Below are 72,089 nucleotides of genomic sequence, written 5' to 3'. Positions count from 1 at the left end.
GAACCTGAAGTCTTGTTTCAAGACCATACAACACCAGGAAAACAACGGTATAATCTGAGGCCAAGAAATACGAACTAATAAAAGTGAACTAATAAAAGTTTTTTTTCTCCCAAGTACTATTTTTGAAAGCGCAGCTCTCCCATCTGAAGAACTTGCTTATTTTTGTTTTTCGTACAGCCATCCGGGTTCCGCTGCTAGGGCCGCGATTGCCCAAAGTCTTTGGGGTGCAGCTGACGACGTTAGGTCGGTAGTTCTGGTTGGTCTAAGGGAGTTGCCCTGGATCAACAGAAGCATTCCTTAGCAGAATCAACCTCCCATCGCGGGCAGCATTGTAGAGAGGGTGGAGTTTTTCAAGATGGAGAGACCTGCCAAAACTGTGAACTTTAAGGCCAGAATATGTGGATTAATGACAAAGAAACGTTTTTTATTATTATGTATTTTTCTGTTATTCAGTGCAATAATGTTTTTAGTAGGATATGTATTATTTTCTTTACAAGTGACATTTGCACCCACTACATCGCCCGTACCTCCTCCTACTGTTTCTTCACATTCTTTTCAACCCCTTCCTGAACATGAGTCAGCTAGGAGATTAGAGTTCATTAATAACTCCTTCATTCAGCTCTTGCACCAACACCAACTAGTAATGAACACGACTAACTGTTGGGTGTGTGGTCTTATGCCCCACACAACGGATAAAGGTATCCCTTACTTGTTCCTGCTATTCAGCCACAATGGTTCTGTGTGGGCATACAGAACAATGTTCATTTATGCACATGAAGTCTACCCCCTACGTTCTGTAACAGACAATCCTAAGAATAGTGCTCTAGTTAAGGGTATAGTAGATATGATTAAGGAAGATATATTTTCTATGAGACTATTCCAAGAGATGAGACACTAGTATACATAGGATGGAACGTAACCGGATATGGAGCTACTCTGAGTGAGAAACAGCAAGCTCAGAGATCTTCCCCGATTTGGATTGTACCCCATCAGGGTCATCTGTGTCTGCAAGGTACTGGCAAGAATCCCAGAGCTCAGTTAGGGAAGAGTGTCTGTACTGAAACGTATGTTTTTGCATCTCAGACTTCCCCTTCGTTTTAGCAGCTAAGGGTACCTATTTCATCTGCCATGATAGAGCCTATACATGGTTGCCCCCTGACTTTTCGGGCACATGTTTTGTTTCTTTCCTGTTGCCTCCCACCTACACAGCAACAGCAGATTACCATAAGACAAGGATAGTTAGAGGTGTCTTGAGTAAAGAAGACACTGCAGGACAAGAATTTGGGGATTTCGTAAAGGGTTTTCTGCCGTTCTGGGGACCGATGGTTAATAGCAGAAACATAAGGCAATTAGCAAGGGTGGTTGAATCCACCGTAATTGAAACTGCTGGTGCCCTTAGTAACTTGACTGCTGAGCTCCAGTCGGACCGTCTTATGACCCTTCAGAACAGGGTCGCATTAGATGTCATGCTTGCAGACCGAGGTGGGGTATGTAAATTGATCCAATCGAGTTGCTGTGTTTTCATTCCAGATAACGCCCCAACAGTGTATCAGGCCATCTCCAAATTGCATAAGATTTCCGAATCTATTCATGTGGAAAAAGGAGACTGGTCTTTTATGTGATGGTTCTGGGAACTGGTATCCGGCTGGGGATGGAAAATTCTGATGGTCATTGGGATGGTCTTAGCCATTCTTTTCCTGTTCTGTCTGTGCGTGCAGTGTGCTCCTGCAATATGTAGCCTCTGTGCTACATCATGTGTAAGGAAGCCTGTGTCAAAAGACGAACTAAGTACCAGAATGATGTTTCAGCAACATCTCAATGACTTTAGGAATATAGACCTGGACTCAGATTAGCATGAGTTTAGGTTAAATTGCCTATGTAAGGGCAAAAGGAGGGTTTGTAGTTCTGAAAAATTCTGGACTCGTGCAACAAACTTTGTCGTAGCATGACGATTTTTATATCAAAAGACCGATAATGACTAGTACACTATGCACAAGCTTTTTCGTCATAATCGAGTAACGATTTCACCTCGAAATCGTCATTTTCGTTTTTGAACCCTTGGGTTTCATTTTACGCTTGACGGCCATTTTGTGAGTTGCCCTTCACATAGGCTTGTAGCTACAGTTGAATTCGATATCAAAGGACACATACACCTTAATTGACTTTTCTGTGACCTGGGCAAGCTGGAACCAAACCTGTTTGGTCAGTCCCTCTCCCAGTGGCCGAACAAGATAGCATCAAAGCACAACAGGCCATAAACTGTTCCCATCGCACACACACCCCGCCCAAATCTTACTCACAGCTGTCCCTGCTCTTTTCTCTCCCTTTCCTTTATGATGAGGAGGAGCCCGGTTTTATTGGGGGTACACCGATATCTGATGAAAATGTTGGGCCTTGCCGGGTAATTTGCTGTGGGTTGGACGAACTGGAATGTGGACTTGTCATCATGACTCTGCCTTTTCTTTGTAGTAAAAATATGTGAATAGCCCACTGTAAATCTAAGAATGTGTGCACTGTAAATCTAAGAATGCTTGCCTGAAGCTTAATATTTTGTATAAAAAGAGAAGCCTGGCTCTGTAATGTTGAGCAGTCTCCTGAGAATATACACACCGTGCTGTTGTACTTCTAGGACGCTTGTTACTTGGTTACAGCCAATAAATTCGATCTTGACTTCACCTAGAAGACTCGTGTTTCTGTGGTCTGAATCAGGAAAGTACTCGAGGTCTTTGGGTGTTGCCCCTGACACCGCTGGGTTACCGGATCAGTACCGGTTCTGAAAAACCCAGTACCTCAGTCGCTGCACTACGCATCCTGAAAACCGACACCTCCTCTCTGACAGTAGTTTGTGGAGTAGCCAAATATTTGGGGTGTGCTTTGTTAATATGAATTAAAGCCTTAGGAAAGAACGTAGCGGGCAGTTAAAACTGAAAGATATGGGGCGACTGACTTCACGTGACACTTTAATGCTTGGGAAACACTCGCTTTTATTCTCTTCCTTTTATGCATTTGTGATAATGGATTTATGAATTTAATCATCAATTTTAATTTGTATATAGTGTGGTTTTTAATGGTTTTAAACCATATGGTTATTATGACATTTCTGCTCTTTTCTAAATGTGGCAATCTAACCTTGTGATTTTATATATGTAATGCTTTTATGATAAATTTTTTATCGAATAAAGCTTATCCACTACTACTAAGAAATGTTTAATAAAGAAAATGTATTAAAAAAAAAGATATTACTCTTAGTCTAATAAATACACAGTTACAGACACCGTGATGCAGTAAGTGAGCCGTTCAGTGACACATGAAGTTTAGTTTGCCTCTTGCATTTGATATGAGTAAAATGGCATGGAACTGAACATGAATGAAAACCTCCAAATATTAGGATGGCAGTTAAAGTGAAAGAAATACTATCTCTGCAACCATGCTGAAATCCAGGTATAGCTATCCTGCTGCAATATTTTCTTCAGCTCCTCCTGATTCGCTACCCTGCAGAGGTGCTGTTATGGCTACGTACACCTTCCCGAATCCCCCATCACTGTTAGTGAGAGCCAATTGGTGGAACAAACCATCCTGGTGACATCCACTGTCATGTCATCCCACATGAATTATGGAGGGTTTCCGCTTACACAGTACAGCATTATTGATTTTCAGACAGCAGAGCTCCTTAGATGAGGGAAAACCCTTAAAATCAATAGTAATATTGCCTGGGGTAGAGTTTTTCCCTTACTCACCACCTCTTTACATTTAATATGGCATATAACCTCCATTTTAGTTAAAAGGAAAGCTTCCATGAGACAACAAAAGTGCAACAGGTATTCTTTTGACAGTAGTTTGCAGCTTCTGCCCAATCAAATGGTGTACTCGGGGTAATCAACGTGTGGATGGGGCAAAAGCCTCTCACAGTACTGCTTCTTAAAGCACATTTGCTGTTAATTTGTCTGTTTGATGTGCAGTCACAACAGAGCTAATAATAAATATTGGTTTCCCACCATGTCTTTTTTACTGTTACAGATACATTAAATTTACTTAGTATGCATGTTTCTATCATAAATGTTAGCAAACATCCCTGTGTATACAATATCAAACGAAAAATGTTTCACCTGCATAACAGTTATCACTGAATTACCCTAGGAGAAAAGTGCCTTTTTCAATTCTGAGGAGAACTTTTGTTAGAAAATTCCAAAATAAAGTTCTCTTTGTAAGAGAAGTGTGTTTACTTTGCAGAGAACCCTTATATAATGGCAGCCAGGCCCAGATAAATGACTACACTAATATGCATGACTACTTTAAGGGTAATTTGTAACATTTTCATTCAAGTAATTTATCAGGCGTTCCTTCAGAGAAGTGGGAGAAGGGAACATGGGGCATATTATCAAGCCAGGGCGATAAAATTATTGCCACTTTAACGGCAGGAAACTGCCGATAAAGTGGCGATAATGGACTTGATAATATGCTCTATGGAATTCCAATCGAAGCTCATGTTAAATGTAAAGGACATCTAACATGAGTTTCGATTGGGATTCCATAGAGCCCATTGTCGCCACTTTATCGGCAGTTTCCTGCCGATAAAGCGGCGATAATTTTATCGCCCAGGCTTGATAATATGCCCCCCTGTGTCTGTTGAGGTGGGCAGAAAGAGAATGATGGGGCAAAGAGGTTGTGGGATAGGCACTGTGAGAAGAAGGACTGAAGAATGATGGTCATGCCATTAATGGCTGTTAAGTGGTACAGTGAGCAATTGGTTTGCCGTCTGTAGCACAGTAAATGGCGTCAGCAATTCAATGGAAGAGTAAGAGGATGACGTGGTCATACTGTACCTTTAGAGCATATTTATGTGAAAATGAATGAGCTAAAGTAAATTGCTTCCAGTTTCTTTGGCCCTTTTCTTTCCACAACAAATCTTAGGATCCTATAACCACAACAGATTTTTTATATGCCCTTAGTACAAAGTTAATTCAGAAGAGTTCAATCACACTTTTAGTACGAATTCCACTGAGATTAGCTTAGACTTGGGTAAGCTGCTAACAATTTCAATTTTTGGTCAGTCTCACCTCAAAATTCCCTCTTCCTTATGCTATACGGTTGAGCTTGCTACAATGAAACATCACTGTAAGGCACTGAACATTGTTACAATAACATCAAACAGATAAATAGATATAGGTCTGACAGGAGTAATCTTTTTCCCCCCTGGCTCCTGGACCTAAAAAGTGTTTTTAGGGGTACCTTCTTTGAGGATAGTGGAACTATGTTATCCAGAGACTGACAAGTCACTTTACCACATGCATTGGCAACACGAATAAGTCTTGCCTGAACAAGAGCTATTGCCTGTGACAATATGTTTAAGTCATGTTGTACCCCCAGTGTGGATGCTGTTCAGCATGGCTTAAAGCTAGTATGGTAAAGTGGAGAGGCATGAAGTGGAGTATCATAAAGTGGAGCAGAGCGGAGGTTTGTGGAGTGGCTTAGAGTGGTGTGGAGTAGAGTGGAGTGTCATGGAGTGATGTGGAGTGGTGTAAAGTGTTGTTGAGTTTCATGGAGGGAGTAAGTAGAGTGTCAGAGTGGAAGGGCATGGAATAGAGTAGAGTGTTGTAGAGTGGAATGCTGTAGAGTGGAGTAGATTGTCCTAGAGTGGAGTGGACATCGTGGAGGCACATAGGAGGGGAATGCTATACAGTGGCATAGAGTGTCAAGGAGTCGTGTCTCAAGGAGTGAAGCGGAGTCGTGTAGAGTGGAACAGAGTGAAATCGAATGGAGCAGAGTAAAATGGAGTAGTTTGCTGTTAAACAGAGTGGAGTAAAGTAGCATGGAGTGGCAAAGAGGGAGTTGCATAGAGCATCGCAATGTTGTAGATTGGTGTGGAGTAGAGTGGAGTAGAACATCAGAGTGGAGTACCGTAAAGTGTAGTGTCATAGAGGTGTTCTGGGTGGCCTAGGGTGAAATGGCATAAAGTACAGTGGTGCAGAGTAGATTGGTATAGATTAGTACAGAGTAGAGTGCAGTAACATAGAGTGCAGTGGTGTAAAGTAGATTGATTCCGAGGTTAGTGAAGTGGCGTAGAGTGGAGTGGTGCAGGATAGAGTGTAGAGTTGTGTAGAGTGCAGATGCTTGAAGTTCAGTGGTGCAGAATAGATTATAGTAGAGTGATGCAAAGTGTGGTCGTGTAGAGGAAGTCACACAGTGAGCAGTGGCAGAGGTGCAGAGCTCAGTGGTGCATAGTGGCACAGCATAGAGTGAAGCAGAGTGTTGCAGAGTGCAATGGTTCAGAGTGGCATACCGTACAGTCAAGTAGAGTGGCATAGAGTGGCTCAGTGTACTGTGGCATGGATTGGAATGCAGTGGCATAGAGTGGCGCAGAGTACAGTGGCATAGAGTGGCACAGAGTGCAGTGGTGTGGCGTGCAGTGGCATAGATGGCTAAAGAGTGCAGTGGTGTGGAGTGTAGTGGCAAGGAGAACCACTTCTGGAAATCCTTGAAGACATGGATTTTCTCTCTCAGCGACACTGCATGCAGGGCGCTAGTGTAGTGTGTGTTACGTGCCTTATGTTGCCTACCGTCCACTAACCTATTTCGAGCTGGGTTGGCTTTGAGCGCCTAGATGCTCCTTGGAGTGGTAGCAGCGCTATATAAATGAGATCTTACATTACATTACATTACATAGAGTGGTGCACAGATCATTGATGTAGAGTGCAGTGCACTACAGTGGCGCAGAGAATAGTGGCATGGAGCGCAGTGGCATAGACTGGTGCAGAGAGCAGTGGAGTGGAGTGCAGTGGCTGAAAGTGTTGTGGAGTGGCACAGAGTAGATCAGCGCTGAGTGCAATGGCATAGAGTAGACTAGCACTGAGTGCAGTGGAGTAGAGTAGATTGGTGCAGAGTGCAGTGTTGTAGAGTAGATTAACGCTGAGTGTAATGATGTAGAGGGGTGTAGAGTGCAGAGTAGATCAGAGTGGTGTAGAGTGGATTGGCACAGAGTGCATTGGCATAGAGTGGAGTGGTATCGAGTAGAGTGCATTGGTGTGGTGTGCACTGGCATAGAGTGCAGTATTGCAGAGTGGAATAGCGTAGAGTGCATTGGTGAGTAGTAGAGCAGAGTGCATTGGCGTAGAGTGAAGTCGCTTAGAGTGGACTGGTGCAGAGTAGAGTCCAATGAAACAGAGTGGTGCAGAGTGGTAGCCCACTGCCATTGCAGACAATACATCTTCAATTGAAATGACAATGACATTTGCACAGACATAGAGTTTTACTGATAAAAGTTTACAGAGCGCAAACAATATTGTGTAGAGAAGATATCACCTGGTGTATTGATTTGTTTTTATTGTGTTAAAATATTTGTTTACACCGCCCTTCAGAATTACCATAAAAGTGCTTCATGTGTGCTTTTCTAATCTGATGTGTTCTAAAATATCTGAAAAATTAATTTATTGGCATTTAAATGTTATTGTGTGCTACAAAAAAACAAACAAACATGGTACAGCCTTGCACAAACAGCCCCCAGTAGGCAGCATGATTGTCACATTATTCCTCTCAATTTTAAATCAGTGAAAAAAAATAAACACCAAGCTCCCTGGAAGACAGAGCCTGGCAAATGTTATACGATAACAACAAGATTTAAAGGCCTGTTTAGAGAAATTGAGCACTGCTCGAAGAATACAGTTAGTAGGGTTTGGGAAACAGAAGGAACAATCTCAAACTGGGCTGTCTAAAACAAATAGAGCAAGCAAATAGAAAGGAAGCAGATGTGAGTTGCAAACCACAAAGCCAATGGTAAGAAATTGGTGAAATACTTTCCCAGGGTGGCTTTCGGAATGTACATCAAGATGTTGTTAGCAAACCCGGCACCTCAGCTGTCTGGTAGGCTTCAACCTAAAAAGGGCCTTAAATCTCAGTGGCATCTAATGACCTTTGAAAGTGGTGGGCATGTAAAATTGAAATATGTTTATAACGCTCCTAAATGCTTTACAAATAGAATATGCCCTGATCATCTCTGAAACACAGATTCCATTTTAAAGCATAGCACATACGCAGAATGGCATTCGGAATGCAGAGGTGATTGGGCACATTCTATTTACAAAGCATTTACTGTCCGTTAAACGTACAGAGTACTGTAAAAATTAACATTATCTCACCTTGACACTTTTATTCAGCACACGGTCAATGTGCAGTATACCGGAGGTTAAATTCTACCTGTGTCCCGATACCTGACTGTCATGGTGCATGCTGGTCCCAGAGAAAATAAGCCCAAAGCTTCCCAGCCTAACTACGCACTGCTCTCCTACTGCTTATAATACTAAACAGCATAAGAGCAGTGCCAGGATTAGCTGGGTAGGGCAAACATAACGCTTCATCGGAGACTGAAGGGGCTCTGTTTCTGCTATTCCAGCTCTCTCATAGCATTGGTTCTGGAAGCATGAACTGCACATATTGGGCTGGTCATAGTGAAAACTATGGCCAAACTGACATGCGCAGTTCAGTTAACATCACCCCAGCTGGTCCTAGTCTTTCCAATGAATCTAAGAGAGTGCTGTATCCCCACCCGTATGCTTTTAGGAGGGAAAATATGGTAATGAGTCTGTCTGTTTGAGGGGCTCCCAGTAGGTGGGCAACCCCCCACACCATTAGAGAGGAACCGCCGCTGGTAAATTTTATCAGCCCTCACTGGAAACAATACCTCGCTTACCCTACCTTGGACTAGTAGAAGGCAACATCGATTCTAAGAAAATCTTTTCTGTTGTGAAATGACGTCTACATCCTAAATCTGACAGTAACTCAGTGTGTTCTTCTCATGAACTATTTATAACACTTTGCAGTTATTAAAGAGTAAAATTGAAATCATCTCTTATAATTTCATGGAGTAGCCCTCCATGGACTCCTTCAATCTCTTTCACTATAATTCCTCTGCTTCTCTTTTTTTTCACCCATAAAGCCTAAGTCAGCCATCAAAATACTATTCAATGCACAAGTCCAGATACCTCTTAGATCCCTGCCTTCCGGCTATGTTTATATTAGGTATTGACCCCATTGGCCCAGTCCTTACATCTCTTTGTACTAAATATTTCTCTCCAGAATCTTTTACCTATTTGGCTACCAGTTTCCGCTGGTAAAATAACGATACATGGACCTAGCACCTCTCATTTAGATTGCCACAACTCTGGCTATTGCAATATCCCTGGACCTGCTAGTAAGTTACCATGTCTCTGATCTCCTTAGGGATCTGCACTGGCTCCCTGTAAAAAGTGTCATTTTCTTTGCCCATAAAGCCGTAGATGGTACAGGTCCTGCTTACCTAAACAGCAGGATTAGATTAGATTTTCTGAATTGATGCCTTCGCTCAGCCAATCACCCACTGACTGCCATTTTAGAGCTCATCATTTAGTAGCTCAGGGGCATATTACCAAGGGCATTATCGCCGCATTAGCGGGACTTTTTCCCGCTAATTTTATCGCCCTATTACCAAGCTGTCGCTAACACCAGTTAGCGACAGCTTGTAGGCGATAGCGGGCATTTAGGGGCCCACTTTGCATGTCAGCGATAATTATCGCTAATGGCATGCAAAGTGGGCGTGCCAAGATGTTAGCGACTGAAAACAGTCGCTAACATCTCTAACTCCTATTAACAACTTTTGGAAATATTCGCGCTAAGCGCAAATATCTCCAAAAGCTAACGCCTGCTAAAAGCAGTTCTTAGCCATGTTATCCAATGGAAGGTGGATAACATGGCTAAGAGCATTGTCACGATAATGCATGAATATCGCTGATTTTTCAGCAATATTCATGCATTTTGCAGGATTTTTACCACTTTTGAGGTAAACCTTGATAATATCAAGGTATCTCAGCGGTAAAAATCCTCGGCGATATTTTTTTCCCCCTAACCAAGCAATAGCGATAAAGCGATAATTATCGCTATTGCTTGGTAATATGCCCCTCAGTCTTTTCCTATATGGAAACAAAAAACTGTAACTCTCTCCCTATTTCTGTCTGCTCTATATCCAACTATGGTCAAATATAGAAAATATCTCAAAACATGGCTCTTTGAAAAATAGCTTTGTTCTCTTCAGTCTTTTGCCGGTTATCTTTACAGTGCCAGGACACCCTCTTCTTGCATGATAAGCAATTGCGCTTTATAAATCCTAAATAAATACATACATTTAATACAAATGCATGTGCTGAGATGCTGATGAGTACACACTGTAATTGAATAATAATGCTGTTGAATGCATGAAATGTTTAAGTGATCAATTGTTTCACTACCTCACCTTCAGAACTGTCTCCTAATCTATGTTATTTTATTCCAGATATTTGGACGTCTATCCTTTAAAAGGCAATCTGTCTCAGTCCTTTGAAAGCAGGCGTGATAGCTTGCTTGCCATGTTTGCTACCAAAGTAACTCTTTCCTTTAACGACTTGTTTATAGAACTAAAACAAATATGCACATAAATGTGCTACTGTTGAACACAAATTAGAGTAAATAAAGGGAATATTTATTGGAGAGCTCTATCCAAATCACTAATCTAAAATATACTTTAAATGTACAGTTTATTTTATATTTTGTCACTCGAATCATAGCTGTCAAGTAACCAAATGTTGTGCTTGAAACCTTCAGCAATTCCCATTTGTTTAGCCAACAATACTTTGCAATGTGGGTCTAGCAGTTTTGGTTTTACCTTTTTATCTATGAACTTCAAAATCCCAGCCTGCAAAGGGATGTTGGCCACAATGATGGTGAAATATTTCCGACATTGTTTTATCCTGTTTTGAACTAACCATAGGATTCTAAACCAGATACTGACCATCGAGAGCTACCTGAGAAAATTGATTTATATATATATTCACTGAAAAAACCATAGGTTTGACACATGTTATAGTTAGCTGGAAATTTTACTGACATAAAACCAATGAAATTCCACGTTATAGTTAGTTGGACTCACTTTAACTTGCGCGTGCAATGCACTGCTGATGACGTCACATATTACATCACTCATGACATGGTCAGTGACATCACTCATGACATCACTGATGACACCATCCAGTGAATATGTGTCTTTCTGAAAAATTAATATTAGTGAGTAATGTTTAAATATTTAAATATATATATTAGTGTTCCACTTTCCAGCTAACTATAACATGTGTCAAACCTATGGTTTTTTCAGTGAATTTCATAAGTTTTTTAAATGCTACTTCCTAACTATAACGTGTGTAAAACCTATGTTTTTTTCTGTGAATTTCATTGGTTTTTAAAATGCTAATTCAGAAAAATGTCGTGTATGCAACCTATACTTTTGGCAATAAAGTTCTGGCAATATTTTTTTCGAAAACAAGCCGTTTTCTTCACTGTTCAAGTTGCATAGAGACTCCTTGTAAAGCAATACAGAATTCGAAAGTCTGTTCCTTGCCTTTTTTTAAACACATCTGTCTGTAAATAAAAATAGCCTTACTAAACTTTCGTGCGCGACCCGGTGTGCCCACTCTCGGCAACAGTTGTCAATAAAATGGATATCGCATTTCCAGGCTTTCGTGCGCGACCGAGTGCGCGCACAGGCCTATATATTTCGTAAAAACCTTGCGATTTGAACTTATTGAATTTCTTCATACACCCCTCAAAGAACTTATAGTACGTCAAAGAGACTGTACCTAGACTTCTTTTTTATTATTATGAAACTTTTCAGTAAATGGAGCCGAATGTCTTTTTAAACTTTCGTGCGTTACCGGATGTACACACCTTGGTATTTTTTTTTAGAAATATAAAACGTTTCATACTTTAACAATTGTGCGCTTAAATCCAGCTCAGAAGATATACAAAATCATGATGGTAGTTGGTTCAACCCGGACCGTTTATTAGAGGTAGATCGTCCGACTCCACCGGAAGACACCCCTAATAAAAAGGACATATATATAAAATGCGGACTAGCCGCTGTATCGTGCTAGCAAACTATAACATATAAATTGTTAGAAAAAACAAAAGGAATCTAGCAAAATCAGTAGGCCACTGATGAGATCTTTTTTTGACCTCGCTAAAATAGAAAAATTAGGAACAACCCCTCATGAGAAATATGAAACTAGTGAGAGAAACCGAGCTCGACGCCATGATGGCTGCAAGACAGCTCGGCTCCGCCGCCCACCCCACCCAAAATAACGACAAATATTATAAAGATACACAACACACCAGCAAAGTAACAGGGTAAAACGTTTTATTAAATAACTATTTACATGGCAGCCTACTGCAACATGAAAACAACACTTTCAATTGGTTCTTAATAGTTTCAATTCTGGAATTTACACGCAGCACTCCACCCACTTCCCTCACTATCTTTTCTACTCTCAAGAGACAACAACGTCCTACATCTTTCGGAAGACTTTGGTGAAATGGCTACCGTATCTCATTCATCTTCCGAATCTGACCAAAATGATCGACTACCTTTAATAAGAAAAAATAAATCTTTCATCTGGCAATTTTTCACTTATCCTGAAGATCAAAAGAAAGTGAATGCACCAAAAGTAACCTGCACGATATGTGACTTGGTTCTCTCAAGAAGAAATCCAGCAAAAAAATATTTCTTTTCCATACATACCATGGTGCGGCATGTCAAACAAGTGCACCCTCTGCAATTTGCAGAGGCAACGACAAGAGCCCTGGCCACGCTATTACCATTAGAGGTGGCCAGCACATCTTCTGATCGACGACCTGTATCTCCATGCAGTGCAGAGATGGACTTCAGATATTTAACTATATATGGTCTATAACCTATGGTTTTTTCAGTGTTTTTCTTTGGTTTTTAATAGCAAATATCAAAAGCTTTTTTGTGGAAAATGACTACAATTAGGTATACATAAGCGGCGTTCATTTATGTTCACCACAGCCATTGTTAAAAGTAAAGTGAAAGTCGCGAAACAGTGGCCACGCCATCTAGTCCCTTTTAGGCCCCATCATGCACGTAAGTAACAGCCATTTTCTGTGTCATGGCCTCTCTGCCCACTGCCAATAGCCTATGATTGTTCAAAATTGGTTCTCTTTGGGTCATTCTCTGTTCACAAATAAGCATAAAGTCGCAATACTCTATTTAGTTTTTGCAGATAGTGAAGGATAGGTAGTGCACACTTTTGTCCTCTTTGTAACCCGTCATGCCTATCTCTGCCCCGTTTGTTGGTAGTTGGTTCAACCCGGACCGTTTATTAGAGGTAGATCGTCCGACTCCACCGGAGGACCCCCCTAATAAAAAGGACATATATATAAAATGCGGACTATCCGCTGTATCGTGCTAGCAAACTATAACATATAAATCGTTAGAAAAAACATGAAACTAGAGAGAGGAACCGAGCTCGACGCCATGATGGCTGCAAGACAGCTCGGCTCCGCCACCCACCCCGCCCAAAATATCGACAAACACTATGCAAATATTATAAATATATACAACACACCAGCAAAGTAACAGGATAAAACGTTTTATTAAATAACTATTTACATGGAACCTACTGCAACATGAAAACAACACTTCTAATTGCTTCTTAGTAGTTTCAATTCTGAAATTGAACACCCAGTACATCCAGAGGTCATGTCCGACAAGTTGTGTGGGGGGATGCCTTGCTAATGCCGCCACCCCCACCACCTTCTGTAGGAAGGACTCTGGATATCCTTGGTCCCTGAGAGGCTTCGATGTCCCTGCCTTGCACAAATGTCATAAGTTCTGGATGTTGAGAGCCCTACTTCAGGGTCCGACAAGTTGTGTGGGGGGATGCCTTGCTAATGCCGCCACCCCCACCACCTTCTGTAGGAAGGACTCTGGATATACTTGGTCCCTGAGAGGCTTCGATGTCCCTGCCTTGCACAAATGTCATAAGTTCTGAATGTTGAGTGCCATACTTCAGGGTCCAAGAAACGCAGACTCGGAGGGGGCGCTTGGCTCCTGCCCCCTCCCCAAGTCTTGTTCCCCTGGTATGGCCTGAGATCGCCCACGACATAGGCGGCCGTGGTCCAACCATCACATTTACACCGTCTCACCCGCCATCCGGCTGAATTGCACCCACTCTTCCGATACAGCGACAGGCGGCTGCCACGGAGCTCAGGAAATGGCGGTCTGCTCTACAGACTTGGGCCTGGCCTGCAAGGATGGCTCTGGGCAACCCTGGAACTCGGACGCTTGACTGCTAGGGCATGAGCCCCATTCCCAAAAGCGTCCCGTCAGCCTTGAAGATTCTACAAGAGTCGCCGAGGCCCCCGACTCCTGCAGACTTCCGGTGGGGAGCGACTGCCATGATTGCTCGCGGAATGGCCACGACGTAGCCACGAGGTGCTCTCATGCTGACTCCAGCTTCAGTCTGAAACATCCAGAAACACTGTAGACTACCAATTCAATCAGTTCCGGTGGAGCCCCAACGACGTATCGCGTTCTTGCGTAATCCGTCATATGACGCGCCGCGTTAGCGCACCCGGAAGTGCTCCGGTGCGCGAGGCGCGAAGCGCAGCTTCCCGGAAGCAATGCGGAGCGCGTAACGTAAGCAATTACATTTCAGTTGGTTCTCCCTCACAATATTTTCAATGTCACATAAAAGTCACCCATCACCCACTGCCATCTCTGGCTGTTTCCATGGTAACACCTCATTCTGCACCTGGCTGAAGGCACAGGTCAAAAGTTCATATCTCAACGTTCTACAGCAAAGTAACAACACTGTTTTCCCTCCAGAAACACCTGCCAATCCACAGCTCTGTTACATGTCTTTTTTTTCACACCCAATAGTACTTTTCGTTTAACATAAACATTAACATGCAACGTACTGTTCAATCTCCACTTCTTACAATCAACCAATCATTTTTATTTTTTAAACCACACCCAGCCTCTTCCTTTTTCTTTATTTAGAATTTCAACTTCTAACTACCATTCCACTTCCAGAACCGATCGGAGGACGACTACAAATCCCTTGAAAATGAAGGTCTGGCTAATAGGACACAGTTATATTCACTGGAGTGAAAAATATGCAGTAAGCAGACGAATTTGCAACCTCAGCTTACCAAATGTACACATAACATGGATTTCCTTTTTTTTTTTTAAATATTTTTATTTTTCCCCTTTTTCTTGTTAACTTGCACATTTAAATTACAAAGCATACTTTTATACATTTTACAGATTACATCCAATATATATCACTGGTTTGAAGTTTCCAAAACAATATAAACAATGTAAACAGTATAATTATACCACCAAATCATAAATCAAGATTCTAACCTTTGCTATTCATTACATTACGGTATCTTACGCTGCCATCCTCTCCTTCCATTTAATTATTGGTTCCCAAATTTTCAACCCAAGTCTCCTTCCCCTTTTCCCCTTCCGTGCATATATAGCTCTCTCAAGGTTATAGCTAGCTAACAAATTTGACAACCAAACTTGTAAATCAGGGGGTACCTTATCAAGCCATACTCTTGCAATTGATAATCTCAGTACTGCAGTTGCTATAAACATAAATTCTTTGTGATCCAATCCAACTTGATTATCTATTCCAAACAATATCATCCTAGATGTTAATTTAATTCTTATATCAAGAGTATTATTAATAAAATCTTCTATACTTCGAATCAATGTGTATAACTGGGGGCAGGTGGCAAACATATGAATAATATCTGCAGCTACTGCATTACACCGTGGACAAGTAATACCAGTGGTCCCTCCCCACTTGGCTATTCTAGCTGGGGTATAATACAATGAAAATAATGTCTTGTAGTGTTGTGACTGCAGGGGTCCAGAGCACAAAATGTTACATCCCAAATTTAAAGATTCTTGCAGACTTCCTGGGTCCACTCCCAACTTTCCAACCCACTTAGTGCTAACTTTCTCCAAATCGTCCACCTTCCCTTTGGTTAATATTGCATAAAAAGATCTAATTGTGCAATCCCCTCCTACTTTTATCTTTTCCAGAAGCTCATTTTTATTAAACCCCTCCCTACCACCTTGCTTGTGCGATAAAAAGCTCCTTACCTGCAAATATTTAAAGAAATCCTTTCTCTCAACCCCATATTTAGCACTAAGATCTGAAAACTGGATTACCCCGTCCCCATCCATTATATCCCCAATCTGTTCTATCCCTTTCTGTGCCCATCCCATCATGGTTGAGTCAGCAAATATTTCTGCCGGGAAAGATCTATTTTTATAGAGCCTAACATACCTATTATATCTACCCATTCCCATTCTTTTAAGGAATGTGTTCCATATCCTAGATGCTGCCATCAGGGTCTTAAACCTTGTTCTTTTATAGTATCCAAATTCCACTCTATTTAACAAATTATTTTCTGCCTCAGCCCCCAGTATGATAGCATACACTTCCGTGGACATAGTCGCAACCCTCGCGTCACTTCCTCCACCCCCAATTATGCCCTGCATATACTGTAATGCAGCAGCCATCTGATACAGCCTAAAATCAGGGGCTCCCCAGCCCCCTCTCTCTCTTGGTAGGGTCATATACCTGTACGCTCTTCGGGTCTTCCCATGTGCCCAAATGAATCTGTTCAGTACCCTTTCTATCAAATTAAACCATCTAGCTTCAAAAACTAAAGGGATAGTACGAAAAAAATATAAGAATTTAGGTAGGATTAACATTTTGAGAACATTTGTGCATCCCATAAGGGAAAGGTGTAGGTTATTCATCCTTTCTAGATCTTTTTTAACTTTACCTATTAGAGGATCCAAATTCATCTCTACAACTCTCTCCAGACTTGCAGTTAATACTACTCCTAAATATACTGCTGAATCAACCACCCTATTATCAGCACAAGGAGTGTATCTGTTCTTAATAATCTGAGTCTTTGTTCTATTTAAACTGTACCCTGATAATTTCCCAAACTCATGAGCCTCTAACTCTACCTCCTTTATAGCTAGGATAGGGTTTGGAGTTAAAATTGCCACATCATCTGCGTAGGCTAAGGACTTCACCATATTGTCATTTATTCTCATAGGAGGTATCCTTTCATTCTCCTCCAACCTACGCAGTAATGGTTCCAGGTATAATGCAAACAATAGGGGAGAGGAAGGGCATCCCTGTCTGGTCCCCCTAGCGATTTTTACTTCATCTGAAAGCCCCCCATTCACCCTTCTCCTTGCTGCTGGGTTCTTGTATAATACCTGGATAGCTTTTATAAAGGATTCACCCATCCCACACCATCTCATTACACACCAAAGATATTCCCAATCCACCCTATCAAATGCTTTCTCAGCGTCGAGAAAAAGTGCTGCTACAGGATCTCCTAGTATTTCCGCGTGGTCGAATACTGTAATCACAGTCCTTACATGCTGCGTGGTCCCTTTCCCAGGTATAAAGCCGTGCTGGATAGGGGTCACTAACTGCTCAATAATCCCGGCCAATCTTTTTGCTAAAATCTTGGAATATATTTTGATATCCGAGTTCATTAATGTAATTGGCCTATACGACCCTGGCATTTCTGATGGCTTTCCTTTTTTTAAAATAACTATTATATCAGCCCCCCCCCCCACGACTCTGGGCTAGGGTCTCCTACTTGTGCTTGTTGCATAATTATACACATATCTGTCAAGAGTTCGTTTTTAAAAATTTGATAAAATTCTAACGGAATTTGGTCTGGTCCTGTCGCTTTGCCTTTCGGCAAACTGTCAAGAGCTTCCTCCACCTCTCCTAACAATATTGGACTATCTAGTATTTCTTTATCCTCTTCTAAAATCGTCGGAGGGGGTATATTGTCCAAATACTCCTCAATCTCCCCCAGGTTTGGTAAATCTTCTGGAGTATATAAATCTGCGTAGAATTTCCTAAATACCTCTCTTACTGCACCAGTCTCCATAACCAGATTTCCCTGTGCATCCTGTATTTCTTTTACTCCTGCTTCAGGCATAACATGGATTTCCAAAAGAGGATTGAAATGTCACCAATTGATTCCATTGGTGAAAACTTTTATGCATCTCCCAAAACCAGACCTTATAATTGTGCACTGTGGTGGAAACGATCTAGGCACAATCACTGGGGTAGGTCTGGAAATGCTTCTAAAAGACACCTTTCGACAATTGATGACACTTTTTCCTCGATCTGCCTTGGTATATTCCAATATATGCCAAAGACAGAAATGGAATTGGTCCAATCACCATTGTGCACAATTTGAGAAAGCAAGGAGACATGTAAATAAATCTGTTTCTGCGTTCCTCAGAGATTATAGCATGGGTTCTATTTACCACAACAACTTGCGATACCACATGCAAGACGTCTATAGGAGAGACGGTGTTCATTTCACGAATGAGGGAAACAGAATCTTCCTCTGCAACATCAGGCTCTGCGTCGGTACTTACTTATAAATGCAGAAAACTCTCAATTAACACAATGGCTCTTTTCAGAGCCACCTTATATCTAAGCACTCAAACTTCTGATTTATCTCCATTTTCACACTCTTGTAAAAAGGTGTGCGCGACCGAGTGCGCGCACCACGCAACTTTAAAAAAAAAAAATATATATATATTTTCGCCTTTAAGGGCCTTACTGCACACCCTGAGAAAACCTACGCAGCAAAACAATCTCTACCTTCTCCCCTTTCCATATTCCAACGCTTTGAAATCAACAATATATTTACTCGCAATGACAAAATGGCGGTCAACACTTCCTGATTTCCTTCGAATCGAACGTTAACAGACGTCACGCAACAAAATTCCGCTCGCGCGCGCAGCCGTTTGGGTGCGCGCACGTGTGCGCGCGTATAGATATATAATTGACTTTAACTTTAATTTCCTCAGCAACTACTGAACGGATTTACACCATTCCAAAAAAAGCGTAATCTGCGAGCCGGACTGTACAGTTTTGCCAAATTTCTTATAAATCCATTCACCCGTTCGACCTGTAGCCGAGTCTAAAGGTCCTATGGAAAATAACATGGAGAAAACACGTTTTGGGACCCCCCTTTTATCTCAGCCCCCACTTGACCAATCCCCCCCAAACTTTTAGGGAAGGAGCGCAGCGGACCGAGCCATCTTCTTTGAGAAATTCGCTAAGATTCTTCAACCAGGGCCAAAGTTATTCCAAATAGAATGTTGAGGATTTCCTATGGAAACTAGGTCCTAACTATAACTACCTACTGGCGACCGCCAGCAGGTAATATATATATATATAATCCCTATGGATTCTGGGTGTTGGAGTTCGCAAACACATCGTGAGCAGAAACAGATGGGCGTACTATTTAGGGGTGGAGCGGACACTTTTGAATAAATAGGAGGCTGAACTTACCTATGCTTGCACTGTGACCTCCTGGATACTTGGGCGCTGACGAAGGCTGAATGGAACAGCCGAAATGCATTCGCCATTTCAAGTTTAATAAAGGTGCCTCCAACAGTTCCCCCTGCTGTGGCCTCTGCTCTTTCTGGGAAGGAGTTTACTTGCACATTGGAGCGTCAGCCAGCGACGCTATACATAGGCCCCCACTTCGCTTGGGCTTGGATTATGCTGGCAAAGCTCCGGCTTGTGTGTGTTCCAAGGAATTGGATTGTCCTGGCCCGCCCCGGATTTTTGGAAGAAGATAGGTGGTGATAAAGCTATGAACTTCACTTTGGGCTGTGTGCACTGACACGTCTGCCCCCACCACACTGATACCAAGAATTCTGGTGGCTGAAGTGGTAAAGGGGACCGGAGGAGGCATTTTTGTTCACTTACAAGCAGGAGATGGGTTTTCATTTGCACGCAACAGACTCTGCATTTCCTCGGAACCACACGGTTGAATTTCTAACACCCCCCCGCATCACGTACCCGGAGCCATCCCTATGGATTCTGGGTGTTGTTGTTCGCAAACACATCTTGAGCAGCAACAGGTGGGCGGACTATTTAGGGGTGGCGCGTACACTTTTGAATAAATAGGAGGCTGAACTTACCTATGCTTGCACTGTTACCTCCTGGATACTTGGGCGCTGACGAAGGCTGAATGGAACAGCCGAAATGCATTCGCCATTTCAAGTTTAATAAAGGTGCCTCCAACAGTTCCCCCTGCTATGGCCTCTGCTCTTTCTGGGAAGGAGTTTACTCCTTCCCAGTGTGTATGTATGTGTGTGTGTGTATATATATATATATATATATATATATATATATATATATATACAATGAAGAAGGAGAGAAAAACAGACATTTGAGGTGAGCAGATCTAGAGTGTCGCTAATGTTGAGAGTGCTCTAACAGGAGCTGCTTTCCACCTAAACTTGAGAACTACCCAGAGTTCTCTCCTTCTTTTTTGCATAATTTATTCATCACTCTCTGCCTGAAAGGGTTTTGTTTTGACTTATACTGGGTGCTCCCTTGTGTCTGGACAAAGATATACCTCCCTCAAGAGCTCTAATTAGAGCGAAACACTGTGTCAGGGGTTGCTTTTACTCATTTCAGGTTGGCTTGAGTTGGTATTTTACCATTTCAAAGCTGTAATACTGTGCATGGAGTGATAAATGGATTTTTTAATTTTACAGCTTGGCACGGACATCACTGTGCTAGTCCTATTCTTAAAGACTTTGCTGTAGAAATGGCAAAAGGCTTTGGGTCATATTATCAAGAAAGGGCGATATATTATTGCCTCTTTTATCGGCAGGAAACTGCAGCTAAAGCGACGATAATGGGCTTGATAATATTCCCTTGCGAATTCCCGTAGAAGCCCAGGTTCTGGTGTTAACTCCTGCAAAAGCATTGGCACATTATCTGTAATGACCCAGTTCTTAAGAAATTCGTCCAATGCAGGCCCCTTATTACTTTCAGAAAAGCTAAATCCCTAAAACAATCGTTAGTCAGCAACATGCTGTCTGTACAAGGCTAAGTGGCAAGTAAAAGCTGGCAACAGAGAAAGGATGGGTTTCTAAAATGTGTTAAGTGTAAGGTTTGCAACTATAGGAAGAATACTTTCTCGGCCAGCGAGAGGAAGATCAAATGACAGTATTCCTGCAAAACGGATTTTGCAGTCTACGTGCTTCCGTGCCCTTGTGGCCTGAGGTACGTAGGAAGCACTATCCTTCCTGTCCATAAATGAATTCTGCAGCATGCAAAAGCCATTAAAAATGGGAATAAAACATACCCCGTGGCCAGGCACTTTGAGCGCCAGCATGGAAAATAACCTAAAGGTCTAGAGTTCTTAGTTATTGATGCAGTCCCAGTGAAAAGGGGGCGGGGGGTAATCGAGTAAAGAAATTAAGTAGACTTGAGTCAAATTATATCATCATGCTCAACACAAAGACCCCCGAGGGTTTGAACATGGAAGAAGATTTTCATACCTATTTATAACGAAATTGAGAACAGTGCTGCTATCCCCCGCTATTCATTGGTTTCAACTTGTATTTAATTTGAATTATTTATTTTGAGCACTAGCACATTATGCAGACTGGTATGTAAGGCATGAGGTAGGATAAGAAGTTGTATTGTAGCCAGTGGAATGGCTTAGGCCCACTTGGGCAGAATTCAGTAAAGAAGACAATAAGTGTGCCATTCATTGTGTTGAGCGGTAAAAAGTGCAAATGCATCGGGCTTAATGTGGGATTACACTGCTGTGATTTAGCATGTTTATGACAAATTGGTATTCCCACTATTGGATATTTCTGAGAACTGTGCTGTATATATTATGGGGTTTGTGAGTTAATGTTTATAACCCATTGTTCGACCGCACATAGCTGGATGGCGGTAACTGTAGCTAAACAGGTCTTGTTTAAGCAATAGGGTACTGTGGAAACAAGTAGCCCACTGCGGTGGGGCACTGTTGTTATGATTGTTTTATCCCCGTAGGAGACCAGAGTTCGAGTCTCCTATTCGGCACCAACGATGTTAAAATTTTACATTTATTTGAATTTTATAATCATTAGGGATGGCCATGTACGTTAGAATTTTACATTTTAGAGCCATACAGAAACAGTGACAATGTTTGCAAAATTAGCAACTTGTTAAAATGCCCAACACTTGAAATGTGCAGAACTACCAGTCTGTCTTCACGTTTTATTGAATTGTAGTTCTCACGTGATGCACATTTGCAGAGGGTTTAAATGGTGGTGAAAACATTATGTCAATGTTGGTGAACAAGCCTGCACGGTAGGTGAAACGCGTTCAGTGGTTGCAGTTGACATATAACTCTATTCTGCACGAAGACACGGCTTCAGCATTCTCTTTTCATGGGAAGCAGTGCTGTATATATATATATTTATATATATATATATATATGTATATATATATATATATATATATATATATATATATATATATATATACATATATATATATATATATTTATATATCCATTTTCACGTCCTCTAAACACACCGGGACATGCTCACTGCGGTGCACCACAGGGTCAGAGGTCTCCCTGTTCTTCTCTATCCACAATCACAAGACGTAACGAAGTCACGTCGATGCACTCCACTCCGAGGTCAATTACCACCATAAATCAAATGTGGCTCAAGGTTTCTTTATTCAATTCCTTACAGCATGAAATCAGACATCTGGAACAAAGTCCCAACGCGTTTTGGCGATACACTCGCCTTGATCACGGGTGTTTCATACAGTCAAACAGAAACTTTAAATAAAGTTGTTTAGAACACAAGTCTCATGTGATTTCGATCATGCATAAGTGAAAATAAACAAAGGACTGAGTAAGGCTTTACTTGACAGCCATCTTATAGTGGTAAACAAACTGTTGCTGAATATGGACTAACATACAACTGATAATTAGCCACTTTGAACAATACTCGAGAACTGTAACATATACTATTTAGGTATATACACACATGGTGTCACTATAATAAGATGTTCACAGATCAAATTGAGCGACTGTTATCATATGAACTCGCATGACTACGTAAATGCTAAATTAATAGTGCAACTCCGTGCGTACAGTCAGGCCTAGTATGATACTAAATGTCTTAAAACTAAAACATAACCCCTGTGGGTATATAGAATACTGTCTCAGAATTGTGACAATTTCGTCAAGTGACAAAGAATTATATAATAATTTGTGTAGACACCAAAATGATTGTGCTTCATGTTGTGGCCCCAGTGGGCATAGGTCACAGGTAAGCAGTTGCTTCTCAATTCCTAAACAAAGAGAAAAGACTGAATCAGATACTAAAGTACTTCATATCCTCAATGAGCAGTATACCACAATTATAATACTCAGTAATAGTGATAGTGAAAAATCAAAAAATGAAAACTTACAATTGTGCTCTCAATAATTAAACTAATAAAGTTAAAACCGAGTAGCACGCAGGATGCTCACCGAGTTACAGTCCAGATAAAATACAATAAATCATAAATCACCTACAAAAATCTATATACAGCCATATACAAAGAACAGAAATCAAAAGACATTAAACAGAAGACAATAGTCTACTTGGCAAGGCAAATTACAGTTTTACTCCCCAAGATGCCATTTCATTTCCTCTTCAGAATTAAGACCTCTGGGAATGGGTGTATCTAGATCTAAAATATAGCGATTTTTCAATTGCCGCAACTTCCGAATTTTGTCGCCCCCTCTCTTCATTAGTGGGAGTTTGTCAATTACAAAGAATTTTAGAAGATTGCGATTGCTACTATGGAGTTTTTCAAAATGACGGGCAATCGGTGAAGTCTGATCTTTATTTTGAATTGCCCTCATGTGTTCCAACACATGTTTTTTTTGCCGGAAACATCGTGCTTCCAACATATTTTTTAGAGCAAGGGCAAACCAGAACATAAATACAACATTCTGATAAGCACGTAAGATGTTTGCCTATGATTTTTTTCTTTCTCTTCCACAGGATAAAAAACTTTTTTGACATTATTACTATAATGACACGCTTTGCATTTCATGCATGTAAAAAAGCCTTTAATTTCATTGTTTCTGCAAATATTAGTGCTAATCTCATTCTTGCTCAACTTGTCCCTGAGTGAATCTGCCTTGCTTAGCAAACATTCGACTTTGCTAAATTCTAAGGATAAACCAGTGTCCACAAATGAAAGGATCAGATGTATTTCCACCTATCACTCCAATTCATGGCAAGTTTGCAAAAGCTTAGCTAAACATTGGAATGTACTCAAGACTGAGCCTACCTTGGGTGAAGTCTTGGGTGACATTCCTAGTATGACATTCCGCAATGTAGCCTGGTTCTGAACTCTTGGACCTACATTTAAGACCTCTCCATTGGGGAACCAAGGCATTGAGGTTCTTTTCAGGCAACAGAACTGCGAAGTGAATCAAAAAATCCTTGTTGACATAACAAAAGGAAGTACTTGATCATATATAGTCCCCCTCCTCTCAATCTTCTTTTAAATGCACAGTCTCTATATACTTCATGTGAAAGAGATCCTCTTATTGCAGACATAAAGAAACAAGCATTGGCATAACCAATAGGTCTCGCCTTTGGGACCTTATCAGTGTTAAGTCAAAGATATTGGCAATGTTTTTAAGGTATGTTGTAGAGCAATGTAGCTGCTGTGTTCAGTACTGTAAAGTTTGTGTGCAAGTTGTGCTTATTGTAGTGACGAATGGGCAGTGGCATGGTGTGGAATGTAGTGGTGAGTTGTGATATGATGTGTGTTGGTGGGACGTATGTGTGAAGCGTGTTTTCGCAGAGGCTGCCCTCACGAAGGGGGGGGGGCATGAGAGCCAGCACCATAATGGTCGCCGTGCCCCCTCTCCCCCCCAAGAACAAGTCAGCGCGCCGGATTTTGGCGCGCAGGCAGCCGGGTGCCAAAACAGCCCGGGCTCGCCGCTCCCCCCTTTCCCGTGGTGACCGCCGGGGCCAATGGGTGGGAAGCGAGGTTCAACCCCGCCAATGAGGGGCCTAGCCAACAGGCAGGCCAAGAAACAAAGGAGAGGGGGGTATAAGGCTGCTCCCCCAGGTGGGCTCCATGTTCACGGCCTGAGCAGGGGGAGCAGCACCTGGAGCAGAATGTTCCCACCTACACCAAAGGAACAGCAATGTCGCAGGCTGAGGTCTAGGGTCAGGCGTGGAAGAGAACTACGTGGATAAGGGTTGGTAACGAGGCACACCAGAGGGCGGTGTGCCAGGACGGGACCACTAACCTTGGGATGCCTCACGGCTGGGAGAGCTGGCCAAAGGGAAGAGGGTAAGCCCACTCACCTTCAGATGCCTCACGGATGGGTGAGGTAGCAAAAACGGAGATAGCGGTCACAGCCCAGCCCCCGCCGGATTGCAGGGCAGAACCGGAAAAGGTAACGAGTCATGGCCTATCTCCCGGGACAGTAGCTACCCCTCCCCTCCGCACAAGGGGAGCCCAAATCCATCCTACCGAAAGGAAAAATGACCGACAAGGGCAAAAAGAGACTAAACAGCAAAATGAAAAAGTTATATATATTGTCACTGTATTCTAAAAACTGGGGCAAACAAATGACCACAACAAGACAGAAGTGTATGTTGGTTTATTTAGTTTGCAGTATGGTACAAATAGGGGAGGTGGGGGTGAGTGCGAAGGTTATGCTGGTGTGTATGTTGGTGTTATATGTACTGGTGGGCTGGGGCAGCTGATTCCTACTGAGATCACATTCTAATTACGAGCCAGCAATGGACCTATAAGATGCACCGAACTTTCACCCGCTCGTTTTGAGGAGATTCACTTAATTGTAAACCCTCTCCGCCATCTTAATGAAAGCCCAGCTTTTTATTTCCGAACATTTTGGTTGTAAAAGTAGTGATGCGTGGCCCCTCAGAAACGAGGCACATAAGGGGGATCCGGGGTGGGTGAAATGAAGCAAAAATGTTACTGTGCGCCACTGCAGGTGGGGCAGGCAGCTGTCCTCATTGCAACAGTTGACACAGTTTATACTGTATTATTGCTTGTCTCAAAGAGCACTAGTCTTGAGAGGCCTAATACATTTGGCACTGTGGGTGCTCACCACCTATCCTGCTACTACTATATGACAACCCCCCTGCTATTTATTTATTTATTTTTTAAGCTTATAGAGCATGACAGCTACCCAAAAAGGTTTTCCCGTCGCTACGAGACAATGTGCTAGAAAGAACGAAAATTAATACCGTGAAGAACAGAGGGATTTATTGATTGAACAACCAGGTCTTAATGGCTCTGCGAAAACGGACGTAACTTGTTTCGTTTCGAATAGTCAAGGGGAGAGAATTCCACAGTTTGGGACCCAATAAAGAAAACGACCTACCACCCATTCTGGAGAGTCGGACTTAAGGCAAGCTGAAAAAGCCATGCGATGAGGAACGGAGACAACGTGCAGGAGTGTAAATATGCACCAAAGATTGTAGGTATCTAGGGGCAGTACCCCATTTTATTTTCTGCATGTAGCTAAGAGTTTTGAATTTGACTATACTCTTCACCCTGAGCCAATGTAAAGCACGGAGGTGTCCGGAAATGTGTTCCGTTCTGTGACATTTATATAACATCCTCGCATCTGCATTTTGGACTAACTGAAGGCGTCTAGTGACTGCCTGTGTAGCCCCTAGATAAAGGACGTTGCCATAATTTAACCGTGAGGTTATAAGGGCATTGATCACAGACTTCTGTGTGTCACTCGGCAGCATCCAAATGATTTTCTTTAGCCAACGCAGAATGGTGAAGCATGTGGCTGTTAACTTCCTAACCTGGGGCTGCATAGTTAAACCATTGTCAATGGTAACCCCCAGATTTCGTACCTGGTCAGATGGAATAGGGAGGGCACCCATCTCTGATGGCCAGTGTCTGGAAATCCAAAGGTCCTGCTTAGGACCCAGTATTAGGACTTCCGTTTTCCCTCCATTCAATTTGAGCAGATTGTCACTCATCCATTTGGCAACTTTCCTAAGGCCTGATTGAAAGAGGGAAGTAGAGGCTTGATCAGAATTTGAGAGGGAAAAGGTGATCTGAGAGTCATCTGCATATGTGATCAGAGTAAGACCTTCCTGTTCAGCAATATGTGCCAGTGGTGTTACATTTAAGTTAAACAACTAAGGGCTGAGTACCGAGCCCTGAGGTACTCCATAAGGAGACGCATGAATATTGGAGGTGGCAGTATTTGAGAATATTTGGAATGTTCGGTGAGTTAAAAAGGATGCAAGCCATCCCAGGGCTTGACTGCCAATGCCCATTGAAGAGAGGGACTTTAACAGTATGGTATGAGAGATGGTATCAAATGCTGCGCTGAGATCAAGTAGAATCAGCGCAGCTGTGTCTCCTCTATCCAAAAGATTGCGTAGATTTTCTGTGACGCCCAACAAAGTTGTCTTTGTGGAAAACCCTGGGCGGAAACCTGATTGAGAAGGGTGAAGTACGTCATTGGCCTCAATGAACTGGGTGAGATGGAAGTGGACGTGTCTCTCCAAAATTTTGGAAAAAGCGGGCAGAAGGGAAATAGGACGGAAATTGGCGAGGATTTTCGGATCGGCCGAAGGCTTTTTCAAAAGCGGTGTCACCATGGCATGTTTCCACATAGCTGGAACAGTGGAATTTTTTAGAGACAGATTGAGGGTTCTACTGATCACAGAGAGCTGTGGAGTATCAAGTAGTTTGAGTGAAGAGATCGGGAGTGGATCAACTGGAGAGCCGGATTTAAGTTTGCTAAGAATATCCTTTAGAAATGTACACTTCCGGCCATTGTTTTTGTCGTAAAAATGCATGTCTTTAAAAACAGTATCCCTTTTATATTGCCTCTGACATTACAAAAAACAAGTATTGAATTGGTGATCTTCTTCAAGAAATGTTTTTTAAAGAGCACAAAATGCCATATTTCTCATTGGCCACCCGGAGTTAAGATTTTATTTAGCTGTGCAGCTAACTCCAGATTCACAGGACTTTGTGGATGAGAATGGCGCTGTGAAAGTGTAGATCACGTCCAGACACAGGTGGAACCAGACAAGCAACCATGTTCAAGAAATCAGGTTCCCCAAAATTATCGCTGTTGATCACCACCTGCATAAATTAAGCACTGGTTACTGTCTACAGACCCACATAGAACTTAACCAGCCATGTCTGTTGTTGGTGTCCGAGGACTGGTTCTTGCCTCCGCCACTTCCGCAGTACCCAGTTCGGTCTTTTTAGTGGTTTTCAGTAGCAAAGTAGAACCACCCCTCCCCCCCCCCTTCGCTCCACTGACATACAAGCATTAGTGGGCTTCAACTTGAGGAAAGAAACAAGAACAATGTCGGGGAGGGAGTAGCCTAAAACAAGCCCTGGCCATAAACCATGGCAACAATATTTATACAAAAGCAAGGAAATGCAACATAGAACATATTAAAACTAAAACACATGCACGCTGGATAACCTTTGTGGAAAACATCTTTTCTACATAAAATAATTACAAAATGGCTAGTTTGCATTCGATCCAATGGTTTGGTAGAATAGATCTGATTGTTAATTCTCCTGCTTAGGATACCCAAGTAAGCAACAGGTACAGAGGTTCAAACGGAAATGACGTTGATGCAGCTTTCTTCCTAGAAAAGTTGAGGATTCAGCTGCGTAAATTGAAACTGTTGCGGCTAAACTGCAAAACGTTAGATGCACTCGGTAGTGGTTTCGTATAGGTTTCCTGGCGCCACTTAGAAATTAACACAATATAGTTAACGCAATGCTTGTTAGATGGTGCTAAAAGGTAAATGGAACCACTATTCCTCTTTAAAACTGGCTGCTGCCTCAAACATTTACAATACTCCCTAGCACACGTGATATTGCAATACAGGTCATATAAACCAATGTTTCCATCAATTTTGTCAATACATAGGAAAAATAAATTATTTTCTTTGTAAATCAGTTTCAAGTTTATTCTTGTGCGGTTTGTTCTGGACACTTTCACACAGCCGACATGTGTTTCGTGGTATTGGGAATGTAACCCACGACTTTTTCAATGCTGTACAGATTGAAAAAGAAGAAAACATAGACATATGTATGAGGCCTTTCCATTAGTCCTAAATGTATATACAGTTTTCTTTAGTCTCTATAGATCAGAAATACCTTCCACCAAGGTGTAGTTACATGGTGTTGTAAACAGAACAGAAGGTGGTGAAAAGACTTTTCTGTGAAGTTATAGTATAGCAGTTGTCAAGTAACACTATATTAGTATAACACAGAATGTACCTCTGAAGAATTCAGTCGGTCTATGAGCCTGTTATGGAGTGGAGAGACCAGGTGCCATTTACTTCTAATTCTAAAGATAAGTGCAAGTGCTAGCATTTGTAAGGGTAACGGACGGTGAGTCTAAGTGATGTGGAGCATGCACGAAAAGGTTTACGTGCATTATATTTACATGAAATACCTATTTCCAGTTCTGTTCTCTTGCATCTGCAAGGGATAATACACGAAACTACCATGAGTACCATAAATTACACCGATAATCATCTGGTCAACTTATTAGACGTGAGCGAGGTCCTTCTGCGTCAACTTACGTGTAATGCGGTGATAATTCCAACCCGCATATGGGTTCTATGGGGGTATTTGTTTCTGGTCTAGTTCCTTTGGTTTGGCCTTTCTATGGCTTCAAAACTATGCAGGAAGCTGCAAAGTACATGTACCACAGCTCAGTACCTATTATATTTATCAAGATTGTGATATATATCAGTTAAAAGTGTGTTTTAGAGTAAGGGCGTTTTTATAGCCTACTAGCATATGGCCAAGAATTAATCATTGTTAACCTATGAGGTGATCAGGGCTGCGCATTAATGATGCCAATACTATGAGAGTCTCCGAAAATATGGCTGTGAACTAATCAGTGTTCGCATATATGAAAATAAAAGCGGCGCATTAATGATGCCAATCGTGTGCGATTTATAATGTATTTTAAAAACCCCAGCATTGTTAATATATTCAGACCAACAGGTCAAATCTAGTTCTCGTGGATATTCTTATCCAGTGACCGGAGCGATATAGTGCATTAGCTCGGGCTTGGCGTTGTTCATACACTGATGCCAGCAGTTAAAACCAAAGTTTCTCAGAGTATTAGTGCCCGATTATTATTTCTCCGTGACTGGAGCTATAAATTGCATCTGGTCTGGCTCGGCGTTGTCAAAATACTAATGCCGGCAGTTTAAGACCAGAATTTCTCAGAGTGTCAGTGCCCAAATTTTGTTACATTCTTCCACATTAAGTTGGGTTGTGCTCTCTATGTACGTGGACTATATATATGAGCTCTCTGACCTTTCGTCTTCCTTCTTGTAAATTTGGAGGACCCCGGTTCACTCGTAGCAAAATCCGCTCTAGTTTGAACTACCCGCACGCAGATATATATTGTGTTCCCGGCTTCTGAAATCTCGTGAGACTTCTGTGAGTCTTTAGCCCTTGTGACTGTGTTGTCACAGGAGCAAATTATCTATCGTTAATGCGGCGGCCATCTTAGTATTTCCAAATTCACCACTATATAAATGAAGTGTAATGAAACACTTCGGTAGCTTGGCGTGCGCGTTAGTGTTATATGTCTTCTTGCCAACTAAATCATATAGGGGATTTGGTATTGTCTATCTGTGGTTTTCAAGGCACTGTTTATTTTGAAGTAGAAAATTTCTGTAGAGATAATGGTTCTTAAATATCTTGAGGTTTTTACAGGATAACACTCCAAGTAGTTATCTACTGTTAGTAGTTAATACAATTCCTATCTATCTGTCATATATATACTAGTGATATCGTTAGGTACTTACGCATATATGACGCTGCTTGTGAATCACTAAGCGTGTCATCCCTTGCAGTATGTTGACGTATTATACAGAGAATAAATTATATTTAGAGCGATAGTCATCAAGAAATTGGTGCACTAACTATAAGCTATAACACTCTCTATAGGTTGTGTGTTACTATTAGTCTCTCAATCATATGAGGATAAGTACAGGTTCATGCTACTGACACTATCGTATATTATTTGCTACAGGTTTGCATTTAGTACATTTTACAGGAGATATATTGCATATTGATACTTCATGTCACAGTTATTTGTATTCCATATGCAATTCAGCAATTAGTAAGTATGAGCGTAAAATCCGTTCCGCTCGCGGAATTTGCGGATTTTCGGCAAATTCCCAATCCGCGAACTCTCGTGAATTTGCCGAAAATTTGCAAATTCACGTGCAGCGGATTGTTTTGCTTTGTCGCGCTTGACAAATACAATATTGCGGCGCGCAGCGTTCACTTACCGTCATTCAGCGTTTGAAGAGTTGTTTTTCTCCATGTTTGCGTGTGCTGCGTCATTTTGGATCTTGCTGCGTAATCCCGCAGGAGTTTGTCGACCGCCATTACGTCATCGCGGCCCGCCACCTTGCACAGCGAGAGTTTGTCAACGCGAGTACGTCATAAAGGCTCGTGATCACGTATCGCGGGAGTAAACAATCGCGAACACGTAGATGCGGCGGGCAGCAACAATCTGGCACTCGCGAAATTGCAAAATTTGCAATTCTGCACAAGAAATCCAACAGCAGGCAGCATAAACCTTCTGAAAATGATGATTTTGATCAGAATAACTCCTCAGGTTGACATTTGCCTGCACTTTTTTTTGCAAGGAGTCCATTATGGGGGGGGTGGGAGGAAGGAAGTGCCCCACAGTCTCCAACTTCCTGTTCCTGTCCAGCAGGCTCCTCCCAGTGCTTTGTTCATGTCCTGGTCACTTTGATTTGGCTCTTGACCTGGAAGGATTACTTTTTGTGGATGCTGCTGGATATTTGGATTTGAGACTTTTTTGAATTTCTTTGGATCACTTTTGGATTAGAAATTTCACAAGTAAGTTGATGTTGTTTGTTTGGGGGCATGGATGGCATTGGATTGGGGTGATTTTTGTGTGATTGTTGATTTTATGGCTGTTGTTGGGGCCTTTTGCCAAGGGGTACTCAGTGGTGCATGGACTGAGTCTTTCTGTGGGGTCTCTTCAATGTAAACATCATGGAGGGCATGGATGGCATTGGATTGTGGTGATTTTTGTGTGTTTTTCGATTTTTTTGGCTGTTGTTGGCTGTTGTTGGGGCCTTTTGCCCAGGGGTACTCAGTTGTGCATGGACTGAGTCTTTCTGTGGGGTCTCTTTAATGTAAACATCATGGAGGGCATGGATGGCATTCGATTGTGGTGATTTTTGTGTGTTTTTCGGTTTTTTGGCTGTTGTTGGGGCCTTTTGCTCAGTGGTGCAAGGACTGAGTCTTTCTGTGGGGTCTCTTTAATGTAAACATCATGGAGGGCATGGATGGCATTGGACTGTGGTGATTTTTGTGTGTTTTTCGATTTTTGGGCTGTTGTTGGGGCCTGTCCATGTGGGTGGGGGCCATTTTGAGGCCTGGTCCAGGCAGGGCCTGGCCATGTGGGTGGGGGTCTAGGGGCCATTTTGAAGCCAGGCAGTGTGTTTTGTTGTGCCATAGGCCTGCACCCAGTCTGCTATGCTTTCATCCATTATGCCCAGGGGTACTCAGTGGTGCATGGACCGAGTCTTTCTGTGGGGTGTCTTGAATTTCAACATGATTGAGGGCATGGATGGCATTGGATTGTGGTGATTTTTGTGTGTTTTTCGATTTTTTTGGCTGTTGTTGGGGCCTTTTGCCCAGGGGTACTCAGTGGTGCATGGACTGAGTCTTTCTGTGGGGTCTCTTTAATGTAAACATCATGGAGGGCATGGATGGCATTGGATTGTGGTGATTTTTGTGTGTTTTTCAATTTTTGGGCAGTTTTTGGGGCCTTTTGCCCAGGGGTACTCGGTGGTGCATGGACTGAGTCTTTCTGTGGGGTCTCTTTAATGTAAACATCATGGAGGGCATGGATGGCATTGGATTGTGGTGATTTTTGTGTGTTTTTCGATTTGTTGGCTGTTGTTGGGGCCTTTTGCCCAGGGGTACTCAGTGGTGCACGGACTGAGTCTTTCTGTGGGGTCTCTTTAATGTAAACATCATGGAGGGCATGGATGGCCTTGGATTGTTGTGATTTTTGTGTGTTTTTCCGTTTTTTTGGCTGTTGTTGGGGCCTGTCCATGTGGGTGGGGGGCATTTTGAGGCCTGGTCCAGGCAGGGCCTGGCCATGTGGGTGTGGATCTAGGGGCCATTTTGAAGCCAGGCAGTGTGCTTTGTTGTGCCATAGGCCTGCACCCAGTCTGCCATGCTTTCCTCTATTATGCCCAGGGGTACTCTGTCAGTGGTGCATTTTATTGGTCTTTCCATTTTGGGGGGTGGGTATAATAAACATGCTTACTTGCAAACTATTAATGTAAGCACTACATATGCATCATTTATTTAAATTATATTCCTCTGGCTTTATTTGGTTTTAGGTGCAGAAAGACAAATCATCAGCCTCATCGTTCCTCATCAGTGCCAGGAAAAAGTCCTGCTGCGGTGTGTGTAGCACAACGTCACGTGTGGCCACAGACAACTCTGCAACTTGTGCAACTGCGGCCTGCTGTTCTGACATCTGAAGAAGATGGCCCCAAAAAAGTTGCCTGTAGCTCCTCTAGCAAGAAAGTTGCCAGTAAGGAGCAGAAGTAGCAAGTGACGCCACTTACCAAGTAGACTGGTGTGCTGACCACCGCATTTTTTGGGGAAAAAAAAGTACGCCTGCAGCAGCAGCGGGTCTGCTGGGGACGAAGCTGGGATCAGCACCTCCGCTCCATTGGGCTCAGTGCCACCACCACCACGCCAACTTAGGTCCAAGCCCTTGAGTGCTGCAGAGGCAGCCAGTATAGTTGTTCAATCACCATCGACCAGTGATGTTGGCTCATCGCAAGAAAGTAGCAGCATCCCTCAATCAACACAGGTTGTTGTAACTCATCTGACGAGTGTTCAACAACCACAGCCGCAACAACAACCACAAGTGCTGCAAGTACAAGCCCAAGTATATGTCGAAGGAGAGGCGGCGCAAGGAGAGGCGCAAGCAGAGGTGCATGGAGCGGCACAAGTGCCCACAATAGTTGTTCATCCCAAAGTAGGGGCACATCAGGAAATTGAAATTCAAGCCAAGGTATCATCTGAGGGAGCCACTCCTCCTGATGATTCATTGTCTTCCAGATCCCCAGCAAGGAAAAGATTAAGGATGGTGTCTACATCTTCTTCAAGCCCCCTTCCTTCTGATGATATGGATCAAAATTGGAAACCACCACTGCAGTCTGAGAGTGAGGCACTCCATGATCTGACAAAGGTAGCTAAGCGTAAAAGGAAGGTCCCCGAAAGTCTCATAGTTATGGAGTGTGATGATGACGCTGAACAAGAAGTGGCGTATACTCCTGCTGATGAAGTCTCTCACGACGACGAGGCAGTCATCATAAACGTCACTCCAGGCTCAGCGGGCATGCAGCAAACAGACAATCTTACCCTATCCCGAAATGCTGCTGAGCGTGATGTTAGCGACGTGGCAATGGGACCACCACCAATGCAGTTAACTAGTACACCACCACCTACCGCTTCCATATTTTCTCTCCAGAAGGGACCTCCATCCACCTCGACCTCCATTTCCTCAATTAGTGGTGCTGTAAGTGCACAACGTAGTAAATTTCGGCAACACACATCCTCCACTTCATCTGGCATTAGCATTCCCAGTATCGCCTCCTCCACCCCCCACAGACATTTGAAGTCCACAGTTTGGAACTTCTTTAGTGTTAGCCCAACAAGGGAAAGCAAAGCCATTTGTACCATTTGTAAGGTTCGAGTTAGTCGTGGTAAGCTTGGTACCAACTATGGTCATCTTGAGAGACAGCATACTGTCAAATGGCATGCGCACCTAAAGGAGATCAAGGCAGCCCGAATTGCAAGTCAACAAATTGTATCTGTTGATGTTTCATCTGATGATGACGAGGAGGAAGCAGCGTCAAACATTTCTGAGTACCCCTGTCAGCAGCACACCCCCTGCAAGATATATGAGCCACACTAACAGTGTGGGAGAGAGTGAGACACCCATGCGAAAAAGTTCATCATCACCGAGCGTAACTGGGTCGAAGAAGTCATCATCATCCCGTAAAATCATGGTCCAGCCCACCATTAGAAGCATGTTGTTTTCAGATGCGCCATTTGAACGCAACACCCAACGGCGCGTCTGTATAACACTAAGCTGGCTAAAATGCTAGCGCTGGACCTTCTCCCTTTTTCTTTTGTGGAAGGGGTGGGTTTTCTTGAATTAGTGGCAACGCTCTGCCCTAAATAGAAGGTTCCTAGCCGGTTCTATTTTGCCAGAGTTGCGGTTCCAGCACTACATGAAGATGTGCTGGAGGTGATTGGGGCAGCTTTGCAGAAGAGTGCTGTTCACACTATACATCTGACAACAGACATGTGGACCAGTTGCCAAGCGGTTGATTACATGTGCATCACTGCACACTGGGTCTCTTTTTCAGGGGTTAAAGCAAAGGTAACCACAGGTGTTGACCCGGACAAAGTTTATAAAGCTGCTTGGAAACATGCAACAATAGCCATGTTTGCCATGGAGAAAAATGATACAGGAGAAAACATTTTGCATGAGTTTAACACAAAGGTCTTTCAATGGCTGTCCCCAGGAAAACGCATGATTGGTTATGTTTCCACGGATAATGGCGCCAATGTAGTTAAGGCCATGGATATGGGTAACTATTTCATAGTGCCGTGTTTGGCGCACTGTATAAACCTGGTTGTTAAAAAATTCTTGAGTGAAGAAAGTCCAGTGTGCGAGTTACTGACCACCTGCCGAAGAATGTGCACACATTTCAACCATTCTTTTAAGGCCCGGAAGCAGCTGAGGTGTCTGCAACATGAACGTAAAGTGCCAGTGAAAGCACTCATCCAGGAGGTGGTAACAGGTTGGAACTCAACCTTCTACATGCTTGAGCGTCTGTTTGAGCAGTATGCGGTAGTCGATCAGTATTTCTTTACACTGGGTACACCTATAATTGACCTGAAGATACAGGTGGAGCAATGGCAGCTAGTTAAATGCCTGACAGACATGCTTCGTCCTTTTGAGGTCTTCACTCGTGCAGTCAGCAGGGAGGACTGTAATTTGGGAAAAGCTATCCCATTGTTGCGCATGCTAGAGCACCAACTGAAGGCGGTGTCTTCTACGTTTCGAAAAGATGGAAAGCAAGAAGCATTTGAGTTGGCGGAGAAGTTATTACAGCGCCTACTTCGGGATGAACATCTTCAAAAGATCCACACAGAACAGCATTACATTTCTGCTACTATTCTGGATCTATGGTACAAAAAGGCAGTGGCAGGCAGAGTATTCTTTCCTTTTGATGACGCAGATGTTACAAAGTACAAACATTGGCTAGCTGTGTCAGCCAGTCGGTTTGAAAGAGAACGGCAGGAAATTGAAGGAAAAGGCAGTACATCAGCAGCAGCAGGCCATCTGTCAAAAAAATCTACTTCTGTATCTGTGGCTGTGGCACAAGTGAGTGATTTTCCCTCTCAGCCGTTCACGACATCAGCAACCGTATCATCTGCACCAGACACAACAGTAACATTGTGTGAAGAAGAGCACTGGCTAACTCAGCTTGGGTTTGCTTCTCAAAAGGTCCCAGGAAAAAGTAAGCAAAGTGGAGGAACCCTGGAGAACCTTGAGTCGATGGTGCAGGACTATCTGAATGACTCAACAGAGGTCTATGTTCATGATGACCCATTGGCGTATTGGCATTGGAAAATAGATGTCTAGCCAGAGATCACCAACCTGGCTATAAATTACTTGTCTTGCCCACTCGCAAGTGTGTCTTTTGAACGTGTTTTCAGTGCTGCTGGTGGCATTGTAACTTCCAAAAGGACCCGCCTCTCGCCCAAAAATGTGGAGAGGTTAACAATGATCAAGATGAATCAGCACCTCATACCACCAGATTACAAAATACGAGAATGCACGTAGGAAGAAGACGAGGAGGACACCAACTTTGATGAGGGAAGTTCTTCTCTGTTAACTGACCTACTCCCGTCTGAATTCGCAGAGTTTGAGGATGAGCTCTTCTTCCCTGACACCGAGCCCTGAAAAGGAGTCAATGAATCGCTAACTTTCTTTTTCATCCTTATTCACTTTTATTCCTGTGTGTCTGTCTTTCTTTGTTTTGCAAAATCTATATAATAAAAAACTTTAATCACCTAATCACAAAAACAAGCCCATCAGCAGAACTGTCTTTACTTATTTGCCTATTGATTTGAAGGTGCAGCAGTCTGCATTCCTCAGGTTCACAAGTTCACAAGAACATGCTCCTCTATCCTCCTCCTCCAGACTCCTATTTCCCTCAAAGCTGGATTATGCCCAATGAAGAAAGACTCTGCACTTGTGGGGGTGTTCTACTTCTTTGCAGGTGAGTTGATGGGTCTGGGGCATTGCTGTGAAGGTCTAATACCGGAATCAAGTTTTTGTGTTTTTGCTCACTTGGCTGTCTTTGGGGTGCTGTTTGGGGGGCTTCCAGGTTTTTGTGGGTGGGTTTTGGGGTCTGTGAGCACTGCTGGCACAGTCTACTGTTGATTGCATTTGTTTCTTAGGAAATCCGTGGTGGAAAAGGAGAGTTAGGGCCTAGCTGCACAGCGCATTTGGACAGAATTGAAGGTAGGCCCATTTTTGCTTTTTGCCTGTTTGGGGGTGTTGTGCTTTTTTGCGGGTGGGTTGACGGGGCTTGGGGCATTTCTGGGAAGGTCTAATACCGGAAAAAAGTGTTTTGGAGAAAATCCATGAAGAAAAAGTTTTTGCATTTTCTGACATTTCTCTCAATTTAGCGTTTTTCGGGGCCTGTTTGGGGGGCTTCCTGGTGTTTGTGGGTGGGTTTTGGGGTCCTGGAGCAACACTGGGTATGGGTAGTTTTGATTGCAAGTGGTTTGAAGAAAATCCATGGTGGCAACGGGGAGTTAGGGCCTAGCTGCAGAGCGCTCGTGGAGTGATTTTGGAAATTTGCCTGAAAATTTCTAAGTCCCCATTTTTGTAGTTTTGCTTTTTGGCTGTTTGGGGGTCTTGTACTTCTTTTCGCCTGGGTTGACGGGTCTGGGGCCATTGCTGGGAAGGTCTAATCCCGGATAAAAGTGGTTTGGAGAAAATCGGAGGTAAAAAAGTTTTTGCGTTTTTGCTCACTTGCTTGTCTTTAGGGTGCTGTTTTGGGGGGTTCCTGGTGTTTGGGGTGGGTTTTGTGGTCTGGGAGCACTGCTGGCACAGTCTTATGTTGATTGTATTTGTTTTTCAGGAAATCCATGGTGGAAAAGTGGAGTTATGACCTAGCTGCACAGCGCGTTTGGACAGAATTGAAAGAAGCCCGAAAATATTCTAAGTATGAGATTTTCCATTTTTGCTTTTTGCCTGTTTGGGGGTGTTGTGCTTTTTTGCGGGTGGGTTGGCGGGTCTTGGGGCATTGCTGGGAAGGTCTAATACCGGAAAAAAGTGTTTTGGAGAAAATCCATGAGGACAACGTTTTTGCATTTTCTGACATTTCGCTCAATTAAGCGTTTTCGGGGGCCTGCTTGAGGGGCTTCCTGGTGTTTGAGGGTGGGTTTTGGGGTATTATAGCAATGCTGGGTATGGGTAGTTTTGATTGCAAGTACTTTGAAGAAAATCCATGGTGGTAAAGGGGAGTTAGGGCCTAGCTGAAGAGCGCTCGTGGAGTGATTTTGGAAATTTGCCTGAAAATTTCTAAGTCCCCATTTTTGTAGTTTTGCTTTTTGGCTGTTTGGGGGTCTTCTACTTGTTTTCACCTGGGTCGACGGGTCTGGGGCCATTGCTGGGAAGGTCTATTATCGGAAAAAAGTGTTTTGGAGAAAATCCATGAGGCAAACGTTTTTGCATTTTCTGACATTTCGCTCAATTTAGGGTTTTCGGGGGCCTGTTTGGGGGGCTTCCTGGTATTTGTGGGTGGGTTTTGGGGTTTTGGAGCAACACTGGGTATGGGTAGTTTTGATTGCAAGTGGTTTGAAGAAAATCCATGGTGGCAAAGGGAAGTTAGGGCCTAGCTGCAGAGCGCTCGTGGGGTGATTTTGGAAATTTGCCTGAAAATTTCTACGTCCCCATTTTTGTAGTTTTGCTTTTTGGCTGTTTGGGGGTCTTCTACTTGTTTTCGCCTGGGTTGACGGGTCTGGGGCCATTGCTGGGAAGTTCTAACACCGGAAAAAATTGTTTAGGAGAAAGTCCATGAGGACATTTTTTTTGCTTTTTCTGATATTTCGCTCAATTTAGTGTTTTCGGGGTAGGTTTGGGGGGCTTCCTGGTGTTTGTGGGTGGGTATTGGGGTCTTGGAGCAACGCTGGGTATGGGTAGTTTTGATTGCAAGTGGTTTGAAGAAAATCCATGGTGGCAAAGAGGAGTTAGGTCCTAGCTCCAGAGCGCTCGTGGAGTGATTTTGTAGTTTTGCTTTTTGGCTGTTTGGGGGTCTTCTACTTGTTTTCACCTGGGTTGACGGGTCTCGGGCCATTGCTGGGAAGGTCTAATACCGGATAAAAGTTGTTTGGAGAAAATCGGAGGTAAAAAAGTGTTTGCGTTTTTGCTCACTTGCTTGTATTTGGGTTGCTGTTTTGGGGGGTTACTGGTATTTGGGAGTGGGTTTTGGGGTCTGGGAGCACTGCTGGCACAGTCTAATGTTGATTGCATTTGTTTTTTAGGAAATCCATGGTGGGAAAGTGGAGTTATGACCTAGCTGCACAGCGTGCTTGGACAGAATTGAAAGAAGCCCAAAAATATTTTAAGTATGAGATTTTCCATTTTTGCTTTTTGCCTGTTTGGGGGTGTTGTGATTTTTTGCAGGTGGGTTGGCGGGTCTCAGGGCATTGCTGGGAAGGTCTAATACCGGATAAAAGTGGTTTGGAGAAAATCCATGCTGAAAAGCGTTTTGGCACTTTTTGTAACTTAGAGTTCGTTAGGGTTAGCACTAGCAGCAGTATTGCATGTGTTTGGGGGTGTTCTAGATTTTTGCAACTGGGTTCTGGGGTCTTAGAGCACTCGTTGGAATGTGTAATTTTGGTTGCAAGTGGTTTGAAGAAAATCCATGGTGGGAAAGGGGGGATTTGGCCTAGTTAAAGAAAGCAATTGCCACTATTCTTAACTTAGGGCTCGTTAGGGTTAGCACTAGTAGCAGTATTGCATGTGTTTGGGGGAGTTCTAGATTTTTGCAACTGGGTTCTGGGGTCTTAGAGCACTCGTGGGAATGTGTAATTTTGGTTGCAAGTGGTTTGAATAAAATCCATGGTGGGAAAGGGGGGATTTGGCCTGGTTAAAGAAGGCGTTTGCCACTATTCTTAACTTAGGGCTCGTTAGGGTTAGCACTAGCAGCAGTATTGCATGTGTTTGGGGGTGTTCTAGATTTTTGCAACTGGGTTCTGGGGTCTTAGAGCACTCGTGGGAATGTGTAATTTTGGTTGCAAGTGGTTTGAAGAAAATCCATGGTGGGAAAGGGGGAATTTGGCCTAGTTAAAGAAAGCGTTTGCCACTATTCTTAACTTAGGGCTCGTTAGGGTTAGCAGTATTCTATTGCATGTGTTTGGGCGGGGGTTATAGATTTTTACGACTGAGTGGGGTCTTGTAAAACTTGTTGTAATGTCTAATTTTGATTGCAAGTCATCTGAAGATAATCCATGGTGGGAAAGGGGGGTTTTGGGCATACTTTCTGAGTGCGTTTTGACACGATTTGAAATTAGGCCTCTGTGAGGTAGCAGCAGTATTCTGCACATTTTTGGGAGGGTAATGTGGGGTGTTCTAGATTTTGGGGATTGTCAACTCTGAAATAAGTGTGGGCGGCCAGCTACGCTCCGTCTGCGGAGTGTGCGTAGTGCCGCCTACTCCGCATTTTGCGGAGCTGGCGGAGCCAGGCGGCACTACGCACGCTCCGCAGACGGAGCGTAGCTGGCCGCCACCCGCCTCCCTCCCGCCCTCCCTAAATACTTTAAAATAAAGGAACACAATCATTTTAAAAGCACTTACCTTGCCGCCGCTGGCCGCCGCGTTCCCCGGGGCTCCTTATCTTCCGTCTTCCGTATTTTTCAATAATGCGCATGCGCGGCCGCCCGCGCATGCGCATTATTGAAAAATACGGAAGACGGAAGATAAGGAGCCCCGGGGAACGCGGCGGCAAGGTAAGTGCTTTTAAAATTATTGTGTTCCTTTATTTTAAAGTATTTAGGGAGGGCGGGAGGGAGGCGGGTGGCGGGGCTGGCGGCCAGTGGTTTTGCGGAGTGGGGCTACGCGGAGTGCGGAGGTGGGCGTAGTTTCTCGCCCACTTCGCGTAGCTCCGCGAAGCCCCACTCCGCAAACTCCGCCCAGGGTTACTCTGAAAGTGATAGTATAATTTTTGCACTACACAGCGTGCCTTACATATTTTTTTCTCCGAGGTGTCTTTAACACTTACTGCTGTGTTTTTCCATCATCAATTACAGGCAGGCTTTTACCCTGTGCCATTGATGTACTACTCAGGCTTACAATTAGCGATCCGCAAATCCGCATCAGGCAGGCAGTGGACAGTGTGTCTCGTCACCAAGATTGATCGACGGAGCATCCAATGGAATGAAGGAGTACCGCGAATAAGAGGAATGGCTGGATGCATCAAGTTCACAAATTCAACGGGACAACTACAAAAAACAGTAACAGTATCCAAAATTCTCCTTATCTTTTAAATGATATTGTTGTGAACTTGAACTTACTTCTACGAGTCTGACTCTGTGCGTTTGTTTGATCTCTGCTTCAAATTCATCCCTCCAGCTATTTGATACGTCTTTGCTATGTTTAACACTAATTTAATGTTCTAAGTGTTTATTCTCTCTGAGGGCAGAGAGACAAGTGAAATTGCGTAATGACTGCAGCCCTGTACTGTCAACTTGTTTCTTCGTAGTTACTAGTAAGTAGTAGTACTACTTTTCAGTAACCTAACCATCCATTTAGTACTTCTGGCATGCAGTAGTGCACTTCCTTTATGTCCCTTTCAAGATGTATCAATATCTTCTAATCCAAAGATTTGTTTCTCTTCATTTGTTGTTTGACTGTCCATGCTGTGTTTTTTTTCCTCTCTACCAAACTTTCCCAAAAACCCCCAGTCCCATCCAATTTTCGAACCCTAACCCTCTTCCCCCGGGCTGAGTGGTATTTCATTGAGGTGTGACTGACAACAACAATAAATTCCACACACTTGCTGGGGAGGATAAGGTCAAGGCAACCAGAAGTTCATTGGCGCCATCGTGGATTGATAAGAACATCCTCCTCTTACACGACGTGAACAATGAAATGCTTAATGCTTACCTTACGTTGGCACTGCTTAGGCTACAGTTTAGGGCACTGTTCTGTACCGTACTATCTATTGTACTGTTTCTAATGCTACGCTCAGGCCACTCAATTTTTAATTTCCTCTTTTTTTCATATGGCGATACTGCCAGTGTGTACCACTACTGCTACCAGCACAACACTGATATTGCATCTGTCGAGGATTCAAGTCAACAACCAACCTTATTCACAAATCACAGGTAAGATAAGCATATTGGAGAGGTAGTAGAATAATGGGCTAGGATTAAGTTGGGAGGAGAGCAGAGACTGACAGTACTGCTAGTAAAGTACAGTAGTAGGGTTACTGAATTGACTAACTCAGTTACTTGCATTTTGGTACATTTCAGGACAAGATGTTTTATTCATGCTGGTAAGTTTGAAAAACCAAACGTCCAGTAACCACCGCCAACCCTCCACACAAAAGAATATGAGCGCGTATACTGTGTTTTGGAATGAAAAATATAATTATTAAGAAATATAAATTATGGATGTTGTTGTCACAAAATTAAATAAATTACCCCAACTCACCCCCTCCCTAACCAAACCAATGTCCAAAAATCAAAAAGTCCCCTTTCCCACAAACCCAATTCCCACCCCCCCAACAGTCTTTAAAAAAGGGGCAAGGGACAGTCACTTCCTCCGGTGGCGTAGTTTGCAAGCTGTTGCTGCATGTTCCGCTGCTCTTTGCGGAGGTCCCGGAGCTGGCGCTGGTGTTTTTCGCACAACCGCTCAAGGTAGTCCACTCGCTTTCGGAGGCATCGCACACGTGCCATCCAGGCTCTGAGGGGGGCAGCTGTTGTTTTTGCTGCTGTGCGGCGGCGGCGGGAGGCTGTCGGGCCACGGCTCCGTTTGGCTGGAGGCTTGTGGCTGGTGGACCCGGGGGCAGTGGAGGAGGATGTACTGGTGGTTGTTGTAGTGTCCTCCTCATGCTCCCAAGCCCACAACCGTCGATACTCGACACAAATAGCCTCCAGCTTACGGACCCTGGCCTGGACAGCCATCTCCTTATGGGTGAGCTCTTTTGGAGTAGCATCTATGAAAAATGAAAGAAAAATACTGTAGCCAATAGTCTTTAACATAAAGTCAAAAAGTTGACACTCAGTAACACCAGCATCAGTAACACCAGCAAGTAGCAAACACAGTATAACATTTTGAAGATAACGGACCAGGTTTTTTGGGCGTGGGGGATAAAAATAAAATCTGAATTGAAGAAAAACTTCTATCAAGACTACTTCCACATTGTTTGTCTATTGGTTGTGTTGTTTGATTACCTACAGCATTTACTCTGTAAAAGGCGACGTGTGCACAGATGCCTGTTGTAACAGTATAACATTTTGGCATGTATCTTCCCGCCATCTTTGTAAGCCTGTGACCTTACCGGGAGTTTCAGGAATTCCACTAGCAGCACTATGAGTGGACTCACTACTACATACATAGTCAGAGAGTCCTAAAAAAGGGCCTTTTTTAACTTTTTTTCTCTTGGGACTTGAACTTGTGCTAGCCGCCATAATGGCAGCTCACTCAGCTTTCACCCAAGAAATACAGACACAGGCCATGATGATGCAGACTCGCAGTACTTTAAGCAGTACATGCAAGTGGGGATCTGAATGTCTTACTTTTCTAGAGGGGTGGCACTGCCACTGGCCATACTTCTTCCATTCAGCGTCTGCTCTACTACATCATACACCTCTGCTATTGATGAGGATAAAGAAGATAACATCTAGTCTTCGAAAGTACGTCTATGATTCTTCTAATGTCTCAAATATACAAAAATTTCTTTTTGTCAAAAACCAACTAACACCCTTTTCATTATATTTTGGAAACCGCTGTCTTCTTATGTTGAATTGCATTCAACAAAACCATTCTTTACAGTCATAAGTATTAAGACTCGCTCGTCCTTCGTTTCACCCTTCTTTAACTTTTCGTTCTTCACATCCCTAAACTTCATCTGATATGACTTGGCTTCACAATAAAAATTTGCCAGCTGAGTTGAAGTAAAATAGAGGGGGCCATTGGTTACCAGAGAAGTACCGCCGCTAATGCTATTAAAAGTCAAGGTTGACTGTCTTCTCTGTGATAGCCCAAAAAGTAGTTCTAAATTAGTAAATGTTCTTGACAGTACAGTGTACTTATACTAGTGTACTGTGTACTACTGTACAGTACATCATACACTCCTTTGCGAGCCTACTCAAAAACAATTCAATAAGTAAGGAGTATAATAACTTACCACCGTCCGCCGCCGCTGAGTCTTCCCCCCCAGCTCCTCCTGTTGGCGCCGCCGCATCCTGAGTGGACCCCTCCGCACTGCTGGCCCTGGCACTGGTGGTCATCTGTGCCGCGTCAGATGTTGTGACGTCTAGGAAAAACATATAATATTTTCAGATGCCATACACAACCCCCTATTTTGTCTCGTAATAGAAGAAAATGTTACATAACACATTTTTTTATTACTGGGATTGAAAAAAAGTAACGGTTTTGGGGAGGGTGTTAACCTTTTATTTGCTTATTCCATTAAATGCTACACTTCTCCTTATGACAACTGATGAATGCTTGCTTAACGGGCACCATTTTTCTCATTACAGAGAGAAGATTCCATTGCCCTTCTGCCAGACAATTCACCAACTACTACTAAGTCATCACCAGCAGTACTTTAAAGAAGGTGGGGGCTCCCGCACAGTTATTCTAATAATTTCATGTGTCTGTTAACTATTATTAAGTTCGAGTCATACTAATTTCATTCATGGGAATGTTGTTTCAACTTTAACGTCATCTTCATCCATCAGAATACTATGCTATTAAAAATAAAGAAATATTGTTTTCATTTCTTAATTGAAAATAAAGCTTTAAAACTAACAAACACTGTGTGGTTTTTGTTTACGAGTGAGTGAGCGGAAAGGTATGAACTACTGCACTTGGCAGTCATGTTTCAGTGACTCAGATAGGCCGGGACTCGGAGGTAGTCTTCTTCTGTTCTTCTGGGTCGTAAAATCATGGGTCAGACATTCTAGATAGTCGGTCAGGGAATTGGGGGTTCAACTTCTGTTCGGACTGAGGTATGTCGAAAGTCGAACTGCACCTATCATCTTGTCCATACTTCTTTGTGTGCAGAATAGTCCCTGAAACACTAGCGGTATGGGATGTGCTCCTCTCAAATCAAAAAGGACACTGCTACCTTTTACTTGGTGTAAACAATGGCATTTTGTTGTTGGAAATTGTCAAAGTACTTACATTAAGAAGACTGGAATAGACAGCAAGGGCAACCCAGAGGACTGCACTCAGTGCCTAGAGCTATTGCTGTATCAGAGTTTTGTTTCACACCGTTTGCCGAATGGGCAAGCTTAGCTACCTACACAGACTGACTCATATTCGTAAATAGTAGTAGCACAGAGAGGGGTAGAGGCAGGATAAGAATGTAGAAAGTAGTCTACATTAGAAGAAGATCAAAGACTATTTTGTAAGACATAGAATTATTAGGAAACAGTTTGTAATGAATAGGAGCTGTAAAAGTTAGGGAAGTATAAGTATTAATATAACAATAGAACAACTTACTGGGGCCAGCAGCAGAGCCTGCAAGGGACTGCTCTGCACCTTCTGCCACCGGAGTCTCTGTCGCCACCGTCACCTTGCCCCTGGGAGGTCCTCCTGGTGATCATGAAATAAAGAAACACAACATGGATGATTGTTTTTTTGGAAATATTTGATTTCTTTGTACTCAATCTAAAATTATGTCGGGGAAACAAATTAACATCAATTGCATCTGATCTGGTCAACTAGGAGGATAGTAGTACAGTATTGCAGGATTCGCAGACCGTCTAATAGGAAAGTTATGTAATTCACTAACTACATCAACAGCAAAAAGGTTCTACTACGACTGCCATCACTCAGCAGCACGAGACATCGCGTGATAGACACAGTCCGTCATCATGATTGCAGACCACTAACAAATGTCCTATAACAAGTAATAAATAATATACTCAACGTATCAATCCACCACTATCTCTTAAAAGTGTCAGCAGCAGGAGTACAAAGAAGGACTAGACTTGAGTGTACTGTCTCTAGCATTTCGCAGTAATGCTCTCAAATGACTAAAAAGTTGCAAACAAGTAAGCATAGTAGCAACGCCAATAACCAGGCGAGCACCTGCAATGACAGAAGCTATTTAAACATTAATTTACCTGCAATGTAATCGAATCAGCAGGATTCGTACTCTTCAGGAAATAAATAGATTAGCAATATAACAGAGCAAAAGAAAAAAAAGTAGTTATTAAATAGCTACTTACCAAGGCCAGGGATCTCCACACCGAGCATGTCATGCTCCCGGTCCAAGGTGCGTCACTTGCTGGTAGGTGCGCCAGACCCCAGACTCCTTATACATGCGCCGGCGCACCTTCTCCCACAGCTGGCGACGCTCCCGGAGGCCGTAACCGGAAGCAATCCGCCCACCTGCTGCCACAGTCTTAGGGAGGTGGACCTGTACAAAAATCATCAAGACGGCCACCTCCACCGCAGAGAAGATCTCCCTGACCTAGACTTCCTCCCCCCTCAAACGCCCGCAAGGGAGCCGGGTACGGGGTGCTGGGCCCTTCCCCTTGCCCTTGTCGTCTCCCTTAGCCATGGTCCTGGGCACAAGAAGAAGGAAAGAAGAATAGGTGTGAAAAAAATAAGAGAAAGAGCGAAAGAAATAAAGTAGGTAATAAAGTAACAAAAAGTTTAAAAAAACACAAAATATAGATGTAGGAAATTGAAGAGATAAAAAAAAAAAAACGTCAGAAAAACATAGGATTACACAGATGTAAGATGGATAGAAAGGTGGCATGCCCAAAACCATAGCAGTGAATGGAAAACAAGATGGCCGCGCCCATAGAGGACCGCGTGGGTAAGTTCGCGCAATATTTCCCCCGCGAGCACACAAAAACGTCAATGAACATGTAATCGCGAGCCGCATATGACGCGAGCATACAACTAGTGTCCGGAAACGGAAACACGTCATGCAAACAAGATGGCCGCGCCCATACACGTCCGCATGGGCAATCTCGGGGTCAGTGCGCTGCAAGCGGTCCACGAATAAGCAAAAAACCGTGCGAACACATAAAAAATAAGAAATCAGTAAATTAGCACGAATTTTCGGATTGCAAGTTCGATTTCGCACGAATTTGCTCCGCGAACCTCGCGAAATGGCAGAAAAACGAATTTTGGAAAACTGAAAGCATTTAGCAGGTGCAAAATTTCACGCTAATTTGTAACCATTCCCTGTAGTGCTTCCTGAGGGGGCCCACCAGAGTTCAGTTGCCTACTTGCAACTATTCTCTGACCCTGCTCTGACCCTCAAAGCAGGGTCAGAGAATAGTTACAAGTATGGCACAATGCTCCTGTAAAAAAAATAACTACAACAGGAAGGTCTTACAGCTAAGGAAGCAGGTGCCAGAGCTGAAGCACACATTCAGTGACACATTAACCTGCCCCAAATGAATTCATCTCGGTTGAGGCTGGGAAGGTGTGCTTTGCTTTCCCCCCATAATCTACAGTGGTGAACAAGAGGGTGGTTGTGGTGAACCAGAGGGTGCTGTGATGAACCAGAGGGGGACAGTGATGATCCAGAGGGTGGCAGTGGCAAATCAGAGGGTGGCAGTGATGAACCAGAGGGTGGCCATAATGAACCAGAGGATGGCAGTGATGAACCAAAGGGTGGCAGTGGTGAACCAGAGGGTGGCAGTGATGATCCAGAGGGTGGCAGGGGCAAACCAGAGGGTGGCAGTGATGAAACAGAGGGTGGCAGTGATGATACAGAGGGTGGCAGTGGCGAACCAGAGGGTGATGTGTGTGAGAAGTTATCCTGGTATATGACGATCACTATTCTAGTGAGCACCTTGCACCAGTCCAAATGACCCTTATGGTGATTGGTTGTAAGTCAACCTTATAGACCAGCTATCCTAGTGGTAGCATGGACAAAAGCAGTTTTAGGCTAAACTCAAGAGGGCATGTGAAGCCAGCTGTTTTACCATATGTAATCCTTTAAATACCAAATGAAAGGACACCACAAAAGTTATATATTATAAAATATATGTATTTATTTCTAGAATAATCCCCTTGACTCTTTATGAGCACAGGAGCACAAGCGTTAAACAAAGAACACAGTTTAACATAAAATAGGATACACAATTATGGATAGGCCAGGTGGCCACTCAAACCATATATTAAGAAAGTGGTATAAGTACCACATCATGAACAATGAACAGGCCTAGGGCCTAGGGAATCGCTGGGCCTACACTGGACTAACAAAGGTTAGGACATAGGAGGCCCACAGGATGCGGGTGCAGTGTCTATAGGGAACCGCGTTTACCATACAAGTCAATGGTGCGTAAAAATCAGAAAGTTATAGGTTTAGGAGTCTTTCGACTTGACTAGAACTTAGCCACTAAAAACTAGGACACTAGAGGTGTAAACCACTATAGGAGCACCGGTGTAATCTCGTTACCTCACCCACAGGAAGCGGGTGCATAGGTGCCAAAGTGCGTCAGGTTTCTTCGTGGAGTTCTATGGAGCCTAGACTAAAGATGCTGCAGGCGGCCAGGAGAGAAGAGTCCAGTTGGATCCAAGGGTGGATCGAAGATGTAGAGTACCCGAAAGCAGAGGGGACAGAGTCTAGGTCACTAGCCAGTGTCCAGGATGGAACCAGGACGGAAGGAACCAGGCAGTGTCGGGTTGCGATCAGGTGCTGTTGAGTAGATTGTCTCCGCTGCCATGTAGACCAGGAAGGATCGAAGATGACCAGCTGGTGGACACGAGCTGTCCCACAAAGGCTCTTGCTGTCGGCGGTGTCAGTTCTTGAATTGGAGTCAACAAACCTTGGCAAATGCAACCCAAGCAGGACTCGAAGATGTCTTCTGGATCAGACCGGAAAGGTCAGATCGATGGCTCCTTTTCAGGGGAGCTAGGGCCAGTCTGGAGCAACCAGACCAGCAGTGTAGTTTTGATGGATCGTTGTCACAGAGGCCACTAGCCAACGGGCAAGTGACCGGACAACGTGTCAATCAGGAAAAATACAAAAGGCCCCACACAGCACTCAGTAAGTGTGGAGGGGTGATCTTTGGAGCACAGGCTGCTCGGGGCTGGGGCTTCTCAAACCCCAAAGCACAGTATCAAGGGTGCCTCGGGAGCTGCACAGGAAGCACTTAGTCGAATTTTCAAGATGGCCAGTCCCACGTCTCTCGTCGCCTCCACGGGTCTCAGCTTTGCCAGGACTGTGGATTGGGCTGTTGGATGTCTGGGAGTCTGGGTCTTGTCGATCTCTGTTGTTCGATCTCCGTCGGGAGCCACGGCAAAGAAAGTCTTGATGCGCTGATGGTGCCTGCTTGCACAGGGTGGCCACTCCTTGACCACAAAGGAGATTCTTCAGTCTTCCACGTCGAGTGGGATGTCGAAGGGTCCAAAGTTTTGTTTCAAAGTTTCAATCAGGATGATCTGGTTTGCATTGGCACAGCTCCTACCTTTATTCCAAATCTAGGGGCTGGATCTCCTGCTAGGTCCCTCCTATGGGTGGGATCCAGGAAGGGGGTGGTTACACCCCTTTCCCTTTGACCAGTTTCGCACCAGAGCTGGGGCTGGAGAGCCCCAGCACCGGTTTGAACTGGACTTTGTGTGCCCCAGGCAGTGTCTAGTTTCATTCAGCCCTCCCTGCCCCAATCCACAGCCTTGAACCAGAGGGTGGCAGTGATCAACCAGAGGGTGGCAGGGATGAATCAGAGGGTGGCACTGGTGAAGCAGAGTGTGGCAGTGATGATCCAGAGGGTGGCAGGGATGAACCAGAGGATGGCAGTGATCAACCAGAGGGTGCTGTGATGAACCAGAGGGTGCTGTGATAAACCAGAGGGGGGCAGTGATGATCCAGAGAGTGGCAGTGGCAAACCAGAGGGTGGCAGTGATGAACCAGAGGGTGGCAGGGATGAACCAGAGGATGGCAGTGATCAACTAGAGGATGGCAGTGATCAACTAGAGGGTGGCAGTGATGAACAAGAGGGTGCTGTAATAAACCAGAGGGGGACAGTGACGATCCAGAGGGCGGCATTGGTGAACCAGAGGGTGGCAGTGATGAACCAGAGGGTGGCACTGGTTAACCAGAGGGTGGCAGTGATGAAACAGAGGGTGGCAGTGATGATCCAGAGGGTGGCATTGGTGAACCAGAGGGTGGCAAGGATGAACCGGAGGGTGGCAGTGATGAACCAGAGGGTGGCAGGGATGAACCAGAGGATGGCAGTGATCAACCAGAGGGTGGTAGTGATGAACCAGAGGGTGCTGTGATAAACCAGAGGGGGACAGTGATGATCCAGAGGGTGGCAGTGGCAAACCAGAGGGTGGCAGTTATGAACCAGAGGGTGGCAGGGATGAACCTGAGGATGGCAATGATCAACCAGAGGGTGGCAGTGATGAACCAGAGGGTGCTGTGATAAACCAGAGGGGGACAGTGATGATCCAGAGGGTGGCATTGGTGAACCAGAGGGTGGCAGTGATGAACCGGAGGGTGGCCGCGATCAACCACAGGGTCGCAAACAGGCTGGACATGTAGAAACAACATGGTCGCAACCGCTGCGACCACACAAGTAAGTTTGCATTCCCGAACTTGTAAAAAACCCTCGCAAACACGCAAAAAAAGCAAATTTGCGAATTTCGCGGATTGCGAATTCGTAAATACGCAAATTCGCGAACCGCAAATTCTCAAAATTCGCCCATGCTTAGCAATTAGTTTCTTCATAGTTTCAGTTAGTCAAGTTTCTTGATATACTGTCACTATTGGATGTATGGCCCTCGTGTATTAGTGTTGCTGACTTCCTAGCTCCCTAGGAAGTAGTGTAACTCATGGACCATTTTTAGGCTCTGTTCCACACTTCGTATTTTCATAATCCATTGTGCCTCCCTTCTCCTTAGTGTCAGTTCCCTGTTTCCACCCCTTGGGTGCCTTGGTATATGTTCTATGCCAAAGGATTCAAACAAGTGGTTTGTAGTTTGTGCTCGACATATTGACATATGGGCAGCCACTGGGTCCCTCATGTCCCCTTGTTTTACTGCTCTGATATGTTCATTAATTCTTTCCCTCAGTGTTCGTATTGTGCTGCTTATGTATCTCTTGCCACATTTGAAATCTAATGCATAAATTACGAATTGACAAAACCCAAAGAGACATGGTTGAACATACATACATTGGGATTTTTCAGTCGTGGCAACTGCAGTGCTTGCAAATGGGCCTGCAAAAGAAAAACAGAATTCGAGGGACCTGACAAACGAAACTATAGAATCTGTACCAACATCAACTGCCTATCCAAATTCATAGTATATGCATTAGATTGCAAATGTGGCAAGAGATACATAGGCAGCACAATATGAACACTGAGGGAAATAATTAATGAACATATAAGAGCAGTAAAACAAGGGGACATGAGGTACCCAGTGGCTGCCCATATGTCAATATGTCGAGCACAAACTACAAACCGCTCGTTCGAATTCTTTAGCATAGAACATATACCAAGACACCCAAGGGGTGAAAACAGGGAACTGACATTAAGGAGGAGGGAGGCACAATAGATTATGAAAATACGAAGTGTGGAACAGGGCCTAAACATTGACCATGAGTTACACTACTTCCTAGGGTGCTAGGAAGTCAGCAACACTAATACACCAGGGCCATACATCCAATAGTGACAGTATACCAAGAAACTTGACTAACTGAAACTATGAAGAAACTAATTTCTGAATTGCATATGGAATACAAATAACTGTGACATGAAGTATCAATATGCAATATATCTCCTGTAAAATGTACTAAATGCAAACTTGTAGCAAATAATATACAATATTGTCAGTAGCATGAACCTGTACTGATCCTCATATGATGGAGAGACTAATAGTAACACACAACCTATAGAGAGTGGTATAGCTTATAGTTAGTGCACCAGTTTCTTGATGACTATCACTCTAAATATAATTTATTCTCTGTATAATACGTCAACATACTGCAAGGGATGACACGCTTAGTGATTCACAAGCAGCGTCATATATGCGTAAATACCTATCGATATCACTAGTATATATATGACAGATAGATAGGAATTGTATTAACTACTAATGGTAGATAGCTACTTGGAGTGTTATCCTGTAAAAACCTCAAGATATTTAAGAACTATTATCTCTACAGAGATTTTCTACTTCAAAATAAATAGTGCCTTGAAAATCACAGATAGACATTACCAAATCCCCTATATTATTTAGTTGGCAAGAAGACATATAACACTACTGCGCACGCCAAGCTACTAAAGTGTTTCATTACACTTTATTTATATAGTGGTGAAATTGGGAATACTAAGATGGCCGCCGCATTAACGATAGATACTTTGCCCTTGTGACGACACAGTCACAAGGGCTAAAGACTCACAGAAGTCTCACGAGATTTCAGAAGCCGGAAACACAATATATCTCGGCGTGCGGGTAGTTCAAACTCGAACGGATTTTGCTACGAGTGAACCGGGGTCCTCCGAATTTACGAGAAGGAAGACGAAAGGTAAGAGAGCTCATATATATAGTCCACGTATATAGAGAGCACAACCCAACTTAATGTGGAAGAATGTAACAAAATTTGGGCACTGACACTCTGAGAAACTCTGGTCTTAAACTGCCGGCATTAGTATTTTGACAACGCCGAGCAAGACCAGATGCAATTTATAGCTGCGGTCACAGGGAAATAATAATCGGGCACTAATACACTGAGAAACTTTGGTTTTAACTGCTGGCATCAGTGTGTGGACAACGCCGAGCCCGAGCTAATACACTATATCGCTCCGGTCACTGGATAAGACTATCCACAAGAACTAGATTTGACCTGTTGGTTTGAATATATTAACAATACTGGGGTTTTTAAAATACATTATAAATCGCACACAATTGGCATCATTAATGCGCCGCTTTTATTTTCATATATGCGAACACTGATTAGTTCACTGCCATATTTTCAGAGACTCGCATAGTATTGGCATCATTAATGTGCAGCCCTGATCACCTCATAGGTTAACAATGATTAATTCTTGGCCATATGCTCGTAGACTATAAAAACGCCCTTACTCCAAAACACACTTTTAACTGATATATATCACAATCTTGATAAATATAATAGGTACTGAGCTGTGATACATGTACTTTGTAGCTTCCTGCATCGGTTTGAAGCCATAGAAAGGCCAAACAAAAGGAACTAGACCAGAAACTGATACCCCCATAGAACCCATATGCGGGTTGGAATTATCACCGCATTACACGTAAGTTGACACAGAAGGACCCCGCTCATGTCTAATAAGTTGACCAGATGATTATCGGTGTAATTTATGGTACTCATGGTAGTTTTTGTGTGTTATCCCTCGCAGATACAAGAGAACAGAACTGGAAATAGGTATTTCATGTAAACATAATGGACTTAAACCTTTTTGTGCATGCTCCACATCACTTAGACTCACCGTTCGTTACCCTTACGAATGCTGGCACTTGCACTTATCTTTAGAATTAGAAGTAAATGGCACCTGGTCTCACCACTCCATAACAGGCTCATAGACCGACTGAATTCTTCAGAGGTACATTCTGTGTTATACTAATATAGTGTTACTTGACAACTGCTATATTATAACTTCACAGAAAAGTCTTTTCACCACCTTCTGTTCTGTTTACAACACCATGTAACTACACCTTGGTGGAAGTTATTTCTGATCTATAGAGACTAAAGAAAACTGTATATACATTTAGGACTAATGGACAGTCCTCATACATATGTCTATGTTTTCTTCTTTTTCAATCTGTACAGCCTTGAAAAAGTCAAGGGTTACATTCCCAATATGACGAAACACGTGTCAGCTGTGTGAAAGTTTCCAGAACAAACCGCACAAGAATAAACTTGAAACTGAACTACAAAGAAAATAATTTATGTCTCCTTTGTATTGACAAAATTGATGTAAACTGCAAAGCACAATCCAAATATGGAATAGTTTAACTAAATAGCAGCTTTGTTCACAAGTGCTTATCTGCTTTAGAAACACTGGGTGCTATCGGCACTTACACTTATAGTGTAAAGGTAATATGGCTTATTTACAAAACAAATCTGTGACTGGGGAGTTGATGTCTTAAAAGAGTCTAAGTACCTCTCATTTCCTCTTAATAATGTCTGTTAGTGTTTTCTACGTTTGATAAAGGGGAGTTTTTGGACTAATAAACGTAGAAAATGGAATAAAGTAAACAAAAAAAGAAATGTTGTGCTTGAGAGCACAGACCAGTGCAGCAAATCATTTTTGAAAAGCATAAGATGCAGATAGCAAAGAGGAATACACAACTCCAATTAACACTGGATTACACATGCTAGAAATGTGAGTAACTCATTTTTTTTTAAAATAATTTTTATTGCAGACTTACAGGACATCGAATATTTCCATACATACATTATATCTCTGGTTCTACATTGCCCTGTTCTCTATTCAGTTCTGTACACAGCCTTTAGGCCCACAACCCGGAGGTCGTGCGGCGTCAAGCAGGAGAGTGTTAGAAGCTTTAAAATATTAGCAATCCCAACTCTTTGGCTTAGAAGTGTGTATGTCTGCTTTTCAGTTTCTTCCACCTCCTCCTCCTTGAATCCCTTTAACTGTTCCCAACACCCTACCCCTACCCCCCCCCAAATCCCACCACCCACGCAGGAGGGCTCTTCCAGCCTAAGTCTATGGGTATTTTCAGGGGTTAATGTTTATCTAGGTGTGCGATGCGCCCGGTGTGTCTTGGGGGTTGTCTCCACCCGGATTCGGGGTCTCCTCGTCCTCCTGCAGTGCGCTATCTCTCAGGGCCTGTACCAACGCTTCCCATGCTGCTGCCGTATCCAGTTCCCTAACATCTTGTTTCCTATGAGCCGTTTGGTTTCGAAGTGTGCTTTCGCAAGCAGCCCATTTCACGAGCTCATTGAGCCATCGCCTGTGTGTTGGGCCCACTCTTGCCTTCCAAAGTCTTGTAATTTCTCTTTTGGCCAGAATCAGACCCATATCTATGAATTTACTTGTGGTCTTGTTTATAGGTGTGTGTGGGAACCAGTGCAATATACAGACCGCCATATCAAATTGTAGAGTTCTGTCTGTTACCCCGTTTAGCGTATCACCAATCGCCCGCCAGTACTCCTGTAGGCCAGGGCAGGACCATAGCATATGGGCCAACTCCACTCCCTCTGTGGTGCATCGTGGGCACGCCGCCTCGGCCACCCCAAAGTATTTCCTGATTTTGCCAGGAGTCATGTAAGCTCTATGAAGGACGTAAAAGTGAATTTGTTAGAATCGCGCATTTCTCGTACTCTTCCGTGCCCGCCGCACTATTCCGGCCCAAGTCGTCTCCGGAATCTCCCAGTTTAGGTCTGCCTCCCATTTAGTCTTTAGCACCATTAAAGGCGGCAGGTTCTCCCGTAGCATTCTGGAGTATAAGCATGTTACCGCCTTGTAAGTTCCGGCTGCCATCATAGTGTATTGACAGGCCATGGTCGTCGTCGATTCCGCGAGTCCCCCCTTCCATTGAGTCTGCATGGCCCCAGTCACCGCTGCATGCAGAAGGTATCCTCCTCGTGGGAGGTCAAATCGCTCCTGCAGATCTTGATACGGGATGAGCGCTTCATCCTCTTAGAGGTCACCAATCACTTGTATCCCTGCGTCTTTCCAGACCTGCAACTGCGACCAATCCCCCTGGTGGGGGAGCGCAGTTACCATTCCAAGTGGTATTTCTGGGGCATATGGGTGCTGTGTGCCCGCGCGGCATTGGGATCAGGTCCAACGTAGCCTGAATGTTTGCTCTTCGAGTGTTAAATCTCTAGGGGCGATCCTCTGTTGCAAGGTTATATAAGCTAAGACATGCTGCGGAGTGCCCGCGTCTCTCTCGTTTTCTGGACCTCGGAACACTCTCGCCACCTCCTATGTGAAGAGTTGCAATTGAGCTGCAAGAGAGTAAAGCTCGAAGTCCGGGACCGATAGGCCCCCCTCGTTCTTTGGGCTGGTGAGCGTTGTTAATGCTACTCTACTTTGCCCGAGCCCCAGAGGAACGAGGTCAGTTGCGATATCAATCGACGAAATATGGAGCTAGGTACCCAAACAGGTAGGGTGCAAAAATAATAAAGAAGTCGCGGCAGGGCAATAATTTTTTAGTAAAGAAATGCGGCCAGTTACCGAGAGCGGGAGTGTGGGCCAGAAGGTCATGTTCCCCTTCAATGCCCGCAAACATCGGCCCACGTTGCCCTCCAGCATGTCTGCTGCTGCGTGGTACACGTATACTCCTAGGTATTTCAGGCAGGTGGGCACCCATTTGAGTAAGGGTCGGTGGACGGGCCGTACCATATTCCGTCGCAGAGGGAACAGGCATGTCTTAGATAAATTAACTTTTAAGCCCGGAAGCTCTCCGAACCGCGTGAGCAGTCTCTCCGCACCCTCCAACGCTTCTGTCGCATCCTCTAGGAATAACAATAGGTCATCCGCGTACAATGAGATGAACTGTTGGTCCCCTCTACTGTCTATACCCTTGAAGTGTTTCCCCGTCCGTGCCTCGGACGCGAGCGGTTCAATCGCCAGGGCGAATAATAAGGGGGATAGGGAGCAACCCTGCCGGGTACCTCGCTCCACCGGGTATTGGTGTGAAACAAGGGTACCCACCCGCACCCTTGCCACCGCCGCTGTGTATAAAACTCGCGTCCACCTGATATAGCCTTCCCCCAGGCCAAAGCGTTCCATGACTCTGTACAGGTACTCCCATTCCAAGCTGTCGAACGCTTTCTCAATGTCTATTGATAAGACTAGGGGCGTCAGGGCTCCTGAATATGTGTCCTCCAACAGTCGCGTTAGTCTCCAAATGTTTATGGTCGTGTTGCGTGCAGGAATAAATGCGGACTGGTCTGTGTGGACCAAGTCAGGCATGTGCTGCAGAAGTCTGGCTGCCAGTATAGCACTCAAGATTTTGTAGTCTGTGGTCAGCATGGAAAGTGGCCTATAGGAAGTCGGGCTGCTGCTCTCCCTCCCCGGCTTCAACAGGGGGATCACAAGCGCCTCACGCATAGATTGGGGCAGGCAGCCAGCTGTTTTGGACTCGTTGTATACCATAGAATTCTACGGGCAACCCGTCTAATCCCAGTGTTTTGTTACGGGTCATCCGCTTTATAGCCCCCCTGATCTCCCCTATTTCTATGTCTCTGCTCAAGTCATCCACCTGTTCCTGATCCAGTTGTGGTAATTGCAGACCCTCAAGAAATGTATCGATGTCATTCCCTCGCCCCACCAGTGCGCTCCTATAGAGGACCTCATAGTAGCTCTGAAAGCTGTTCAGTATCTCCGTCTGGGTATAATTTATGGGGCCCCCTTCTCCCTCCATGGCCAGAATCGGGGAGCTACGTTTAGTGGGGTTAGCCAACCATGCCAGTAACGTCCCAGCTTTATCCACTTCCACATGAGCTCTCAGCGTGTAGGCTCTGTAATCAAAGCTACGGAGATGCTCCACCTCTACCGCTACTGCTTCTCTAGCTAGGTTGACCTCTTCTTGGAGCTCAGGGTGACCCGGTCACGCAAGTTCTGCCTCTCGCAATTTGGAAACTGCCTTGTCCAGATCATCCTGTAATACCTTGCGCATGCCTACGTGTTTCCCTATGCACTGGCCCCTGACTACAACCTTGAAGGCATCCCATTCCCTCGCTGTGGAAGTGGTGGACCCCTCATTTTCAGCGAAGTATTGAGTTATCCCCTCCTCCAGTGTCGCGTGAAACAACGGGTCATCCAGTGTCTCAGGTCACAGCTTCCAGGTAGGGACGCGCGAGAGTTCAGTCACCCAATCTAAAGCGAGCAGCATAGGGTTATGATCCGAGATTGTCCTGGTGAGGTACTCAGTCCTCGCTACAGCTGACATCACATGCGGAGAGCACAGTATTGCATCAATCCGAACGTGTAGGTCATGCAGTCTAGAGAAGTATGAGTAGTCCAGTTCAATTGGGTGTTGTGTGCGCAAGGCGTCCACCAGGTCCCACCCCCTTTGCCAGTCCAATCTACCCTTCGTGAGGCGGTGTACAGGGGAGTCCCTGAGGGGTGGATGTGATTTGTCTAAAGTTACATCTGTTACCGAGTTAAAGTCTCCTCCACTCAAAATAGAGCCCGCTAAGTAATGTGCAAGTGTCCCAGAAAGTCCCGTCAAGAAGGGCATCTGTTCAGTGTTCGGCACGTATATGCTGCATAACACTATGCCCTTGCCCCGAAGTCTGCCCTCTACTGCTAAAAACCTGCCCTCAGGGTCTATTATGTGTCTTGTCGCCTGAAAAGGGGCACCCACCCTTATCCAAATTAACGTGCCCCTAGCAAACGCTGAGTAGGTAGTGTTGAATACTTGTCCCCTCCACCTCCTCTGCAGAGAGATACCTTCCTGTTGTGTGAGATGTGTCTCCTGCAGCAGTGCAATATGAACCCCCCTGTGAACCAGATAGGCGTGTATTTTGTGTCTTATTGCCATTGTCTGTAGCCCCCGCACATTCCAGGTTATGCATCGTAACGTACCCGTATTAGCCATTGTCCCATAGTAGCTGCCGTAGCATCACACAAAACCCTATCCCTGCGTAAGTGGTAGTGTTCCCCCAACAATTCTCCATGACTTCACGTGTCTCGTTCGCCTTTTGCTCAGAAACAAACATTTGCCAATGTAGAAAAACCCCAACTGTATCCCCAACCACCCTCCCCAGAATAGGCCCCAATATCAATTTATCAGTTCCCAACCAAACTCAGTTGCTCTTCTCAACCCCCCCAACTATATCACAGTCGTAACCGTGAGTGCCTTAAGGGCTAGTGGAATGTGGCTCAAACAGGAAGGCAGCTACCCAAGCCCCCCCGTGCCCGCTGATCCCCCATGGTTAACTGCGGTATGACATCCCGGTGTATAACCCCCATCTGCATTACCTTTTAGTTCTTAAATACCCCCATCGTCAATAGTGTCCGCTGTCTGTCGCCTCCGTGTCATATGTTCAAGATCTCTTCAGACGTCTGTGGCGTCACCAGCGGGCCTTTGGAGATGTGTACTTCCGACTGGTCCGCCTCCGAGCCCGAGGCGTGATCCTCCGATTCCGTGCCCTGCTTGGAGGGGGAAGCGTCAGATCTCGACAGTGTTTGTACCGCCTTCAGCGCAGCCTTTCTCTCCTCATCCGTTTGGGACGCAGTAGGTTTCCGAGAGCCTTGTCCCCTTCTGCGTAGTCTCTGTGATTTCCGTACCTGCGTTGTCGCACGCTCTTTTTCCTCTCAGAATTTGACTCCGTCCATGCCCGCCTTGTACGTGTCCCACCATGTCCATGCATCTGCTGACGTTAGGAAGAAAAGTGCCTTGTCGTCTATCTCCACCCGAAGTTTCGCCGGGAAGAGCAGAGAGTACTGTATGCCCTCAGTTCTTAGTTCTCGTTTGATGGTCAAGAAGGAGGTTCTCATCCGCTGCGTCTCAAAGGTGTAGTCAGGAAATAATGTCACCTTGCTATTCGCTATCTGGAATGGCCCCGCCTCGCTGGCTCTTTGGAGTAGCAAGTCCCTGTCCTTATAGTACAGCAGTTTGGCTATAATCAGTCTTGGCAGCTGTCCCGGTCTAGGCGGTCTAGGCGGTCTAGCCGGGACGCGGTGGGCACGTTCTAGTGTGAAGAATGGGGAGAGGCCTTCCAGAGCCACCGTTGACTTAAGCCAGTTGTCCAGGTATTCAACCATATCGTTCCCTTCTGTTTTTTCTGGAACGCCCACTATTCGGACATTACTGCGTTGGCTCCTGTTTTCAGCGTCCTCAGCCCTCCTCTCCAATGTTTGTATTCGGTCTAGGGCGTCCGCTGGCTTCCCCTCCATGGTTTTGTGAGCAGGGGCTAGCTCACGCAGGGTGTCTTCCGTGTCCTTTACTCTGTCTTTAAGTTTGTTGTGATTAGCCCGGAGGAGGCCCAATCCTGTTGCTACTTGCGCAATGTCCTGTTGCAGAGTGTCTCTCGTCGCCGCTATAGCCTCCATTATGCGGTCTTGTAGTTGTTGCAGGTCTGTGGGCCCCGCAGGACCCCCTTCCGGCGGTAGCTCCCTCCGTTTTCCCCTTGTTCTTCACCATGATTGCAAGTTTCCCTGTGCGCAGGTGCTCTCATCGTATTTTGCGTCCCTAAGGATGCCTTTGTGGTCTGCTCCCGTGTGTGGGCCCGCAGCGGCTGTCCCCGTAAGTTCCGCGGCTTCCCAACTGTATGCTCTGAGTCCAGTATCAGTATCAGTTGATTCCCAAGTGCGCGGAGCCGTCCCAAACAAGCTCGGTCCTCCACTCCCAATTTGTGTCGTTTCTCTACTCTCTCCCAGGGTTCTTCTGCCAGGTGCACCCGGGTTCACGTGGTGCGTTGCTGCTGGCGGATCTAAAGCGCATTCGGATTTCACGCTCCCTGAGGTTCCCTAATTTCGGGTCCGTGCTGTGTGAGATGGATCGGTCAGCCCTGGGTACTCCCCGCCCTAATCATGCCCTCTTGTTGGTGCGCCAAGCTGGGCTACATGCAGGGCTCAACCTCGCTCGTGTTCTCCACCAGGTGGGCACTCGTGCTATCAGCCGTCAGCCTGTCTTTCTCTCCCACACACTTTTGCGCCGCTTAAGCCACAGGGCAACACCTCAGACCTCCCCAGCCTCCGGGCAGCCCCCTCTTGGCGCAGGTCCGCTATTCATGAGCTCGGGACACTCCCGCAGCGCTCGTCGGTGAGAATGAGGGGTCGCGGGACTCACATTCTTCCCAGGCCCCTCGCAAAGCCAGGACTCCTCCTCTTGCTGTGCACCGTCCGCCGGGCAGTCTCGTCGGTGAATTCGCTCGCCAGCCCTATCCGCCACTGCCTCCATACACTTCCGCAGTTCTCGGTGTGTTCCGAGGGTGCTCCTGGGTCCAGGCGTCCCCCGAGGGCCCGGCCACTGCTCCGACTTTGCACCCCTCCACTCACAGATCCGCAACACACCTCCAGATCGCCTCAAGTTCTTCCACATTTTGCCGTGTCATGGCCCACCTCCGGGATCTCCCAAGCGTAGGGGGAGGCCAATGAGGTGCCGTACGCTCCTCCGATATCAGCGGGGGGCCCGCCTGGCTGCCCCCCCTTCCCAAGCTCGCTGTCTGATCGCCGCCCTGCGGGCGGATTGTGGGCTCCGCTTTGCACACCAGTGCTCTGTATCTCCTCACTCGTTGCCGGTCCAGCTGCAACCGCTCAGTTCTTTCACATGTGTCCCTACTCCATTACTCCTCACCGTGCCGTCGTTCCACTCGACTTTGCCGCTACGCTGTCCTCGCCGCTCTGCGCTCCTCTGCCTTCGCTGCCAGGGAGCCTGCTGGCCGCTTCGTTCGTTCAGGGCTTCTTCGGTCTTCCTCTAGTCGGCCCCTGTCAGCGGACCGGCTCTCCTCTCTTCAGGCCCCCGCTCGGCAACCGCAGCCCTCTTCGCAGGGGCAAGGAGCCCGTCCCCCTCCGCCGCTATGCCGGGACAATTTCCCAGCTCCCGTCAGACCCTTAACTGCCATAACAGTCCTGCCTGCACTCTTCTGTGCCTGTACTGCCCGTCCGCCCCTCAATGATTTGGGTCTCCGCGGGGCATCGGCCACAGCAGAGGCTCCGCGATCTTGTGCTTCAGTTCATGTCGCCATCTTGCGGGGCTTCCTCCAACCTGGCTCGTCGACTGTGTACTCCAGGTGGTCCGCAGCGCTCTCCAGGGTGTGCCCCCCTCAGGGATGCGCCTCGCTGCCGAGGTCGCTCGTCAGCTCCCTCCGGCTCCGGAGGTGTCCGCCATCTTGGACTCCTACGCGAGCTGGCCCTTATCCTCCGTTCTCGAGTACCTCCCTCTCGGCTGGCTCCGTGTGTGTTCCCAGGGGTACCACTATGTTTCCCCCTTGTCTGCAGCGCACCGATGAGGGAGGTCGCGGGCGTTTTCAGGATGAATAGGGGGATCGGGCACGGAGCTCCGAGCTCACGCCGCCATTCCCTCAGGCGTCCAAGCCACGCCCCCAAATGTGAGTAACTCATAATAAAATGGGCCTCGTGTAAAAGATGAACTAATGTTATGAAGAGCGCAAAAGATATATGTAAATCTTCAAGCACACGAGGCACTTACGAGGCCAGGCCTGATTGTGACCAGTCTGTGATTTACAGTCCTTTTAACAACAGGTCCAAGTTGGTGGCAAAAATAGAGCACTAACAAGGTAACGTCGTAACCAAGGGCAAATGTATATGCAAAGCCTCGTTTTACCTCCAAAACAATAAGGCCTCAATTATGAGCTGGGGTGAGTTATATACTGCGCCGGGTATATACCAATACTACGAGTGCAGTACCTACCTGTGTAAACAGCTTTCTACCAAGAATTCACAAGAAAAGTGGGGAGTTACACGAGGAATCGGTGTGCTCCACACCAAACCACGTGTGTTTTGGAACTTGTAAGTCACTGGCCAATTTCGACAGGCTGCCCTTACCGAAATTGACCTCGAGAATACTGCAGGTGGTGAGGTGATTGTTGTACAACTCATTTTAACTCTGTTTAAAATTCTAGTTGCGTTTGCAATGCGTCTCTTTGCAGTTTTTTGTGGCTGTGAACATTTGTAAATACTCTTGGTCTGTAGTTTTTTAATCCTGGAGTGGTCTTAAAAAGGCCAAACCCATCTAAGGCATCGCAATTACCGGTCATTCCCATTGAGCCATCCCACCCGACATTTAATGATTTCATTTATTCCCATTGGAGGCATCAATCCTATTTTCCATTTACCTCCAAGTTTGTTTGCAACTTGAAGCAGAGCATTCTCATATTTGCCCACCAGATGGCAGCCTCGACTGTCTCAGTAATTCTCTGCATCGAGTTGTGTGGAGTGGTGCAGGGGGGGACGGAGAGTGTACCGGGCTGACTCCTAACCGGACATGTCAGAACAGCCAAGGATGCTTCCCTCAAGAATGAAAGTAAGAGTTGTATGTGAACAAAGAAAACTCCTAAAAGCAAACATCAGCATTTTATCACCGCTTTTTCAAGGTACAACACCTCCCTCTACCCCTGTCCATGTCTTTACGCTACAGTCGCTCACACAGACGGAATTTAAAAAAATTCTTGTCGAAGTGCAAGTAAAATGCATTTTAGCTTCAAATCTAAAAATCGTTTATAGCAGTGTGACTCACAGCTGATTAAAGTGATGAAACACTGCAAACAGTTCACAAAATAAGTTTGAAGAGGAGGCAGCAGGGGGAGGGGAGAGAGGAGGGGGGCTGAACCTGTTTCCCTTGTGGGAGCGTGCAGGAACCATTTGTTAAAGCTCACTCGCGCAAGGGAACTGCAAAACTTGCACGCGTTGCCATTCAAAGCAATGCAACGTGTGCACGTTTTTGGCAGCAAAACTGAATCAATTCCAAAAGGTCCTTCTCCTAAGTAGCGCATGCCCGCTGCGTAGGCCAGACCTAAAAAGTACTGACAAAGGTAATTAGTCTTACATTTTTGACAGAATAACTTTGCCATTTGTTTTTGACAATGTTGTGCACCATCGGCAAAAAGCAAAATGTGTTTTACTGATGCTGTGAAGAATTGCATTTTTTTTTAAGAAGTAAAACGAAAAGGCTTGTTGATGGTCATGTCATGGGAGTGTGCATGTATGAAGTCATATATGCGTGCTGAAGGAATGACACAGATTTCTTTCCTTTTTTTTACTGATTCAAGATGGCAGACACTACTTGGGTAGGCAAATAAAAGTTTGTAATTTTAGTTGTTTTTTTTTCGTTTTATATAGCGCAAACTTGAAAGAACATATCAGGTATCAGAGCCTTTACATGAGCACAACTACATTAAACAAGGACACATTCTTTTTTGTTGTTAGTCAGCTGGAGATTAAGTGATTTGCCCCAAATCACAGGATGTTGAGCGTCATTACTGAGACTCGAACCAGGTGAGATCGACTGTCCTAGCCGTTGCGTTTGTTACACCATGCAGTGCACTTGCAAGAAACGGTACTGCGTGACCTAATAAGATACAGAAACTAGAAATGTTAATGACTACATAGGGTTTAGGGACTAATGGAACAGTGAAACAGTGAGTATGGGAACTGAGCAGAGACGAAGCAACAGGGAAGAGAGACAAGTGTTCAAGGGAGGCTCTAGAGGCTGGGCCTGAGGATGGCCCAAAAAAAAAAAGGGAAAAGTGGGGAAAGTGAAGCTGAGTTTAGGTGGAGGGATCAAGGAGCAACATGGAGTTAATGGTTGACGTGGTGTTCAGAGGAAAGCAGCACATGAGGTGAAAGCTATAAAATACATGTTAAAAATAAAAAATGTAGTTCCCCGAATGTGAGCAGTGGAAGAATATAAGTTAAACAATCAAAAGGATCGTAAAGAGAATATGTTCCAGGAGAGGGATAAACAAAAGAGGAAGGCAAGCCATGGAATAAGGAGCAACCGTGGTAGTGCCAATAAAGTAAACTACTAGCAAGCGATGGACAGGCTCTAAGCCCACAGTAAGTTTTTTTGGTGTGGTCCACAAGAGTCTTTCGAGCACAAACAGCTAAAAACTGTGTTTTAGGCGAGACCTAAAAAGTTGAAAACTGTATTGTAAAAATAAAAACACTAAGATATACTTTGCACTTTGTTGGAAAGAATGTTTAAACCCTTTAATTTAATTTGTTTTTAATTCTAGCTGTAGTTTATAGCCTTGGTTAGTCTGCAGATATATCCCCCTTTCTTCTAAGTAACCCCAGCAGTGAAATAAACAAATATAATACCATAAATGAACATTCACCTGAGAGGTAAAAGGGTAGATCATGAACTCAGTGGAATCTAAGAGCAATGGAGATGGTGTTAGAGTAAAGGGCTAGAATCTCTTCAGAGAGGAAGTGAGATTTGAAGGTTTATGAATGAGTGATGTGTAATATAATCCCCAGTTATGCAGAAGAGTGCTGCAATAAAACGGCCTAAAAGAACATTGACTTGGGAATGGGATCCTCCACATGGGTTTTTTGGTGGTTAGAAGGCGCAGTGTCACTGATAGCAGGGTTCGACTTCTGGCACAGTCTCTGGCATAACCACCTGGATAAGAGTAGGTAAGAAGCAGAGCTGAGGATATTCTCCATTATGAAACTTCACTATTGTGAAGTCTTCTGAAGTTTCTTGATTTGATCCAGTATCCATATTGGCCACTTCCCCTTAACAATTTCATGCATCAGTATGTCCTGCTGCCTAATTAATAATTATATATATATATATATATATATATATATATATATATATATATATATATATATATAAGAACTGGCATTGTTGAAGTGATGTTTAGGGGGATTTATGGTGTGTTTAGCAGATACACCATTGTTTACATAGTATGGGACATTTTAGTACCCCTGGCAGTCTTGCGCATATCTCATTAATGACTGTACAAGGGTGAACAACATGGGTGGATGGCACTGCGCTTCACGAGCAGGTGAAAGGCTCTAGCTATCAGTACTACCCTGCCCTTCAATTAGTACTAGCCAGAGCAGCTGTACAGGGCAGGGGCATCTGTGACAGAATCCATTGGTGTGGTAGCCATGTATGTGAAAAATCTATCTTAGAATGTCTACACCACAGCATATACGCTGTGCCAACATATTGCAGTCACTTCATTGTCGTATATATGCAAGGGTTAAATACTGCTACACCAGCAATGTGTGTCTCTCACTAAATTCTGACCTGGTCTAGACTTCCATAAGCACCCGCCCTATCCTACCTCATGCCTTTGGCGATGTGAACCCTCTGCAATGCCATTGCATCTCTAACTTTTTACATGCTAGCCAAATTAGGTCTGTGTACCGTTTAAAGTAACCCCATGTTTTGGAAAGTCTTGGGTACTTTGTGTCATTGGTCATGTAAGCCTGCTCTATTTGTGGGATGATGGCAAAGAAATGTCATATATTTTCCTTAGACTCCTGATGTGTACTCTCCATATTAGTACTGAGTGAAGTTTAAACTTCACTCCCACGGCTGTATAAGAGTCAAAATGTTTCCCTTGGCAAGAATTGCTAACTTTGGTTGAATAATGAGATAAAGTTTGACATACCTTCTTACCACAGATAATAGTTTAATGTACCAGGATTTTTATCACAGGTTCAAGAGCTTTGCACTTTCTGTCCTTTTACTTTGTCGGTCATGCATCTTAACACTGAGCACACCCTTACTCAAAGTGCCATAAACCAGCACTCAAGCTCAACATCACTGCGTAAGTGTAATATTCCACCTGCCACAATGTTGGCAGAAGAAGGAAGGGCCCAGAATGGAGCTATTCTTAAACTGGCAGCCACAGGCATCTGGGAGTCTTTTTGCTGGAGGTATGGGGAGCAGAATATGGTGCTGACACTGCTACTCTTTCCAATGTAGAGGGGGCTCATTCTGAGCTGAAGGAGTATCAAGGAAGGCTAAGAATGGGTAGGACACAGAGACAAGTGACTTATCTGTAGGAGAAGCAGTGGCTTGAGGAGAAAGGTATCAGGTGGAGGCCATGGCAGAGCAGGTCTTCGATGAGCATTTAGAGAATCTGAGCAGGTATGGTACATAAGGACATTGGGTCACTACAGACAGATAATTTCTGTGATATCGAATAGAGACGATGGTTCCGTTATGTGCCAGAAATATGTTCTTGTTGATTTATATGAGTCTGCTGGGGACTGAGAACAGCAACAGCAGGCACCATTGCATAGATCTCAGTGTACCGTACATTGGGGTGGGTCAAAAGTCAGCCATTGCTATAGTGACGGTAAGTTGGTGCTACTGGGTTGCAGAAGAAGAGAGGTAAAGGAGGGTGAGATTTAAAGGTGGATTTTAAAGGGCAATGGTGGTTCTTATCACAGGTCCTCGCCAGGCCCAAGAAGAGTAGTTACCCTTAAACCAGTCAGGTTGGGTTAAATAGGTGGGGTGGGTGTTTAAGACCCGAGAGCCCCTGGCAGCCAATGTTGAAGGCTAGCTGTTAAGAAGCCTTCCACTGTGGGGGAGCGAACTTCTTTATGCAAAGGGAGATCCTGGCTATAGTAGCAAGACCAGCTGCCGGGTCGAAGCGGACCAGGAACCTGTGCAATAAGAGGGAAAACACTTTGGATGTAAATATCAGTTACAAAACCACACTGTTTGGTTAAACAAGGTCGGTTTTAATAAAGTCATGTCGCTCAATTGCATCTCGCTGGTGGAAATACAGGGGGTTTACCTCAAGCACCAGGAAGTCAACGGTGCTCGGAGCCGGTGCATATAGGGTGACAACCATCCGTAAATTTCACAGCCTGTCCATAATTTGGACCTCACATCCGTTGTCCGTGACAATCCCTTTTACGGACACCTTTTGTCCGTAATTTTGGGAATTGCGAAACAGCACTGTTCTTCTGCAAAAATCCCCAGCTCGCGGATTGGGCCGTCTCACACTCATCCTCTGAGCACACCCACCTGCCCATTGTCATTCTGTATGCCGGCTGATTCTCACATACAGAACGGCAAAAGCCAGTCTTGGCTGTATAGCATGTGGTGGGCCTCCTCCTGCCATGGTCTAGGGCAGGGTATTCTAATAGATGGAAAAAATTTACAAAATAAATGTGGAAAAAATGCCCATGCTGCTATGTGCCAGTTCATGAAAAGAAGCCGGCGAAAGAAGTTAAAAAGAAGAGGTTATAGTTCTTTAACAGTCTCATCATTTCAGAGCTGAAGCATTTTTTATTTTATATACAATGAAGCCATAGTTGCTGCTTTTTTATTTATTTTATGCAACTAACACCCATTGACAAAGCCAATAGTTATGGCTTGTTGTAGGTCCAATGTTACTGGATGCAATGAAAGAAATAGCAAAATACCAGTCGGGTGGCACATCATGCGCTGCACCTATTTTTAGCTTAGGTGTTTTAAGCCACACCCTTAAATGACATCAGAGACGCCACCTACAGAGACCCCTAGTTTTTCATCCCACTTAAAGCCCTGGAAACAATCCCATGTCACAGTCACCTCACTTCCTTGCACTGTGCACCATGCATGACTCATGACTTCCACGTTTTCAGATTGCCTTTGGGCAGGGGCATAGTAAACCCTCCTCCACCCTTCCCCACCCCTTGCTTTAGGAACTACAGTGGAGTGAAGGTCTTGATGGGCCTCTTCTGTCTGCAACTCAGTAGACAAAGGCTCAGCTCATAATTATTGTGAAAAGGCGGGTGAGTGAGTGCCTGAAAGAATGGGTAAATGGCTGGATGGATTAGTGAAAGGATGAATGGATGGATAATGAGAGAAAGGGTGGATGGATGAGTGAGTGAGTGGAAAGATGGATGAGGGTAAATAGATGAATGTATGGGTGGAAGGGTAGATGGAGGGGTAAAAGGGTGTATGGATGAGTGAAAGGATGGATGGATGAGTGAAAGGGTGGGTGATGGGTGAGTGACTGGGTGGATGGATGAGAGAAATGATGGATAGATTGATGAATTGATAGGTGAAAGGGTGAATGGATGGATAGTTGGATGAGTGAAAGGGTGGATGTAAGGATGGACGATTTAGTGAAAGGGAGGGTAGATGGACAAAAGGATGGATGGATGAGAGAAAGGGGGGTTGGATGCATGGATGAATGATTGGCAGAATGGATGGGTGAATAGGTGCACAGATGAATGAAAAGAGAATGTAAATATGCAATGTAAAGATGGACGAGTGAAAGAATGCATGCATGAGTGAAAGGGAGGGTGGAGAGCCGGAAGAAAGATGGATGGAAAAATGGATGGATGGTTGGGTGGGTAGATGGATGGATGAGTGAAAGGGTGAATGGGTGGACAGATGAGTGACTGGGTGGATGGATGACTAAGTGAAAGGATGGCTGGATGGGTGAAAGGGTAAAAGGTCAGATGGATGAGTGAATGGATGGATGGGTGGAAGAGTGGATGGATGAGTGAAAGGATGGATTGGGTGAAATGGTAAATGGTTGGATGGATGAGTGCATGGATGGGTGGAAGAGTGGATGGATGAGGCAAAGGATGGATTGGGTGAATGGGTGGGTGGATGGATAATGGATGGCGGGATGAGTTTAAGTTTAAGTTTATTAGCATAGTTAATTAAAACCATTGCAATAATAGCGCTACAAAAATCATAAAACATAATTAAAATTGTTTAAAAGCTAAAATAGAAAATTCAGTGCGGTTAAAACACAGTTGGATTAAGCTAGTTGGGAAGAGTCAATGGGTCGCTAGATGCTGTGATTTTCTTGGACTCAGAAATCTGTGCTCTGGCCATACTTGCCTGATTATCCGAGCGAAATTGTCTCTGCTTATTGCAATAGTGTTCCCCCTGCTACTCCTAATTCACATCTGGCAGTCTGTTTCACGATGATGGGCTTTACGTAGCATTGTTTGATGTTAGCAGCATTTTTTGTTCAGCCATCCTCAGGAATTTTACCAGTCTGCAATTTAATTGAGTATTTGCCGGGTTTAAGCAGGCCAGCACTGCTTGCCTTCTAGTGCGGATACCTTTCTGTTTGAATGGATCTTTTAGAAGTTGTATCCGCGCTTGTTGCAGATCTTCGCATAGGCAAATTAAATGGAGAATATCCCCATTCTTGATATTACACAGCCTACAAGAATCTTAGCCTTTTATCCTCAGCGATGGTGGTAGATGCTGAGTGCATGGAAGGATACCCAGTCTGTACCTTAAGAAATTAATTTTTATCACCCTAGGGTAGCCTTGATTGAAATATGGTTGCGGGGTGAGTAATTTATAGTAGCTGAGTGTCATCCAGGCATGTGATCTTTCCGAGAAAGTTGCCTTGTCCTCCAATAAGGAGGATAGTTTTATGTTTTTCCAGACCAATTTTTTTAAATTGAGGTGGCCGAGTTGCGCATCCCAAAGACCAGAGACTTTGGTGGAATCTAAGGCTAGTTTGAGATAATTTCTTGCCTGGGAAAATCCCTGTGTTGTATGTCGTGCCACAACAGATAGTTAAGCGTGTTTGTATTGGCCTTGCTTATCTTATGCCAACAGATGATATATGCGCCATATCTGGCTACAACTTGTTGTTGAAGGCCAAACTCCAGCCTTATTTGTGCTGCTGACGTGTAAGAAGGAAGACAGAACATGGTTCTGTAAGCTTTCACCAGCGTCCTATCCAGCTCCTTAGCGTCTCTTCCCCGCATTGCCTCGCTGTCATAGGTTATCGAGGGGAGAAGTTTGAACTACCTTCAATAGTGGAGTCAACGTCGGTCCCATCAATTTGTTTGGAAGATTTTTAATAGTTAAGGCGGTTAGCAGACCTTTCCTTCATATTTCCTCTTTTTGGCGCCAGAAGGAACCTTCCTTATCAAATACCACTCCTAGATACTTATACTCCCTGGCGTAGTCAATTTTAGTACCGCCAAGGAACCAATGTTTCTGTGTGCTCTTTTTGCTATTGATTGACATTGTCTTCGTTTTGCTCAGGTTTATTTTTAATTTATTTTCTGTTGCATATTTCTGCATTTCAGAAAGTAGATGTTGATGGCCAACATACGTGTGACTTAGCAGAACTACATCATCTGCATACATGAGATTTGTTAGAGTTCTCCCTCCCAACCTGGGAGCGTGGGAGTTGCAGGCATCCAGCACATTTGGAAGGTCAGCCATAAATAAATTGAACAGGGTTGGTGCAAGCACACAACCCTGCTTCAGTCCTTTTGTAGTTGGTACTTTCGAGGAAAGGTGGGTGCCTCCGCCTAATTTCACCTGCACCCAGGTGTCCGTATGTAGGAGCATCAGCCTGTTTAAGATGGTCTGTGGGATGCCCCATCGTGCCAGTTTCCCCCATAGTCTGCCTCTCTCGACATTGTCAAACGCAGCACTAAAATCAATATAACATAGGTATAAGGGTAACTTGGAGGCTTTTGCTGCATCAATTATTAAAGAAATTTCAAGGATGTTTGTGGCTGTGCTAGTCATTTTACGGAAACCGGTCTGATTCAGAGGTATTATCTGATTCGTCTCGGCCCAGAGTGTGAGCTCCTCTAATATAATGCCTGCAAAGTATTTCGCTTCGTTGTCAATTAGCGCAACTAGGCGGTAGTTGTTAGGCTCAGCCTTGTCACCTTTTTATGAATTGGGACTATTGTTGAGCCCTTCCAGGCTTCTGGTATTCTATTTAGCAGCCTAATTTCCAGGAACAGTGGTTGTAAAATATCTGCCCATTCTTTGCGCTTCACTTTGAACAGTGCTGGCGGTATACCGTTTGGTCCCGGGGCACTTTCTTTCCTCCCTTTGGCGATCTGCTTTTCAATTTGGAGTGACTGCGTATGGTTTGCGGCGCCCAATGGTTTACTTCCTTTGGCTGGACACTCCTGCTCCCTTATCTCAGATATACTATCTGCGGCTATTCCCTCTGAGAGCCGTCTGTTGACCATTCGTTCTCCTGCGTTTTCCATGTGGTTGTTAAAGTGGCTAGTAAAATATTTTATCCAGGTTGCTTCTGAGATGTGAGACCCGATGTCCTCAGATTTTGGGCGCATTATCCCGTTCGCAGTTTTCCAAAAACGGGCGCTGTTATTGCGATTTATATCGTATAGGAGTTTTGCCCAGATTTCGTTCTGACAGTCTCTCTTGATGTTCCATTTTAGTCTTTTTAGGGCTACCCTTTGATGATTCAGGGATGCTCATGCATTGACATTTCCTGGAGATCTTCTCAGCCTACGCAGGGTCGAATTTATTGATCTTTTCAGTGACTTCAGCTCTCTGCTTCTTCTGTATTTTGTTTTTTCCCCATTTTTCCTGAAGATTAACTTTAGTGGGGGGAGTGCCTGCAAGCCTTTGTGGCAGTATAGCTATGAAATGCTCCATTGGACAATTAAATCAGCTGTGCTCAGAGTTTGAGAGTTGAAGAAGTTTATTGCGGCTTCAGACAGCAAATTTGAGTTGTTCATTGTGCATTTAATCCTTTTTAGATCTTGGGTGTGAATAAGCCCCAGGGATGTGTCTGGCCTGATTGAAGTAGGTACAGTAGCTGTTAATTGAATTTGCTGGGGGCGGTAGTCACGATCACCCTT

The sequence above is a fragment of the Lissotriton vulgaris genome, chromosome 2_2 (genome assembly GCF_964263255.1).
Source record: "Lissotriton vulgaris chromosome 2_2, aLisVul1.2, whole genome shotgun sequence".
Lineage (NCBI taxonomy): Eukaryota > Metazoa > Chordata > Amphibia > Caudata > Salamandridae > Lissotriton > Lissotriton vulgaris.
The sequence above is the reverse complement of the archived record's forward strand: the minus strand, read 5'-3'. Positions refer to the sequence as shown.